Here is a 69,281-nt window from a genome sequence, read left to right on the forward strand (position 1 = left end):
CAGAACTAAGGACTTAGCCTGTACTGACATGTGTCAGTGCAGCAGCCAGTGCCAGAACGATGACGATTCCCAAGCCATGATGTATGAAAGCGATGATGATGATGATGATGTATAGAAACAGACTAATTAAAAAGGATGGATATACCGTGGTCTAAATGTGCATGTCGACGTCCAACATTCAAGTTTTGTGTTAGCTAATTTTAAACTGTTCAATAAAAGGTTCTCTGAGTTATCTGACCAACTGCTTACAATGTGTATAGTGTGTTTTAACCATATTGTGTATTGCAATGGGATGATGAAAAAAAACATGGTTTTGTAGTAAAATGGAATATGGAAGGTAAACAACTTCTTATTATAATGAAATAGCAAGAAAACAACCACACTGTCATTTTTTACCTATTCATGCATTAAAGGGTTAATATGGTGAAGTGTACCTTGCACCATTTGATTCCCTGACCCTAAAAATGTGGGTTTAGCAGTTAAAATCAACATTCCAGCCTTTTCAGAAGCCAAGATATCACAAATTAAAGTTTTATGGTGGCCATTTTTAAAAGTTCAATATGGCCGCCATAGAGACATGTGAAAAAATGCCAACATTGATTTTCTGACTCCTTATACAATAACCTTTCCAAAAATGTATAATTTACATAATCCCCAAAAAATTCCCACTAAAGCATATATGGAACCAGACTAGTATATGTAACCACTGTCTGCATTGTGTTGTGTTTCTGTGACAAAGGCCAACACTTTCTCAGTGTTTGAATGCATTTTTATTGCCTGTAGGACAGCAAGGAAACCCACTGGTTGGTCACGTTCATATACAGCAGTCTGTCGGCACAGCATGGGCTCAATCCTCACGTACTGGCCAGATTATTCATAAATAATAATTAATAAACATAAACATAAACCCAAACATAAACATATGTACCTGTAGGACAGCAAGGAAACCCACTGGTTGATCACGTTCATATACAGCAGTCTCTCGGCACAGCTTCATGGGAAGAAGTTAGCAAATATTAGCTTAGCCTTTGAGCTAAGGTAGCTAACTATCGTATCAATATGTAACAACAATACACAACCAATTTGACTCATTCTGTTAAGTGCAATGTGTTTGCCACCTTCTTAAGTATAATATAATTTTAGCTGTGTTATTGCATTACATTATTGTGGCAGCGGGGGCGTGGTCAAGCGCCGGTCTGTGACAGGAGGGCGGAGTCAGGGAAGGTAAGTGGCAGAATCACTTCACCTGAGAGCAATTAACCTGTGTTTGTGTGTCTTCCCAGCAACCACGCCCTATATAAGGAGAGAGAGAGCAGAGGAAGTGAGCTCTCTCCCGCACCAGAGGACTTGTGTGTGTGTGTGTGTGTGTGTGTGTGTGTGTGTGTGGCTGGGAGAGTAGATATTGCTGCTGAAAAGAGCAAAATAAAATAGTTTTTGGAACTCAGTTCTGTCCTGCCGTACTTCTGTGCTCCACCCACCTGCTCTGACCTCTACAGTGGTGCTGAAACCTGGGATCTGGAGCACAGCAGCCTCACAGCCCCATGGAGTCCTCCCCATTTGCTGAACTGGTCCACGCCCTTGCCACGGCCCAGCAAAGCCAGCACCAGGCGCTACTCACCCTCCGAAAGGAGCAAGAAGAGCGGTTCGAGGCCCTGGTGCTGGCCCAACAAGAAGATCGACAGGCGTTCTGGCACCTCCTCGCGTCGGCGGGGTCCACCAGCGCTCCTACCGTGGGCCCGTCTCCCCTCACTGTCACCAAGATGGGCCCGCAGGATGACCCCGAGGCGTTCATCATGCTCTTTGAGCAAGTCGCCGAAGCCTCGGGGTGGCCGATGGAGCAGCGCGCGGCGCGCCTCCTCCCCCTGCTCACGGGAGAAGCACAGCTGGCCGCGCTACAGCTCCCCGCCGACCGCCGGCTGGCCTACGCGGACCTCCGCCGGGCCGTCCTCCAGTGCGTGGGGCACACTCCAGAACAGCAGCGCCAGCGCTTCCGCGCGCTGCGCTTGGAGGAAGTCGGCCAGCCGTTCGCGTTTGGCCAGCAGCTCCGGGACGCCTGCTGGTGGTGGCTGAGGGCCAACAACCGCGACGCCGAAGGAATCCTCGACCAGGTGGCGCTGGAACAGTTCGTCGCTCGCTTGCCAGCAGGAACTGTGGAGTGGGTCCGGTGCCACCGCCCGGCGTCGCTGGATCAGGCAGTCGAGCTGGCGGAGGACCATTTGGCGGCTGTCCCGGCGGCAAGATGGCAGAGGGCATCTTCTCTTCTCTCCTCTTCTCTCTCTCTCTCTCTCCCCCCCTCCTGTGTCCCGTCCTCGCCCCATTCCCCCACCGCGGAGGCAGGGGCCGGCCCCACCCCAGCCGGCCCGCTGCACCCGCGATGCCCTCCCATTTCTCCCTTCTGTGTCTGTCTCTCCCCCACCTCAGGTGAGTAAACCCCAGATCACCGGTGCAGAGGGAAAGCTCGGGCCGGTTGGCTGGCGCTGCGGGGAGCCGGGCCACCTTCAACAGCAGTGCATGACAATGGAAGTGGGCGCAGTGGTTCAGATCCCCGATGCGCCAGAGGCCGCCCTCGATCGGGCCGGAGAGTATCTCATACCAGTGAGTATCCAAGGGGCTACACATCAGGCGTTGGTGGATTCTGGTTGTAATCAGACCTCAATTCGCCAAAGCCTGGTTCAAAACGAGGCATTGGGGGGAGCACAAGGGGTGAGGGTGTTGTGTGTGCACAGGGATGTTCACCACTACCCTTTGGTGTCGGTCCACATTATTTTCAGAGGGGAAAAATTTATAGTGAAGGCGGCGGTTAATCCACGCCTTACCCACTCTTTAATTTTGGGGACTGATTGGCTGGGATTTCGGGGGTTAATGACACGCCTAGTAGAGAGTGGGTCCTGCCATTTGACAGGGGGAGGTCCCAGTGTCGCTTTGGTGGGAGCAGCTATCACAGAGCCGTCTACGTCATCTCTGCGTCAGAGTGAGGAGCCGCCGGCTCCTCCTCTCTCTATTGGGGAATCCCTCGCGGATTTCCCATTAGAGCAGTCGTGAGACGAGACTCTGTGGCATACGTTTGACCAGGTGAGAGTAAGCAATGGTCAAACGCTCCCGCCGAACGCCACCCCGTCCTTCCCCTACTTCGCGATTATGAAGGATAGATTATACCAAGTGACGCAGGACACTCAAACTAAAGAGCGAGTCACGCAGCTTTTGATTCCAAAGCGCCGCCGGGAATTGGTATTCCAGGCGGCTCACTTTAATCCCATGGCTGGACACTTAGGGCAGGATAAAACACTAGCCCGAATAATGGCCCGATTCTATTGGCCGGGGATTCTCGGCGATGTCCGTAGGTGGTGTACGGCATGCCCCGAATGCCAGTTAGTAAATCCAGCGGCCATTCCAAAAGCGCCTTTGCGCCCTCTACCGTTAATCGAGACCCCGTTTGAGAGAATTGGGATGGATCTCGTTGGGCCATTAGATCGGTCAGCATGAGGGTACCGCTTTATATTAGTTCTGGTGGACTATGCAACGCAATACCTGGAAGCAGTGCCTCTGCGCAATATCTCAGCACGCAGTATTGCAGAGGCGCTCTTCCGTGTCATCTCCCGAGTTGGAATCCCGAAAGAGATTCTGACTGACCAAGGCACTACGTTTATGTCATGAACACTGCACGAACTGTATGGGTTATTGGGGATTAAGCCGATCCGCACCAGCATATATCACCCACAAACGGACGGTTTAGTTGAACGGTTCAACCGCACCCTCAAAAATATTATTAAGAAATTCATAAGTGAGGACGCACGTAATTGGGATAAGTGGCTTGAACCCTTGCTGTTCTCAGTGTGAGAGGTCCCCCAAGCCTCCACGGGGTTCTCCCCGTTCGAATTATTATATGGGCGTAAGCCGCGCGGCATCCTGGACGTGCTGCGGGAAAATTGGGAGGAGGGACCTTCACAAAGTAAGAACGAAATTCAGCACGTTATGGACCTGCGCGCAAAACTCCACACGCTCACCCACCTAACTCAGGAGAATTTGCGGCAGGCCCAGGAACGGCAAGCCCGCCTGTACAACAAGGGTACGTGCCTTAGAGAGTTCACACCGGGAGATAACGTACTTGTACTGTTGCCCACGTCGAGCTCCAAATTGATCGCCAAGTGGCAAGGGCCCTTTGAGGTCACACGGCGAGTCAGGGACGTCGACTATGAGGTGAGGCGAACAGACAGGGGTGGGGCGCTACAGATCTACCACCTCAGTCTGCTGAAACTCTGGAACGAGGTGGTCCCCGTGGCATTGGTGTCGGTAGTTCCGGAGAAGGCGGAGCTGGGGCCGGAGGTTCAAAAAGGGACATTGGCATCATGTTCCTCTCCGGTCCCCTGTGGAGACCACCTCTCCCTGACCCAACTCACGGAGGTCGCCCAGTTGCAGGCCGAGTTTTTGGATGTGTTCTCGCCCCTGCCCGGTCGCACTAACCTCATAGAACACCACATAGAGACGCCCCCGGGGGTGGTAGTGCGTAGCCGCCCTTACAGGCTACCCGAACACAAAAAAAAAGGTGGTTCGGGAAGAACTTCAGGCCATGCTCGAAATGGGCATCGTCGAGGAGTCCCACAGTGACTGGAGCAGCCCGGTGGTCTTGGTTCCCAAGGCCAACGGCTCGGTCCGGTTCTGTGTGGACTATAGAAAAGTCAACGCGGTGTCTAAATTCGACGCGTATCCAATGCCTCGTATTGATGAGCTGCTCGATCGACTAGGCACGGCTCGCTTTTACTCGACACTGGATTTGACGAAGGGATATTGGCAGATCCCCTTGACTCCATTATCCCGGGAGAAAACGGCCTTTTCCACACCGTTCGGCTTACACCAGTTCGTCACACTTCCGTTTGGGCTGTTTGGGGCGCCCGCTACGTTTCAGCGGCTGATGGACAGGGTCCTCCGGCCCCACGCCACCAATGCGGCCGCGTATCTAGATGATATTATCATTTATAGTAATGACTGGCAGCGGCACCTGCAACACCTGAGGGCCGTCCTTAGGTCGCTGAGGCGGGCGGGACTCACTGCCAACCCAAAGAAGTGTGCGATTGGGCGGGTGGAAGTACGGTATCTGGGCTTCCACTTGGGCAACGGGCAGGTGTGTCCCCAAATTAATAAGACAGCAGCGATTGCGGCCTGCCCGAGGCCCAAGACCAAAAAGGGGGTGAGACAGTTCCTGGGGCTGGCTGGCTACTATCGTAGGTTTATACCTAATTATTCGGACGTCACCAGCCCGCTGACTGACCTCACTTAAAAGGGGGCGCCAGATCCGGTCCAGTGGATGGAGCAGTGTCAGCGGGCTTTCTCTGAGGTAAAGGCTGCACTGTGTGGGGGGCCACTTTTACACTCCCCTGACTTCTCTCTCCCTTTTACGTTACAGACGGATGCATCGGACAGAGGGCTGGGGGCCGTTTTGTCCCAGCAGGTGGAGGGGGAGGACCGCCCGGTCCTTTACATCAGTCGGAAGCTGTCAGTGTGTGAGGGGCGCTACAGCACGATTGAGAAGGAGTGCCTGGCGATCAAGTGGGTGGTCCTCGCCCTCCGTTACTACCTGCTGGGGCGCCCTTTCACCCTCTGTTCGGACCACGCGCCCCTCCAGTGGCTCCACCGCATGAAGGATGCCAACGCGCGGATCACCCGTTGGTATCTGGCACTCCAACCCTTCAACTTCAAGGTGGTCCTCAGGCCGGGAGCGCAGATGGTCGTGGCGGACTTCCTCTCCCGTCAAGGGGGGGGGGGGGGAGTCGGCTGCAGGCCGGACGGGTGCCCGGCCTGAGTTGGGCAGTGGGGGTATGTGGCAGCGGGGGCGTGGTCAAGCGCCGGTCTGTGACAGGAGGGCGGAGTCAGGGAAGGTAAGTGGCAGAATCACTTCACCTGAGAGCAATTAACCTGTGTTTGTGTGTCTTCCCAGCAACCACGCCCTATATAAGGAGAGAGAGAGCAGAGGAAGTGAGCTCTCTCCTGCACCAGAGGACTTGTGTGTGTGTGTGTGTGTGTATGCATGTGGCTGGGAGAGTAGATATTGCTGCTGAAAAGAACAAAATAAAATAGTTTTTGGAACTCAGTTCTGTCCTGCCGTACTTCTGTGCTCCACCCACCTGCTCTGACCTCTACAATTATTTTCACAGTTTCAGTACAGTGCTGTGCTTTGACTAACCTACCATGGGCTCAATCCTCACGTACTGGTACTGAGGTAACGTCACAGCCAGTATTTATGTGCTGAGGGGAGCCATGGCAACCAGTGAGTGTCCATGATACATATTGTACGTAACAGCAACTCTGATTGCTTGTCACTGTGTCAAGTGGAATCAACAGCTAAACTCTGTTACACACACACACACACACACACACACATTTTATATATATATATATATATATATATATATATATATATATATATATATACACACACATACATACACATACATATAATTTGGAGCAAAAGGCCATAAAATAAACAGTCAAGGGCACTTGAGGTATAGCAGGTAAACATGAAATAAGCAATATAAACAATAAACTAATAGCTGTTAAGGTGAGGTAGTGCGGAATAGGGCAAATGAGCGAGGTAAAGTGAAATGTGCAGTCCCTGAGTTCAGTGTGCGAATGAATGTTGAGTGTGTGTGTGTGTGTGTGTGTGTGTGTGTGTGTTGGGGGGGGGAACTGTGAAGGTGACATGATGTCAGATGCTGAAGGGGGGGCAGGGGGGTGTACGGGCAGAATCTGTGGCAGGGGGGAGGAGGGGCAGAACAGGGAGGGAGTTGAGCCTCCTGACCACCTGGTGAAAGAAACTGTCCTTGAACCTGCTGGTTTTGGCCCGGAGACTCCGCGTTCTCCTCCCTGACTGCAGCAGGCTGAAGAGGCTGTGAGATGGGTGGGTGGGGTCACTTGCAATCCTGATGGCTTTGCAGGTGAGGCAGGAGTTATAGATATCCATAAGAGAAGGGAGAGAGACACCAATGATCCTCTCAGCTGCTCTCATGATGCGCTGCAGAGTCTTGCAGCAGGACATGGTGTAGGTGCCGTACCACACGGTGATGCAGCTGGTCAGGATGTTCTCAATGGTGCCTCTGTAGAATGTGTGCATGATGGGGGCCGGGACTCTTGCTCTCCTCAGTTTGTGGAGGAAGTACAGATGCTGTTGGGCTTTTTTGGCCAGTGATGCAGTGTTGTTGCTCCAGGACAGGTCTTCAAAGATGTGCACACCCAGAAACTTGGTGCTGCTCACCCTCTCCACTGCAGCACCGTCGATAGTTAGTGGACCATGCTGGGTGTGCGCTCTCCTGAAGTCCACAAAAATCTCCTTCATCTTCTCCACGTTCAGGTAAAGATTGTTGTCCTTGCACCACATGGCCAAACGGCTCACCTCACTCCTGTAGATTGTCTCATCGCCATTGTTGATGAGACCCACCACAGTCGTGTCGTCCGCAAACTTAATGAAGAGGTTGGAGCTGGATGTTGGTGTGCAGTCATGGGTCAGCAGAGTGAAGAGGAGGGGGCTCAGCACACATCCTTGGGGGGCCCCCATGTTCAATGTGATGGTGCTGGAGGAGTTGCTGCCGACCTGTACAGCCTGTGGTCTCCCCGTCAGGAAGTCCAGCAGCCAGTTGCACAGGGAGGTGTCAAGTCCCAGCTGGTCCAGTTTATGAATGAGCTGCTGAGGAATGATTGTGTTGAATGCTGAGCTCAAGTCTATGAACAGCATTCTGACATATGAGTCTTTTGTCTCCAGGTGGGTGAGGGCTGAGTGGAGAGCAGTGGAGATGGCGTCATCGGTCGAACGGTTGGACTGATATGCAAACTGGAAAGGGTCCAGGGAGGGGGGGAGGGCAGACTTGATATGCCGCATGACTAGCCGCTCGAAGCACTTCATGAGGATGGGAGTGAGTGCAACCGGGCGGTAGTTATTGAAGCAGGAGGGAGACAGCTTCTTCGGGACCAGGATGATGGTGGTGGCTTTGAGGCACATGGGGACAACAGCCTGGCTCAACGAGATGTTGAAGATGTCTGTAAAGACATCTGTGAGCTCCTCGGCACAGTCTCTCAGGACACGACCAGGAATGTTATCTGGACCCGGGGCTTTCCATGCATTTGTCATCCTGAGAGCTCTCCTCATGCTGTCTGGGGACAGCGTCAACACCTGGTCGCCGGGAGGTGGTGGGGTCTTCTGTGCCGTGGTGCTGTTGTCTGCCTCAAAGCGAGCAAAGAAGTCATTCAGCTGATTCAGCAGAGAGGTGGAGTTATCACAGGTCTGCGGCGAGGGCTTGTAGTCTGTGATGGTCTGAATCCCCCGCCACAGGTTCTTGGTGCCGTTGCTGTCGTTGAAGTAGTCAGCAATGTTCCTGGAATACTGTCTCTTGGCCACCCTGATGCCTCGTGACAGGTTGGTCCTAGCTGACCTCAGGCCCACCTCATCCCCAGCTCTGAAGGCGGCATTCCAAGCCCTCAGGAGCCTGTGGACTTCCCCTGTCAGCCATGGCTTCTGATTTGCCCGAATGGAGATGGTTCTGGTGACTTTAACATTGTTCATGCACTTCCTCATGTAGGCAGTGACGGTCTCCGTGTACTCCTGGAGATCTGTAGTGTTGTTGTAGGTGGCCGCTTGTCTGAACATCCTCCAGTCAGTGGTGGAAAAACAGTCCTGAAGTGCCTCTGAGGACCCCTCTGGCCACACACGTATCTGCTTTGTAGCTGGTTTGGTGACTTTAACCAGCGGCCTGTATGCTGGCATTAGCATAACAGTGGAGTGATCTGAGGCCCCAAGGTGGGGGAGGGGGAGGGCTTTGTAGGCGCCTCTATGCATGGTGTAAACATTGTGCAGAGTATTGTTTTCACGTGTGGGAAAGTTGATATGTCCATAGAGTTTTGGAAACATGCTCTTGGGGTTTGCATGGTTGAAATCCCCAGCCAGGATGAGGAAAGCATCTGGGTGGGCTGTCTGCTGCTCACTGATGTGCTGATAGAGTTCATTCAGTGCTTCACTCCTGTTGCTATTGGAGCCGGGAGGGATGTATATTGCTACCAGCAATATGGCTGTAAATTCCCTCAGCAGGTAGAATGGCCGGCACTTAATAATTATAAACTCCACCAGTGGTGAGCAGTGTTTGCAAACCACGACAGCATCGCGGCACCAGGCATCACTGATGTAAACACAGAGTCCTCCACCGCGAATCTTCCCCCCCTCGACTAGTGCTCTGTCTGACCGGTAGCATGTTAGCTGTGCTAGCTGAATGGCACAGTCCGGGACGCTGTTGTTAAGCCATGTTTCCACAAACACAAGGACACAACACTCACTCACAGACTTAGAAGATGAGCAGAGTAGGCTCATCTTCTAATGTGTTATGGTGTATTACAGTAATGCTGGAGTTAATGTTAACTAATTTGTTAAATAATGGCATTTAATCTATCCATCCATTATCTGTAGCCACTTATCCTGTTCTACAGGGTCGCAGGATAATGGCATTTAAGAGAACCTTAATGTACAGCATTCCCATTAAAAAAGATTTAGCTGACATTTGGATTTCAAAATCACTGTTTGTTCCTGTTGTTCCCTTAATGTTCCAATTTTTACTAAAATCCAAGTGAATCAAGTGTATAGTGCATGACTTGAGACAGATTTTTTTAAATGGTTCACATTAATATGAATATTTCTTCTCTGTTTTCAGCCTCCGTGTGAAAACCTTCGCACTCCCTCTACATATCCTGCCAACATCCTACCTCACCATCCGGGGCAGGGCAACTTCGAGGACTTCACCTGCTGAGTGAATGAAAGAGGAGCTGGTAGAGTCGGACTCCAGCTCACAGTGTACAACCAAAGCTGTCTGACTACATTGTCATGAGCACCCACCCATCCCGGACAACAGAGAATCGATTTTGGCTGGATATTTTAACGTCATTGCGTCATGTAAAAATAAAACAAACATTAAACATTGAAATCACGAAAATACACTAGTACTGTTCCACAGCACAACCATGTGTGTACTTTAAAAGGATTTTGGAACACTGCCTCAAAAGGGAACTCCTTGTCGAAGCCTTTGAGACGTAGAACATCACAGCTCAAATGAACAGGCTTCCTGTGGGCCTGTGAGTCCTCTGCCTTTTCTGTATATAACAGCGGCTATACACCGTCTTAACTGAGTGGCTTAATTAGATTGTTAGATGTAATATAGTGCTTAATCCATGTAGCAGCATTTGTGGTGACTGATGGACTGCAATGATGTTCCACTCATGATCAGTGTCTCATTTAAGAACATATTTTTCCAACTGACAGGAAATGATCAACTATTCATGGTAAAGAAAGCTGCGTTCAGCTTTCTGTTGTTCCATCCAGCTCTCATTTCGTGACTGCATGCTCGTATTCGTCTTCCTGTGCATGTTTTCAGTTTTTTTCAGTAACCATTCTTATTATTGCCAAGTTTGCCTCAGTTATATACAGGTGTGTGTGTGTGTGTGTGTGTGTGTGTGTGTGTGTGTGTGTGTGTGTGTGTGTGTTGTTTGGCTGCCTTAACCCTACAATTGTGTGTATGTTTGATTGGCTTTATCATGCGTGTACTTTGCCTGAGGTGTGTGTGTGTGTGTGTGTGTGTGTGTGTGTGTGTGTGAGGTTTGCTGAATATATGAATTATTCTCTCTGTTTCAATTCCGTGAGATTATTCTTATTGTTGTTACTTTTCAGAACTGTCACTGTTTTAAGCATCATATCGAAGCACAAGACCACCATTATGTAAAAGCCAATGAAAAAGAAAGACAGGATCATATTCTTTCAGAAACTATGATCATTATGATAATCAGAATTGTTGCAACTCTATTATTCCGATTTTTGTTTTTCTACAACAAAAAAGTAGACATGTTGCCTGATAGTCCAGTCGCCATCTTTACAGATAATAGACTGTTCTATTTATCTATGAAAGTATAATAAATATCATTGAGAATTTTCATTGCGTTCTTTGTACTTTATATTTCAGGTTTATTTTGGGAAGGAAGAAGAAAACAAGAGACTCCATTTACATTTTTAATGTGTATCAAAATAGGAATATATCCAGTCCCAACATTTGATAGCAGGTGATTCTATACGACATAAGCGTAGTGCACATTGTCACACTAATAAACAGAAGGCATGAAGTTACAGTAATCTGGACACATTACATGATTAATGATGCCAATCAAAGCAAAGAAGTCTGAAAGCTATGTTCTGTGAACATATCAGGAGGAGCAACTACAGCATCTTCCTACAAGTACCCTGATAAAACTTCTTTATAGAAGTTAAACAGTATATTTAATATCATGAGGGCAGTCAAACTGAGCACTCAGAGCACTATCAGCAAGCACAGTCATTAAAACCATGTATAAGGTTCAATGAATTGTGCACAAAAAGTGTTTGGGAGCAAGGAATAGAGAACAGAGCATGTAGGTAGAGAAACTGAGAAAAATGTGAGAGAGAGTACTTCATTCGACATAATATGGATTACTACAGCTGTGGAATGTGGCTGTTAATTGAAAAGCATTCCAGGTGACTACCTCATGAAACTGATTAAAATAATGCCAATAGTGTGCAAAGTGTCATCAAGGTAAATGGTGGCTACTTTCAAGAATCTAAAACATGGAACATATTTTGTTCTTTGAACACTTTTTTGTGTTCTTAGCAAATTTGACAAGGGCCAAATTGTGATGGCTAGATGACTGGGTCTGAGCATCTCCAAAATGGCACATCTTGTGTGGTGTTCCCTGTATGCATTGGTTAGTACCTCCCAAAAGTGGTCCAAGGAAGGATAACCAGTGAACCGGCAACAGGGTCATAGGTGTTGAAGGCTTATTAATTCAAATGGGACATGAAGGCTAGCCCATATGGTCCAATCCCACAGAAGAGCTACTGTAGCACAAACTGCTGAAAAAGTTAATGTTGGCTAAAACAGAAAGTATCTGTATTTCAGCAGTTTGAACGATGGTATTCATATACTTTTAAGTATTTAGTATTGTTCTAAAATGTAGAAAATAGTCAAAATATAGAAAAACCCATGAATGAGTAGGGTTGTCCAAACTTTTGACTGATACTGTATCTGGAAATTAATTTAAAACTCAATTAGCTAACATTATAAAGAATGATTCTAGTAGTGTAAGTGCATGAACATGCATTGTAAGTCTAAAATGTTTAACAATTATTCCATGAAATCGAGTCATACATGAGCTAATAGCCAGTGAGGTATGTAGCACCAAATTGGCTATAAGCCATGTACAACAAGACAGAGTGGAATAATTGTTTTATTATATCCACATTCATGTGCCGAGGTATAGAATAACTTTAGACATTTATTTACTGCTTCCTTGGACATTTCAGTTCTGTAATTTTCAAAGTTCTTTGAGCTTTTGAACCAGTCTAAAGAAATTCAACAAATTTTAATGCTTAAAGATCAAGAATGTCAACAAACTGGTGAAATGACAGTCGTAATTTGTGGAAAATGCTATAATAATAATAATAATAATAATAATAATAATTCTTGAAAAATAAGATACCTTCTTACCATCAAATACTTTCATTCCATATTTTGTTGCTTTTTTTGTATATTTTGGGGTTTTGTTTTTGAGTAGTTTTTATTTCATCCTCGGTTGGTTCATCAAAATGCTCCGCCATTTTGTTTTTCTCCACTCATGGTATACAAACTGATAGCCTAGTAGTAGAGTAGCCAATCTCTCATATCCATTGAATGTGAATATAACAAAAGCTGATATTATCTTAGTTCCCCTATGACCAAGGATAGAAACAGGTACAGCCAGAGGATAAATGCGTGTTTTAACTTTATGATTTAAATATCTGACTCCAATACATTTAATTAATTATTTGACTCCATCCATTATCTATACTACTTATCTGTCAAGGTTGCAGGGGAAGCTGGAGCCAATCCCAGCTGGCTTTGGGCAACAGGCAAGGTACACCCTAGGCAGGTCACCAATGTAGCGCAGGGCTATCACAGAGATGAACAACCGCTCACATGCACATTCATACCTATGGGCAATTTAGAGAAACCAATTGATCTAATCCGCATGTCTTTGGACTGTGGTAGAAAACCCACACAGACACGAGGAGAACATGCAAGCTCCATACAACTACATGCAGTTGACCGCAAGGTTCAAACCCAGAGCTTTCTTATGAGGTGACAATCCTAACCACTGCACCACCATGCCAACTTTATCTGACTCCAATTAACAATAAATATTAATGTAACCGATTCCAAAGAATAGTCTTTTAGTTAGTGAAAGTCCTTCATGGATTTATTGTACAAAATACAAATACACGATATATAGAAAGTAAAAACAAAGAGAACTTCCAGAGTCAATGGACAGAGGCGTCTGGTATACGATGCTTGATAATAAAGGCAGCTCTGGATGCTTGATGGTAAATGTATCTCCTACCATAGTATAATGCAGACCTTTTTATACCCCTGAGCCTCTTTGAACTCTGTAATGACCAGATTACCAAAAGATGGAGACATAATGTATTGTATGGCATGTATTTTATGGTAGCTCACCCTAGGGCTCTGTATGTTCATTAGATTTTGTGATGAGTCTTTGGAACAGTAGGCATAAGGTCTCCTTTGGAAACCAATTGGTCCCAGGATGAAGAACAATCACAAATTGCAAAATGTTAAATTGTATACTGTAAATGCTATTTCACAAATGTATGATAGCTATGATGCCATTACATTGCTCACCATGAAACACTGATTAGATTGATACTCAAAGCATATTTAAGATGACCAGTTCTAGTTTAACATGATCCACATTTTTGATCACTTTATACTTAAATAAATTAAAGCCCCAGTTTATAAATCTACTACAGCTTGACTGCTTTTCATGGCCAGTATGTAAACCAGGGGAAACATAAACAGAGCTACATAACAGCTAAATAATTAACACATGCTTAATGCCAAGTAGGTTCCTCACTTTGGTATTAGTATCTGTATTGATGAGTACCAAAAAAATATGTGCTCAGTCTGAAAAAAAAAGGCATTGATGCATCAAATAATCTGATCACAGTCTTACATTTACACCTGGTATTTATACTCACCGGCCACGTTATTAGGAACACCCATATACCTGCTGTTCTATGCAGTTATCTAATCAGCCCATCCCTTGACAGCAGCACAATGCGTAAAATCATGCAGATACAAATCAAAAGCTTCAGTTAATGTTCACTTCAAACATCAGAATGGGAAAAATTGTGATCTCTGTGACTTTCACTGTGGCATGGGTGTTGGTGTCAGATGGAGTGGTTTGAGTATTTCAGAAACTGCTGATCTCCTGGGGTTTTCACACATAAGAGTCTAGAGATTTACACAGAATGGTGTGAAAAACAAAAAACATTGAGCGACAGTTCTCATCTCATTATCTCATTATCTCTAGCCGCTTTATCCTTCTAGAGGGTCACAGGCAAGCTGGAGCCTATCCCAGCTGACTACGGGCGAAAGGCGGGGTACACCCTGGACAAGTCGCCAGGTCATCACAGGGCTGACACATAGACACAGACAACCATTCACACTCACATTCACACCTACGGTCAATTTAGAGTCACCAGTTAACCTAACCTGCATGTCTTTGGACTGTGGGGGAAACCGGAGCACCCGGAGGAAACCCACACGGACACGGGGAGAACATGCAAACTCCACACAGAAAGGCCCTCGCCGGCCCCGGGGCTCGAACCCAGGACCTTCTTGCTGTGAGGCGACAGCGCTAACCACTACACCACCGTGCCGCCCCAGCGACAGTTCTGTGGGTGGAAATGTCTTGTTGATAAGAGAGGTCAGAGGAAAATGGCCAGATTGGTTCAAGCTGCCAGGAAGGATATAGCAACTCATAGCAACTCTTTACAACTGTGGTGAACAGAAAAGCATCTCAGGATGCAACAGTAGAAGACCACATTAGATTCCACTCATGCCAGCCAAGAACAGGAATCTTTGTTTCAAGAATAAGTTTCTATTAAATTGGCCGGTGAATGTATATGTATCCTTATCCTTGGGATCGGATCTGTTTCCCCCTCATGAATTGCAAATGATCTAGCTAATCATGGAGTGTCATCAGTCAACAACCTCTCAATAGGGCAGCAGTTAGATCACTGAAGATTATTAAATTGTATAGTGTAGTATGGAAAATGTAGTATGGAAGAGTCACCATGGCACTTTCAAACGCACTTTCAACTTTCCACTGTGTCTCACACACATCAGGATCAGACATTTTCAACGTTTTCGAAAAGCTTTCAACACTTTCAACAGGCATGGCTGTTTTGTGACCAACTTTGCACATGGTCTTTTTTTTTTTAAGAATTGCTTCCACCTGAGTGGCAGTAAGTGCAATAGTATCTCCTATAATGTCTACTATAGTGACTCAGTCTTTACAGATGAAGGAATGTAGTGATGTCTTGTGAGAGCAGATTGTTTGGAAGAAATTTTAACCTGAAACTTCCTTCCTTTCATCAGACATCAAAGGAAGACATAAAATGAAAATATGGAATAAATAAAACATGAGCTGTCAACTCAGTTTCACAGACAAAAGTAGAAGTTATGAGGTATGTCACTTGAAGTATTTTTAGCAGATATTCTAATTATTATGGAAATGGGGCGGCACGGTGGTGTAGTGGTTAGTGCTGTCGCCTCACAGCAAGAAGGTCCTGGGTTTGAGCCCCGGGGCCGGCGAGGGCCTTTCTGTGTGGAGTTTGCATGTTCTCCCCGTGTCCGCGTGGGTTTCCTCCGGGTGCTCCGGTTTCCCCCACAGTCCAAAGACATGCAGGTTAGGTTAACTGGTGACTCTAAATTGACCGTAGGTGTGAATGTGAGTGTGAATGGTTGTCTGTGTCTATGTGTCAGCCCTGTGATGACCTGGCGATTTGTCCAGGGTGTACCCCGCCTTTCGCCCGTAGTCAGCTGGGATAGGCTCCAGCTTGCCTGCGACCCTGTAGAAGGATAAAGCGGCTAGAGATAATGAGATGAGATTATGGAAATGACAAATAGGAATGGCTATTATAAATAAAAAAGTCTATTTTATTTACAGTCACACTCTGTGTCTTATCAATTGCATCAGCTCAATTTCAATGGACTGTGTTACCTCAACACCAGACCTCACTACACTTTCAAACTCAACCATTAGTTGGACTGGAACTAACAACAGTGCTTAAATACTGTATGTTCCTCAATAGTTCCTATGTTGTTAGCTGGTTTAAATACCAGCGTTCCAAATTCATTAGAATTCATGAACCTATGGTGGTGTTCTACTGTATACCCATCAATTTCAAAGTGGAGTCTGGGGATCATGAAGGGGTCAATGAAGCATAGCATAAAATTTTCAACTTTTCAAATTTTCAATCATTAAGCTTCCAGTGAAGGTAATACATTCACCATATCAACTCAACATTGGAAGGGGAGAAATTCTGGTGAAATACATGTAGAAAATGGAAAGTCAGCAATTATACTTTCTGCTCTGTATGATGCCCTGATTAGAAAGCAATCACAGGTTCATGTTCCATAGTACTTTAATGTAAGTTACTGTCATAGTAGGAGAAGCTCTATATATAGCTTTTATCTATCTATCTATCTATCTATCTATCTATCTATCTATCTATCTATCTATCTATCTATCTATCTATCTATCTATCTTAGGGTCAGGTCAGTCTTAATACACTTTGAGACTGCAATCGATGAAGCTCTAAGCTTGATACCACGTGTTTCAGCTTTCCAGAGAGGTCAAACTCTGAGATAATAAAACATGCAGTTAATACAACTTCCTGTCATCTTGCAATTCGCTTGTCATAGGAATTTAGTTGTTGATACCGAGAGAGTGGTATACGTGTAGCACAAACATATATCATTGCCATCTCTTGTGCAGATATCTGTTGACATATACATCTCTTGTCCTTTGCACTGTATATATCATGCATCATTTTCAAGTCCTGTAGCGATGGAGGAGTGACAATGTGCACAGTCTTAACGAGATGGAAGTGCATAGTCACAAGCCTGCATGATTCTACAAGCTGTGGTGATTATCAGGGCATTAGCCTCCTTAAAGCTGTTGGTAAAGTTTTTGCAAGACTTTTGCTCAATCGACTTTCAACATATCTCTCTTCCTCCGTCATGTCAGAGAGTCAGTCAGGTTTCAGAGCGGGTCATGGCACCATGGATATGATCTTTTGTGCACGAAAACTACAAGAGAAATGTGTTGAACATAAGCTGCCTTTGTATCAAGTTTTTGTTGACTTGACCAAGGCATTTGACACACAGTTACTCGGGATGCTCTCTGGGTGATCTTGGGAAAACTAGGTTGCCCACCTGATTTTGCTAGTATGATCAGGCAGATGCATGATAACATGAAAGCCCAAATAAACTTTAATGGATTACTTTCAGAGGCTATAAGCTTTGATAATGGGGTAAAGCAGGGTGACATTTTGGCACCTACCCTGTTCTCAATTTATTTTGCTGTGGCCATTGCTTTTGCTTTTCAAGGTTGTAACGTTGGTGTCTATCTACATGTCAGGACAACAGGAAAGCTTTTCAATCTCCATCGATTTGATGCTAAGTCCAAAACTTTTGAGTGTCTTGTGAGAGAGCTTCTGTATGTTGATGATGTAGATCTTGTTGCTCATAACAGAAGATGATATGCAACTTCTCATGGACAGGTTCTCCAGTGGTTGCTCTGCCTTTGGACTTACAATAAATCTGAAGAAGACTAAAGTTATGTTCACTCCAGCGCCAGGTCAACCTTACTCTGAACCAAACATCTTTGTGAGTGAGAGAAGGCTTGATGTTGTGGACAGCTTTGAATATCTTGGTTCTATGATATCGAAGGATGGTTCCCTTGATGCAGAGATCCATCAGAGAATTCATAAGGCCGCTTTAGCCTTTGGTAAGCTTGAGGATAGAGTATGGGGTGATCGTGGTATCACCTTGAGAGTTAAGCTAACACTATATGAGTCACATGTTCTCTCATCTCTTCTCTACTCATCAGAAACCTGGACAACCTATTGCTATCACATCCAGATGCTTGAAAGATTCCATCAGAATTATATTAGGAGAATTCTTGGCATCAAATGGGACTCTTTCACTCCAGATACTGTTGTTATTGAGCAAGCTAGCATCTGTAGTATTGAAAGACGGATCATTCAGAGCCAGCTGTGTTGGTCAGGTCATGTTGTCAGGATGGCGGATTCTAGGCTACCAAAGCAGCTCCTGTACGCGGAACTCACATTACGTAAACATCCTCAGTACAAACCAAAGGTATAAGGACTCCATCAAATCCAACCTGGAATTGCTAAGGATTAATGAGTCGAAGTGGGAGGCGCTAGCCTGTGAAAGGTCCATGTGGTGTGACACCATTAAGAAAAGCTGTGACCAGTTTGAGCTTGAGAGAATAGAACATGCTCAAATCAAGCGAGCTTAGCGCAAGCAAGATCTATCCTCCCTTCCAGATGAGTTTAAACAGGGCTGCCAACTTTTCAAAATTCCTTGGAGTGAGATTTTTTTTTTTGGGGGGGGGGGGGGGGGGGGGGGGTCGATGGCAAAATTTTTCTGCACACCATGCAGTAAGTGGGAATTTTGTATTCAGTTTGATATTCACTTGTCCCCCTGCATTCTGGTGTTTTGTTTGTGGGTCGTCCAGCTGGAGATGGACAATGGGAGGGGGGAGATTTTGGATTTAGTAGATGTTCCTGCATTCTGGTGGATTTTTGGAGTGGCCTGCTGTGCCATACCTACATTCTTACACACCCTGACTTGCCAGGCCTTCAGCTTGTGGCCAACAAAAGCACCAAGTTTTGGCTTAAAAGCCCCCACACTAGAAAAATACAGATGACTGCCAATTTTCCTGTAGCCCTATAGACCTGTGTTTCAGATTTAAAGGCAAGTTCATGTTTGAAATATTACATCAGCTAAGCCTAAACACCTTCTGAATTGAAACTAGCGCTACGTTCACACTGCAAGGCTTAATGCTCAATTCCGATTTTTTTGTGAAATCCGATTTTTTTGTGAGGTCGTTCACATTAACAAATATATACGACTTGTATGTGATCCTCAGTATGAACGAAAAGTGACCTAAAAGTGTTCCGCATGCGCATTGCAGGATACGACGACGTCACACGCAGTGAGCATGGCCAGTGTTTACGGAAGTAAAACCGCCCGGTTGCGGTATGACCATCCAATTTAGCTTGAATAGCTGCATCCCCCCAAATGGAAATCAGCTCCCTAACCTCTGCATCCTTCCATTGAGAAGATTCAGAACCTTCACAGCCCGAAGCGTCCCTCGCATTGATGTCATGCGCAGGGGCGCAGATACGTTTTTTTAACTGGGGGGACAAAAAACTGGGGGGGGACAAAGCTGCCAGCAAACCAACCCCAACCCCAATATGCCTGTCAAACTTGTTGTGGGTTACCATAGCAACCAAGCTCGAGCTCGCAACCTGTGCAGTCTGCGCAGCTCAACCAACCGAATATCAGTCTTTGTTTTGTTTTATGTGAGTTGTTGCAACTATGTATACACTGCTGTGCACCTCAATAAACCGAATGGTAATTAGTCTTTTGATTTTTCCATGAGGTTTGCCTTATGCAAAGAAAGACAGCATAGACGTTTTTTCCTCCCTATAAGTGGGGGGGACCGAACGAAGTGAATTTAAATCTGGGTGGGACGAATCCCACCCGTCCCCCCCTCTATCTGCGCCCGTGATTATGCGCCATGTTGTTGTAACTTTTTTTGAGAGACCCACCGCCTACTTCAGCGCAGAATAGTGACATTTGTGGCTTGTTGATGATGTGTAAGTCGGATGAATGCGACCTGGCGGTTCAGACTGAAGTTGCATATGAAAAGAGCGGATAGGAATCAGAATTAGGACCACATATCCAAACAGCCTGGGTCGGATTTGAAAAAATTGGATCTGTGTCGTTCATATTGTCAATAAAAGATCGGATACAGGTCACATATGGGCGAAAAGATCGGTGTGGCAGCGGGGGCGTGGTCAAGCGCCGGTCTGTGACAGGAGGGCGGAGCCAGGGAAGGTGAGTGGCAGAATCGCTACACCTGACGGTGATTAACCTGTGTTTTGTGTGTTTTCCCAGTAACCGCTCCCTATTTAAGGAGGCAGAGGGAGAGCAGAGGGGGCACAACCCGTGACCAGAACACCGAGTGTGTGTGTGTTTTACGGCGCTTCCTAGAAAGCGGTGACTTAACTGAAAGTTGAGAAATAAAAGCCTTGTCTATATCTAAAGCGTTGTCCTGCCGTCCTCTGTGCTCCACCCACATGCCGAAAGCGCTACAGTGGTGCCGAAACCTGGGAAAAGGTGGAGCACCAAGCTTGCAGTCCCATGGAATCCTCCCCGTTCGCGGACTTGGTCCACGCCCTCACCACGGCTCAGCAGAGCCAGCACCAGGCACTCGTCACGCTCCGAAAGGAGCAGGAGCGCCGCTTCGAAGCCCTGGTGCTGGCCCAGCAGGAAGATCGTGAGGCGTTCCGGCATCTCCTCGCATTGGCGGGGTCCACCAGCGCCCCGGCCGCGGGCCCGTCTCCCCTCACCATGACCAAGATGGGCCCGCAGGACAACCCCGAGGCGTTTATCACCTTGTTTGAGCAGGTCGCCGAAGCCTCGGGGTGGCCGATGGAGCAGCGCGCGGCGCGCCTCCTCCCCCTCCTGACGGGAGAGGCGCAGCTGGCTGCACTACAGCTCCCCGCCGACTGCCGGCTGGCCTACGCGGATCTTCGCCGGGCCGTCCTCCAGCGCGTGGGGCGCACGCCCGAACAACAGCGCCAGTGCTTCCGCGCGCTGCGGATGGAGGAAGTCGCCTCCAGGACGCCTGCTGGCAGTGGCTGAGGGCCGACGATCGCGACGCCGAGGGAATCATCGATCAGGTGGTGCTGGAGCAATTCATCGCCCGCTTACCAGCCGGAACCGCAGAGTGGGTCCGGTGCCACCGCCCGGTGTGGCTGGATCAGGCCGTAGGACTGGCGGAGGATCATTTGGCGGCTGTTCCGGCGGCAGGACGACCGACGACGTTGTCTCTTCTCTCCTCTTCTCTCTCTCTTCCTCCCCCCCTTCTGTGTCCCGTCCTCGCCCCATTCCCCCACCACGGAGGCAGGGGCCGGCTCCACCCCAGCCGGCCCGCCACACCCATGGTGCCCTCCCGTTTCTCCCTTCTGTGTCTGTCTCTCCCCCCCCCTCAGGTGAGTGAGCACCAGAGCACAGCTGCAGAGGGAAGGCCTGGGCCGGTTTGCTGGCGCTGCGGGGAACCGGGCCACCTGCAGCAACAGTGCGCAGCAATGGAGGTGGGCACGGTGGTGCGGATCCCCGACGCGCCAGAAGCTGCCCTTGATCGGGCCAGAGCATATCGCATACCGGTGAGTGTACAAGGGGCTACATATCAGGCATTGGTGGATTCGGGTTGCAATCAGACCTCGATCCGCCAAAGCCTGGTGCAAGACGAGGCATTGGGGGGAGCACAGGGGGTGAAGGTGTTGTGTGTGCACGGGGATGTTCACAGGTACCCTTTGGTGTCGGTCCACATATATTTCAGAGGGGAAAAATCTATAGAAAAGGCGGCGGTTAATCCTCGCCTTACCCACTCTTTAATTTTGGGGACTGATTGGCCGGGATTTCAGGGTTTGATGACGCGCCTAGTAAAGAGTGGGTCCTGCCGTTTGACAGGGGGAGGTCCTGGTGTCGCTTTGGCTGGAGCTGCGGTCGCAGAGCCGTCTACGTCATCTCCACGACAGAGCGAGGAGCTGCCGGCTCCTCCTCTTTCTGTTGGGGAATCCCTCGTGGATTTCCCACTAGAACAATCGCGAGACGAGACTCTGCGACACGCGTTTGACCAAGTGAGGGTAATCGATGGTCAAACGCTCCAGCCGAACGCCACCCCGTCCTTCCCCTATTTTTCCATTTTGAAGGATAGATTATACCGAGTGATGCAGGACACTCAGACAAAAGAGCGAGTCACACAGTTATTAATTCCAAAGAGCCGCCGGGAATTGGTATTCCAGGTGGCTCACTTTAATCCCATGGCTGAACACCTAGGGCAGGATAAGACACTAGCCCGGATAATGGCCCAATTTTATTGGCCGGGGATTCGCGGCGACGTCCGTAAGTGGTGTACGGCGTGCCGCGAATGCCAGTTAGTAAATCCAGCGGCCATTCCAAAAGCGCCCTTGCGGCCCCTACCATTAATCGAGACCCCATTCGAAAGAATTGGGATGGATCTCGTCGGGCCATTAGATCGGTCAACACGAGGGTACCGCTTTATATTGGTTCTGGTGGACTATGCAACGCAATACCCAGAAGCGGTGCCTCTTCGCAATATCTCAGCATGCAGTATTGCAGAGGCCCTCTTCCACATCATCTCCCGGGTTGGAATCCCGAAAGAGATTCTGACTGACCAAGGCACCTCGTTTATGTCACGAACACTGAGCGAACTGTATGGGCTACTGAGTATTAAGCCGATCTGCACCAGTGTTTATCACCCACAAACGGACGGCTTAGTTGAACGGTTCAATCGCACCCTCAAAAATATAATCAAAAAATTCGTAAGTGAGGACGCACGTAACTGGGATAAGTGGCTCGAACCCTTGTTATTTGCAGTGCGAGAGGTCCCCCAAGCCTCCACGGGGTTCTCCCCGTTTGAACTATTATATGGGCGTAAGCCGTGCGGCATCTTAGATGTACTGCGGGAAAATTGGGAGGAGGGACCTTCACAGAGTAAAAACGAAATTCAGTACATTATGGACCTGCGCGCAAAACTCCACACGCTCACCCACCTAACTCAGGAGAATTTGCGGCAGGCCCAGGAACGGCAAGTCCGCCTGTACAACAAGGGCACGCGCCTTAGAGGGTTCACTCCAGGAGATAAGGTACTCGTCCTGTTGCCCACGTCGAGCTCCAAATTAATCACCAAGTGGCAAGGACCCTTTGAGGTCACACGGCGAGTCGGGGACGTCGACTATGAGGTAAGGCGAACAGACAGGGAGGGGGCACTACAGATCTACCACCTCAATCTACTTAAACTCTGGAACGAGGAGGTCCCCGTGGCGTTGGTGTCGGTAGTTCCGGAGAAGGCGGAGCTGGGGCCGGAGGTTCAAAGAGGGACATTGGCATCACGTTCCTCTCCGGTCCCCTGTGGAGACCACCTCTCCCCGACCCAACTCACAGAGGTCGCCCAGTTGCAGGCCGAGTTTTCGGATGTGTTCTCGCCCCTGCCCGGTCGCACTAACCTCATAGAACACCACACAGAGACGCCCCCGGGGGTGGTAGTGCGTAGCCGCCCTTATAGACTACCCGAACACAAAAAAAAGGTGGTTCGGGAAGAACTTCAGGCCATGCTCGAAATGGGCATCGTCGAGGAGTCCCACAGTGACTGGAGCAGCCCGGTGGTCTTGGTTCCCAAGGCCGACGGGTCGGTCCGGTTCTGTGTGGACTATAGAAAAGTCAACGCGGTGTCTAAATTCGACGCGTACCCAATGCCTCATATTGATGAGCTGCTCGATCGACTAGGCATGGCTTGCTTTTACTCGACACTGGATTTGACAAAGGGATATTGGCAGATCCCCTTGACTCCATTATCCCGGGAGAAAATGGCCTTTTCCACACCGTTCGGCTTACACCAGTTCGTCACACATCCGTTTGGGCTGTTTGGGGCGCCCGCTACGTTTCAGCGGCTGATGGACAGGGTCCTCCGGCCCCACGCCACCTATGCGGCCGCTTATCTCGACAATATTATCATTTATAGTAATGACTGGCAGCGGCACCTGCAACACCTGAGGGCCGTCCTTAGGTCGCTGAGGCGGGTGGGTCTCACTGCCAACCCAAAGAAGTGTGCGATTGGGCGGGTGGAAGTACGGTACCTGGGCTTCCACTTGGGCAACAGGCAGGTGCGTCCCCAAATTAATAAGACGGCAGCGATTGCGGCCTGCCCGAGGCCCAAGACCAAAAAGGGGGTGAGACAGTTCCTGGGGCTGTCTGGCTACTATCGTAGGTTTATACCTAATTATTCGGACGTCACCAGCCCGCTGACTGACCTCACTAAAAAGGAGGCGCCAGATCCGGGCCAGTGGACGGAGCAGTGCCAGCGGGCTTTCTCTGAGGTAAAGGCTGCACTGTGTGGGGGGCCACTTTTACACTCCCCTGACTTCTCTCTCCCTTTTATGTTGCAGACGGATGCGTTGGACAGAGGGCTGGGGGCCGTTTTGTCCCAGCAGGTGGAGGGGGAGGATCGCCCCATCCTGTACATCAGTCAGAAGCTGTCGGTGCGTGAGGGGCGCTACAGCACCATTGAGAAGGAATGCCTGGCGATCAAGTGGGCGGTCCTCACCCTCCATTATTACCTGCTGGGGCACCCTTTCACCCTCTGTTCGGACCACACGCCCCTCCAGTGGCTCCACCGTATGAAGGATGCCAATGCGTGGATCACCTGTTGGTATCTGGCACTCCAACCCTTCAACTTCAAGGTGGTCCACAGGCCGGGAGCGCAGATGGTCGTGGCAGACTTCCTCTCCCATCAAGGGGGGGGGGAGTCGGCTGCAGGCCGGACGGGCGCCCGGCCTGAGTTGGGCGGTGGGGGTATGTGGCAGCGGGGGCGTGGTCAAGCACCGGTCTGTGACAGGAGGGCGGAGCCAGGGAAGGTGAGTGGCAGAATCGCTACACCTGACGGTGATTAACCTGTGTTTTGTGTGTTTTCCCAGTAACCGCTCCCTATTTAAGGAGGCAGAGGGAGAGCAGAGGGGGTGCAACCCGGGACCAGAACACCGAGTGTGTGTGTGTTTTACGGCGCTTCCTAGAAAGCGGCGACTTAACTGAAAAGTTGAGAAATCAAAGCCTTGTCTATATCTAAAGCATTGTCCTGCTGTCCTCTGTGCTCCACCCACATGCCGAAAGCACTACAATCGGATTTGAGTCACTTCAGCCTGCAGTGTGAACGTAGCCTAAATGTTAAGTTTTTAATAACTGTTGCAAAAATAAGATTGTCCCTCACTGACTATTCATTATGCATTTAAGGGCTTTCCCCACCACTGGGTTCAGCAGAAGATTGGCATGGGGAAAAATATCAACAGCAAAAGAACAAATAAAATGCTTAAACAGTAAGCAAAATATGCATGTGCTACAAGAAACATTAAAATGATTAAATTTGAACAGTATTGAAACACAAAAAGCTGAACCTTGGCCATAGGTGGGAATGTGCACACAAAGTTGGGCTTAAAAATTTTGGTCATACTTAAATAAGCTATATTAATATATTTCTTATTAATTTATTTCTTATCTATGTTTCTTATTAGTAATAGAGCATTCATCAGGGCCTGTTATCTGACAAATATTCTCTACCTGTCTTGCCCTCTTTGAAACCCTGTCTCCTCAGTATATTGTTCTCTGTCTTTTTTTTTAATTATTCACAACAAGTTCAAGTTCTTTGATATTACAGGTGACCATGCTTTATTTACTTTAACTGAGCAATTACATGCATTATAAATAATTAAAAATAAATACCCTGTAAATAAACAATAGGTATGGTGGCTAATGGCTCTTCTTGCATTTGTAATATTATCTCTTGCTTTATTTTACATTTCCAGTATGGCTTCAAATAAAGTCATAAAGTATGATAACATACAGTAAACAAACTAAAAATGTGCCTTAATAAACGTGTGCTAAGGAGGTGCTTTCCCGTGCTGCTTGTTGGGGAAGATAGAGGCTGCGGCATGGCAGTAGGCCTATAATGATTTAGCATGCCTAGTACACAGCTCTCGAAATGGCATTAAATATTCTCACAACACTTATAGGCTAAAACGATTAAGAAACTTTATATAAGTTCATAATTACGCCAGTAACGCCACACATCGGCGTACATATGTACAAACCTGTCTGAGACACCCGTCTTCAACTCGGATACCTTCTTCTCCCTCCTCTTCCTCTAAATTGACGGTAGGCAATTATCCAACTTCCGGCGAGTGCAGCATCATTAGATGCGCCACCTACCATAGGGGAGTGTGTACAGAAGGGAACACTTCTCTGTCTGTTTAGCCATGCGTAAGGCATAATTGATCGATCGCAAGTGGTTGGCGCGATGCAATAGGTAGCCTAGATCAGATAGATAAACTAGATTTTTTTTCTAGCGTGAGAAATCGGAGGTATGGCATGTGAGCGTGTGAAGACAGTCAAATGCGTATGTCTCACACTCATTGCGTGAGAGTTGGCAGCCCAGGTTTAAATCTAATTTTATCTGTGTTACTTGTGATCGTGTTTTCCTGTCTAAAGCTGGTCTTGCAAGTCACTGCAGATTCCATATGTGCAGGCAGGGTCACACAGTTCATAATGCCCCAAAACCACCTTCAGACAACAAATGCTCTGTATATGGTAAAATCTACAGGTAATTTGGTGGACTCAAAAGACATCTTAGGGTCCATAAAGACTTACCCTCAGAATGCTGCAATCCTCCCACTCTGTGCTGCCGGATATGTGGGAAATTGTGCAAATCAGCAGCCAGGCTTAAAAGTAATCTCCATGTGACTTGTGAGTGGAAAATGGCTGAATGGTTTATGTAAGGGGATGGCTATCTTTCATCATATATAACTGTTCACTCATGCAACTGTCCAATTAGTAATCATGCAAAGTCATAAAATCATGCAGATAGAGTTGAAGAGCACAAAGAGGTTTGGAACCTTCCATTTGAGAGTACATTGTGCACATTTTGGCTGGCACTTTTCACCGGGGGCGGCACGGTGGTGTAGTGGTTAGCTCTGTCGCCTCACAGCAAGAAGGTCCTGGGTTCGAGCCCCGGGGCCGGCGAGGGCCTTTCTGTGTGGAGTTTGCATGTTCTCCCCGTGTCCGCGTGGGTTTCCTCCGGGTGCTCCGGTTTCCCCCACAGTCCAAAGACATGCAGGTTAGGTTAACTGGTGACTCTAAATTGACCGTAGGTGTGAATGTGAGTGTGAATGGTTGTCTGTGTCTATGTGTCAGCCCTGTGATGGCCTGGCGACTTGTCCAGGGTGTACCCCGCCTTTCGCCCATAGTCAGCTGGGATAGGCTCCAGCTTGCCTGCGACCCTGTAGAAGGATAAAGCGGCTAGAGATAATGAGATGAGATGAGACTTTTCACCGGCGCTTTTTATTTTCCCCCTTTGTTTTTCTTTGTGTCTGTATAGCTTGATGTTTTTTCTTTGTTTGAATGTCCTTTCTTTGAATGTTTTGTCCGCCGGTTGTGGCATAGCTCCAGACCCAGTTTTGGGCATCGGTTTCCTTCAGGCCATGGGTGATGCCTGTGCTCCTCGCTATGGACTGCAGAGAGCTCATTGCTCTTAAAAGATTGGGGTTGTCCAGCGCTCTGTGCGGTGGTGTTTATAAATAAATAATCTTTATTGAGAAAGCCAGCTTCACTGGGGGGTGATTTACAGAGGGGTCCTCCAAAATAAACATAGAAATAACAGGCCTAGAAATTCATATATTTTTTCACCAGCCAGCCGGACTAGTTACCTTCCAAAGTAACTAGCCAAACAGAAAATCAACTAGCCAAAATTTGTTCATGTATGAATTTTACTTCTGTCAAAAATAACACAAAAGAGAATAGTTACCATTGTTCATGACTAATGTGCATTTATTTCAAGATCCGAGTATTTTGATACTGTTGTTAAATACATAAATGAGAACAACACAGAGCACCATAATATAATATCAACAAATAATAATATATTGGAAAACTTGGCAACCTGGTGTATGAGTATTGAAAACAAATATACTTACTATCATGATTATAGCACCCAAAATATGTCCAACATGCTTTCTGTATTTAACCATTTATGAGAGAGAAAGCATAGGAGCTTCATATTGACTAGGAATCAACTTGAAAAAAATTAATTATTCCAAAAAAATTGTATCACAGCCAAGGCCTACCCTGCTCCCACGTTTGCTTATAAGTCCTTTGTCATTTCTCCTTCTCGTATGCTTTATCGGTGGTCTTTTTCTCCTCTTCAGACCGAGGTCGCTTTGTCCCCGTCTCTGGCGGTTTCTGTACACCTTTCAGAAAATTCCACATCGCAGCGTAGCTTTGGCAGATGTAGATGTAAACAACAACAAAAACACATGTTTAAATGAGCGATAATGTGGCCACATCTATTGAATTTGATAACGTGATTACCGCAATATTCAACGAGATGCGTTATATGCATGCGTAGGAGTGAAAAAAACGACAGCCTGACTCGTACACGATGTGATTCCGAATTCTTCGGTATTTTCCGTCCTGCCGATAAACACAGATTAACACAGACACGGCACACGCTTAATATGTGGCAGCTTTAGTTGACGGTGTGTCCGAATTAGGGCTGTGCGATATGGGAAAAAATGAATATCCTGATACATTTTCTTCATTTCATGATATACGATATATTGAAATCTCCTCTAAAGGACCTCATGAAATCTAACTTTTACTCTTTACTGTTTTCACTACAATCCCTGCAGATTAAATAACATTCTTGGTTAATTTTACAGGTGGTTTTCAACAACACATTTTAAATTTTCATGTTCGTGATTAATCACAATTGAGTTGAAATAAGACTATTTTTATTCAACAAAGATGTAGCACAAACTGAAAAAACAATCTTGAAAATTGCAACAAAGGGGCAATACAATACAGAGCTCAAATCAATAAAGTGCAAGCTCAACACTGAAAAAGACATTTAGCCTAAATAAGAAAAGTGCTCATTCATTAAATTATTTAAAAAATTGAGGTAGATCTCCAAACTATTACCCTGACTACCGAGAACCACTGGAACATTCACAATAGAGAGAGAGATTGAGGGAGAGAAGAGAGAGATCTGCAAAACATATTTTTTCTCTTTGCACACTTTTGAACTGAATGTTTTCTGGCTCTGCCTCTCAGATGTGTATAATTCCAGTATTGCCTTCTCTGTAAAAATGTCTGCGACCAGGCAACTCATATTTGGGATCGAGTGTGTTTAGTAATTTTTGGAAGCCTGGTTTTTCCATTATACTAATTGGGATCATGTCTTTGGCAATGATGTTAGTGATTGCATCCGTTATAGCTCTCCATCTCTGAATCGTTTTCTCATAGAACGAGGCCGCTATGGTCATTTGTTTAGCTTGTGGGGGGGGTTAGCTCGTGGGCAAGTAGTTCGGAGATTAAGAGACTCTTCATACTGTACCGGGTGAGTTTTCAGGTGATGGAACATATTTGTAGTGCTGCTGCCTTTCGTGATGACAGGGTTTTTTTGCACACTTTACAAATTGGCATTTGCTGTTCCATGTCCTCCTCGCGATATCCAAAAAAATGCCAGATGACTGACCCCTTACTAGTTCTTTTAGGAACCAATCCGTCTGTTTCCATTTTAAATTTGTTGCTGAAATTGACAGAGCTTACACGGTAGCCTATGCAACACCAGCGATTGCACGAACTGAGTCAGCGCTGTAAACTGAAACTAGAAAATCTTCCCGCAAGTTCCTTTCAGCACCTAGATGTCGCCCGGGATTGGTTGGCGAGTGTGTGACGTTATTTTTTTTTACCCTTAGGCAGCCTCTCATATTACTGCCTGAGGGACAGGGAGAAAATCACCGGAAAATGTTTTAAACAAACGCAACAGACTTCCGGTGACGTCATTGACGTGCATGCAGCATAGCAGCCGAGCTCCGCTGGACAAAAATATAGATAAGAGTGACAACAATAATATATTGACGCTGAAACGTTAAATATATATTTATAAAACATGAGCTCCTCCGCCGGTCAAAGGAAACAGGACAAACCCGACCCCCAGCGAGGAAAACAGGATAATAAGCAGAATCAACCGAGCCCAACTAGCAAAAACAAAGTTAGTAGCAACATGAGTCAGTCTGATACATCAGTACTGGAGGAGTTAAGGAAACTCCGTAAAGAAAACCAAGACGGACACAATCACACCAAACTAGCCCTCGGCTGTGTTGAACAAACTGTTTCGGACATAAAAGACCAACTGACGGAACACGAAGAGAGAATAGGAAGAATGGAGGAGAGAATTGGTGCGGCCGAGGACATGGAAATATGCCACCGCAGGGCACTGAGATACCTGCTGCATCGCGACATTGAGCTCTCAGCAAAATGTGACGATATGCAAAACAGACTGAGAAGAAACAATATTAGGATCTTTCAAATCCCGGAAGACAGTGAAGGGAAAGATACGGCTGGATTTATTAAAGACTTGCTCCAGAAGGAACTTAAACTACCACCAGATCTGGACATTAAGATTGAAAGGGCACATCATTCCCTAGTGGCCAAACCCAAAGATGCCACAGCCCCCCTAAGATCAATTATAGTGAGATTTTTGGATGCAGCAGTGAAGGACATAATCATAAAACAGGCATGGAGCCAGGGTCCAGTCCTCTTTCAAGGCAAGCGGATCTACTTTGATCAGGACTACTTTCCCAATCTACAGCAAAAACGGAAAAGGCTACACGAAGTTATTAAACAACTTAAGAAGAAAGACATACAGGCGAAGGTGTCTATACCCAGCACAACTGCGTATCAAGCTGAACACCGGGGAGAAGACATTCACATCACTAACAGGTGCCGCGACATTGTTGAAGGAACTGGGGATTGACGTACGCTGCCAGGAGAGGGAGCGCATCGAGGAAGAATTGAAGGATGGATGGAGGAGCCAAGAGAGGAGAAAAAGGAGAGTGTTTCTGTCACCAGCTGATTTCAAGGCCCTTCTACAGGAGGAAGATTGAAGTGACTGTCACTAGGATGGATAAGAAAAAAAAAACTTGTTTCAACCAAACCAGTGGTAAGATTGACAGCCGCACAAAAAAATACCATAAGCGTCATTAGGTTTTCTTTTTGAGAGTTATTCAAACAAATGTTGTTGTCACAAAATAAGGTTATGTGTTAGATAGTCCAGAAGGAGATTATGCTCGAATATATGAGTGGAATACACTCATCCGGACTTTTTTTACATCTTAATGTAATATTGGTCACATTCGCAGTGTGTGTGCTTTTCTCCACAGAGAGGGTAGGTCACACCTCTCTGCCCCAATAATATCACTGGGGATCTGACGCAGTTTTAGTTCGGTTCCAGTGTCAGAGTGATGAAGTGGAAGCTCAGTTCTATGTTATATGTACTGTTCTTTGTTATTTGTTTTTCCTGACACATGCTACAGACAACGTTTTGTTAGTTATTAGATTTACTTTGATGTGTATGTACAAACAGGTAGGGAGCTATATCATAAGACCATACAGAGATCATGGCTGAGTTGAATTTCATAAACTACAATATAAAAGAGGAATTAACAATCTGATCAAAAGGAAAAAAAATCTTGGGACAATTAAAGAAACTGCATTGTTCTGTTGCTCTAATCCAGGAAAAACACCTTTCGCAGAGTGAACATTTAAAACTGAAGAGAGAGTGGGTAGATCAGGTCTACAGCGCGTCATGTGGGAGGAAAAAGAAGAGAGGGGTTGCTATACTATTTAATAAATCTGTGTACTACAACAGTGAGAGAATTTTTCATGATGATGAAGGCCGGTACGTTATGGTGATAGGCACAATCGGAGGGAAAAAGATAACTATACTTAATGTGTACGCCCCAAATGAAGATTGCCCTTTTTTTTTTAAAAAAAAGATAGCAACCCTACTTGCAGATAAAAGTGAAGGGGTTATAATAGTTGGAGGCGACTTTAACTGCACCCTGGATTCAAAATTGGACAGGCTACCTGCAACAAGACAATCTCAATCCAAAATGTCCAAGGGGCTATCAGATATGATGAAGGAACTAGTTCTAGGGGACATTTGGCAACAGCTTCACCCTAATCAGAGAGATTTATGTCTCAAGTACATGGGAGCTATTCAAGGATAGATCTCTTTTGTATATCAAAAACTGAACTACACAGAATAAAAAAAAGCACACTCGAACCAATTTCTATCTCAGACCACGGCCCTGTGACCATGAAAATTAACCTAGGAATAGACATCCACTTTAGATATTGGAGACTTAATGTTTTATTACTAACAGATATAAATATCAGGAATTAAAAGAAGCTCTGACTGAGTACTTCACTATAAATGATGGTAATGTCTCCCTCTCAGTCGTATGGGATGCCAGTAAGGCCACAATGAGAGGGAAGATTATCTCTATAGGATCCAGAATTAAGAAACAAAGGCTTGGACTTGAACAAAGGCATGGACTTGAAGCTGAAATAAATAAATTAACAAAGGAACACAAACAATCTGGAAATTAATTAAACAAATAAAAAATGATGTGACATGGTGGGACATCCTACCCATGTCTTTGATCGGTAGAGACAGTAAAAATGAACCTATTACCCAGACTTCTCTTTTTGTTCCAATCCCTCCCTATTAGAGTACCTGCTTCCACTTTAAAAATGTTAGATAAACTAATTTTAACATTTATATGGCAAAAGAAGAGACCAAGGGTAAGATTAAAATCCCTCCAGTTACCTAAAGGAGGTTTAGGTCTACCAAACCTTAAAATTTATTACTGGGCTGCACAAATAAATGCAATAGTGGCATGGCTTGGAAATGATCGGGAGGCAATATGGACCAAGATAGAGCAGGACTCCGTTAAGAGTGTTTCCTTATCAGTACTCCCATTTATGGATATAAAGTCAGTCAATAAAATCAAAATAAAGAACGAATGGATAAAACACACCTTAAAAGTCTGGACAACAGTAAAAAAAAATGCTCAGGGGACTGGAATCGATCTCAAGGGCCACGTTGATAGTAGGAAATATAGAGTTCCCACCCTCCCTGTGGGACAGTGGGTTTAAAAGATGGGCCGACAAAGGTCTTTGTACAATTAATCAACTTTTCAAAGGAACGGAATTTAAATCATTTTCTCAACTTCAAGAACAATTTGACCTCCCATCAAAGGATCTATACAGGTACCTTCAGATAAGACATTATGTTACAAATCATAAGGAAAAAGAAATGGTCAGTAAAAATCCAAATGAAATAGAAGAATACTTTATTAGTGTTCTAGAAAGACATTTCCCAACAAAAAAACACCTATCTAATATATATAAAAGGCTAGCAACGGACACTTTACAAAACACAGAGTACATCAAAGAAAAATGGGAATTAGAAATGAACTTTATAATTGAAGACTCTACATGGAAAGATATATGGGCAGGCTGCCATAAGGGAATAAGCAGTCAACTGTGGAAAGAGTTTGACTGGAAGGTAAAGATCAGATTTTTTAATACTCCCTTTATTATTTCCTCATATGTGAAAAATCCTAATGTGACATTATGTTGGCGAAAATGCGGAAGTATTGGCGACACCACACACATCTTCTGGGATTGTCCAGTACTGCAGAGATTCTGGAATGATATTAAAAAGGAAATCGATCCTATTTTAGGGATAGATGTTACTCTGGAACCAATGCTGTTCTTGTTGGGAGTCATACCCAAAGATATGTATAATACAGACCAGCAATATATACTGAGGATTCTCTTATTAGTAGCGAAGAAAATGATTACTGTGAACTGGAGAGAAGTAAAACCACCAACTATAGGTCAGTGGATCCAGAGACTGAAAAATGTATATATGATGGAGCGAATGACGGCTAGTCTGCAACTCATGATGGACACTTTCATGCAAAGATGGACTAGTATTTCAAGGTACCTGGGTGTACAATAGATGAGATGATGTGATGGAGTACTGTTGGAAGCTCCTCTTTAGAAAATCCTGCTGTCATTGTCAGCGTTTTACTTCTGTTAATATAACTATGCAAATTTTTGTTTGCTAGTCTACGCTATATTTACTTATCCTGTTTTAATATATTATTTGTACACATTAATATACCTCTTTACCTTAATCTAATTATACATATGTATATACATGTGTTTGAAGGTATATGTATACAAGAGTGAGTAGGATGATGAATAGATGTATGTATATTTTATTACTTACCTTTATTTTTATTTATCTAGTGAGTTTTACTAATTAGTTAATTTAATTTATCCATTTCGACTTTTGTTTTTAGTTTAATTCCCCCTCCCTCTCACCCCTATTAATTTATCTATTCATTTTATGATTTATTTATTTACTTTTATGGAACTCATTCTAATGTACAGTCTATTACACATTTTCAAAGTCATATGTCAGGAAATGTTTTGTAAAATGTTTAAAATGCTTAAATAAAAAGTTCTAAAAAAAATAAACGCAACAAACACGAAACAAACGCAAGTCGGCAGATGACCATAAAACACTCGATAGTTACGATATAATAATTTTATGTATCTCACACAGAATTTCCGGAGATATATTGAGTGTATTCGATATATCGCACAGCCCTATATATATGAATCTTCGCTTCATATATATTTTTTATTTTCAACTAGCCAGTCGGGCTGGCTAGTGACAGGAATTACCCGCCAAATGACAAATTAAGTCGCCTCGGGCGACCGGACCACCGCGAATTTCAAGCCGTGAATAATATACAGTGGTGCTTGAAAGTTTGTGAACCCTTTAGAATTGTCTATATTTCTGCATAAATATGACCTAAAACATCATCAGATTTTCACACAAGTCCTAAAAGTAGATAAAGAGAACCCAGTTAAACAAATGAGACAAAAATATTATACTTGGTCATTTATTTATTGAGGAAAATTATCCAATATTACATATCTGTGAGTGGCAAAAGTATGTGAACCTCTAGGATTAGCAGTTAATTTAAAGGTGAAATTAGAGTCAGGTGTTTTCAATCAATAGGATGACAATCAGGTGTGAGTGGGCACCCTGTTTTATTTAAAGAACAGGGATCTATCAAAGTCTAATCTTCACAACACATGTTTGTGGAAGTGTATCATGGCACAATCAAAGGAGATTTCTGAGGACCTCAGAAAAAGCGTTGTTGATGCTTATCAGGCTGGAAAAGGTTACAAAACCATCTCAAAAGAATTTGGACTCCACCAATCCACAGTCAGACAGATTGTGTACAAATGGAGGAAATTCAAGACCATTGTTACCCTCCCCAGGAGTGGTCAACCAGCAAAGATCACTCTAAGGGCAAGGCATGTAATAGTCGGTGAGGTCACAAAGGACCCCAGGGTAACTTCTAAGCAACTGAAGGCCTCTCTCACATTGGCTAATGTCAATGTTCATGAGTCCACCATCAGGAGGACACTGAACAACAATGGTGTGTATGGCAGGGTTGCAAGGAGAAAGCCACTACTCTCCAAAAAGAACATTGCTGTTCATCTGCAATTTGCTAAAGATCACATGGACAAGCCAGAAGGCTACTGGAAAAATGTTTTGTGGACAGACGAGACCAAAATAAGACATTTTGGTTTAAATGAGAAGCATTACGTTTGGAGAAAGGAAAACGCTGCATTCCAGCATAAGAACCTTATCCCATCTGTGAAACATGGTGGTGATAGTATCATGGTCTGGGCCTGTTTTGCTGCATCTGGGCCAGGACGGCTTGCCATCATTGATGGAACAATGAATTCTGAATTATACCAGCAAATTCTAAAGGAAAATGTCAGGACATCTGTCCATGAACTGAATCTCAAGAGAAGGTGGGTCATGCAGCAAGACAACAACCCTAAGCACACAAGTTGTTTACTGTTTTTGTTTTTACTTATGTAAAGCACATTGAACTGCCATTGTGTATGAAATGTGCTATATAAATAAACTTGCCTTGCCTTGCCTTACCAAAGAATGGTGTGTGTTACGACCTCCCACTACCGTAGGACATCACACATAAAAGCAGCCGGACAACAAATGATACATTAACGTTTTTACCTTTTTACTTGATATTTTTCATATTTTACAAGAAAAGGTTTTAACAGCAAAATGGAATAGTACAGGATGGTATTTTACAAGAAAAGGTTTTAACAGCAAAATGGAAAAATAGTACAGGGCAGTTGGCAGAAGAAATAAGAAAACCAAAACAAAAGCCTAGTCAAAAACTGACTCCTCGTTCCAGCTTTCCTCGCTCCCGTGTCCCACGCGCAGCCGCGAGGCACAAAATAACAGTGAAAGCTTCCGGTCGTCTGCCTAACCTACACTCAGACCCGGCGCCAGACACGGACTGACGGACGGGCCTTGAATTGCTTTGGGGGGACACACATTTTATACGCCAAGCCAGGGCAACACAACTGTTTCTAGCAACCCAGGAGAGCAGCACAGACGTGACGAGTTAAATATTCTAAGAAATCTATAAAGCAACCAAAACAACTTTCCAAAATGTATCAAACATTGCTCAGCATATTAAAAGTTTTTTTGTTTTGTTTTTTTTGCTCCGCTGGCCTCACAACGCACAAAGCTGATTTCGGGTATCTACCGGAAGATGTCGTGATATGATCCCGTCCAGCAATAAAATGTGATTGGCTGAGACAGCTGCTCATTTACCCAGATACCATTTGAAGAAAAAATGCGATTGGTCGGTTGGTTCATTCCATGTCATTAACCCATTGGTTCCCAAGAAATATTAGTCCACGTTTATAGCAATGATCCAGAAATTATTACTAGTGTCTCTGTACTCACGGATAATAATGAATGAACCGATCAGCCGATTTCGAATAGTTTCAATACATTTTAAATTGAGCACATTTTTCTTTATTATTGTTATACTGAAAAACTTTGACTTGTAGTTTACGTTTTTGTTTTTTTTTTTGAGGGGGGGGGGGGGAAACAAAGAAGAAGCAGCTGTGACGGGCTCCTATCAGGCCAAGTGCTGTCACTCGCCGGCCACTTTCAGGCATCTTTTTCGGATTAGTGAGACCAGACCCTCTGAACATGAATGGGAAGATATCAATACTGGACTCTGTGAAAACTAACGGTCGCGAAGAGCATATGATTGAAATCGCCATGAAAAGTTGATTATACTTGAGTGTTAGGTTGGTTCTCATGACTCAGAAAAAGCTTTAAAATCCACTTTTCTCGTGGATTATTTTGACACTGCGCAGGCGCAGTACTTCTATAACGGCAGGAGAGGGACAGCGGAGCACGAAGCTGCAAGATGATTGGAAAGCTGTTGGTTCAGATCGACATATGATTGGTTGTTGGCAGCGGAACAGGCGGGATATTTGCAGACCCGTACTGCCGTCAGAGACGGTTGATTAGAATGTTTGCTGCCGTTACGAACTGTCCCCATTCATTTCTGTGGACGATTTCTTCAGTGACCTGTCTCCTATGAAAAAAAGTCTCTGCTCTGGGTTCCAGCAGGGCGGGTCCACATGAGTCTCAGGGCGGGCACGGCCCCCTAAGGCCCGCCCATGGCGACGGGCCTGCCTACACTGACTGACTGTTCTACAAAAACGTGCAGGAACAACCACCCAAAACTTCAACTAGCTAACACCACCAGCTAAAGCTATTTACAACAGAAATCAGAACTAACTAACAAAACATTAAACGGTGCGCGTGTGCCGGCGTCTGCTCAAAGAGGAAGAGCAAGCGAGAGAGAGAGAGAGAGAGAGAGCCATCACGAAGTTAGGGCGTCTTTATAGTTGGAGGCCCGCCCAGTAAGCCCAACACCAATGCACCAACGCTCCACCTATGGGATATGATTGGAGAGACATTAACAAGATCAGCAACACATCATTAACAAACGTAATTACCGCAAGCAACACCAGCACCGCGTAACACCCCCACCCATAAAAATAAACTGGGGGGGATAAACAATATACCAATAACCCCAAAACCAATATATATACATATAAGAATGAGAACCCATACTCATCTTCAGTCAAGCCCTACCACAGCTCAACTGGGGAAAAAAACAAATTTACAAATTAGTGTACAGTAAACCCCACAGTTTATTACCAGGGCGCGATATGCACTCTAAACAGACAATGGATTAAACACTGCATAATAACAGTGATCAATCAAAACTAAACGCGAGAAAGCGCATCTGCCACCACATTTTCGCTACCACGAATGTGTCGGATAGAGATGTTAAAGCCCTGGAGGATGAGGCACCACCGCATCAGACGTTGATTTTGATTACACATACGATGCAAAAACGTCAACGGGTTATGGTCGGTGTAAACTACAACAGGCTCAACGGCCCCACCGACATAAACCTCGAAATGTTGGAGCGCCAACACAAGCGCCAGGGCCTCTTTTTCAATTGTGGAATATGCGAGCTGATAACTTATATTTACGGAAAAAAAAAACAGAGGATGTTCCACACCATCAGAGCCACGCTGCATCAGTACTGCTCCAGCCCCCAAATCACTGGCATCAACTGCCAGCGAAAAAGGCACAGAAAAGGGGCTGCCAGTACAGGAGTAGTAGTGAGTAATGCCTTCACAGAATCAAAAGCCAACTGGCTCCCTGCAGTCCACAAAAACGCCCTTTTTAAGCTGAGATCAGTAAGAGGTGCGGCTACAGCGGAAAAATTCTTACAGAATGACCGGTAATAACCGACCATTCCAAGAAAGCGTCTTAACTCACGACGAGACGAGGGAACAAGGTACTGCAAAACAGCTTCCACTTTCGCACTAACCGGGCTCCATCTCTTGAAATAGCCCTGGGGCATAAATTCAATTTTTTCTGATACAGCGTCAGAAAATAAAGACGAAAGGGAGGAATCATTCTTCTGCTGAAGAATTAACTGTTCGCGGCTCAGAGACATATCTGCAAAACAAGGCAACATCGACAACGGAGAGGGTTTCTTTTTTTCGCCCCACCACTATCAGACAAAGGATGAACAAGAAACGTGTCGGAGAGGTCAAAATAATCATCCCTACATGTTTTTACAGCAGTCTCGGCCTTCTTGGCCATTGCACGCGTAACAACATTTGCGTGGAAAACATCAGGAAATTCCACACTTAATTTATCAGGGCTTTCAGCCTCAGCAATGTTCGTCACGACAGGTCCAGGGAAAACCACTCCCCCCATAATATCATTACCTAGCAAAAGGTGCACATCTTTAACAGGGAGGAAAGGGCGCACGCCCAGTTTAAACTCACCAGTAACTAAATTAGATGTGAGAACAACCCTATGAAGGGGGACACTAATAAAGCCCATCTCAAAACCTTGCACAAGGACATTTTCACCGGTATAAGACTTGTCATTGAAATTCAAAACACTCTCCAAAACAAAGCTTTGCGAGGCAGCCGTGTCACGGAGCACCTTCACAGGCACACCCCTACCTTGCACACCTGGCAAAGTGACAACGGCGTCCGTAATAAACGGAGCGAAAGCCTGATTTCTCTCGTCTTTCCGAGACGTCAAAGGGAGAAAGGATATATACAATTAACGTCAGCCCTGTAAGAAGGGGTAGATTTAATCTTCACGCTTATTAAAGCGTGGTAAAGATTAAAGATTTAATAATCACGCTTCAGTTTGAAACAATTTGCTACTGTGTGACCACGCTTCTTACAGTGCGCACAAAACTGATTTTTCACTCGCAACACTCCATCATCTACACTCCGAACAGACTGAACAGCAACGGTTACAGCGCCTCTCGCATTATTCTTCTGAGTAGCAGCGTACAAGGGCTTAGTGGCAAAAGCACTCGCATCCTTATGGGCTATGGAGGATGAATTGTGACACGGATAATTATTTAAATAAACCTTTAAATAAATAATAAAATGTTTCATTAATTTAATAAAAGTTGAATTAAATGTTTAAAATTGAAAATAAATGTATAAATAATCAATTTAATCCCGATTTATTTCATGTAAATATATATATTTATATCGCTATTTAATTAATTATTGCATTCTGTTTATTTAATTATTTCATTGCCTGTGTGTTCCGGCACATCATGAAATAATTAAATCTGTCAACCTCACCCATCAAAGTCAGTGGGCGGGACTAACGCCAATCTGGAGTAATCGATTGCTTTGGTCTGCACTCTGCATGTCTGACCATGTGCAGTTCTGTAAAGCGGCTGTGCCATGTGTCTGACAACCAACCCGTTTGCAGCAGACCGCATGATGATGATGATGTCCGAAAACATGGCGGGTACGGATGACTCAAATTAAATGTTTCAAAATTTGATAAATAGTATTTACAGCCTAGCAGATAGTGTGGAAGCAGGAACGATGGAGTCGGACAACGCAGTAAATGAAATTGAAGAGTTGACCGAAGCTATTGGAGTTGTTTCCGCACTTTCCGACCGCGACTTTTGCAGGAGAGTGGCAGAAAATTTAGAAGAAGTACGCCATCGCTTAGCTCGCAGTACAACCAGGCCTCTACACCACCCAGAAGGATCGGGGAATTTCGTATTTGATATTCCAACTACAGTTCTTGAGCAGCAGGTTCTTAGTGGAATACCAGCAAGTGAAATTGCAACAATGTTTGGAGTTTCAACGAGGACCATTGCAGTTGATGTTTTGTTTGTGCAGAAAGCAAGACCTTTATTCAACTGTGGACGATGCTGAGTTGGACCGCATGGTTATTGAAATACACAGAAGACATCCAAACACCGGGTACAAGCTCATGCGTGGTCATCTAAATGCAAGAGGTGTGCATGTTCCAAGTGAGCATATTAATATGACCAGAACAGGAGTTTTTAAGGAGGTTGCCAGTCGCTATACTCATCTCATCTCATTATCTGTAGCCGCTTTATCCTGTTCTACAGGGTCGCAGGCAAGCTGGAGCCTCCAGTCGCTATACTGTCTGTGAAATTTGTCATTCATTCATGTCGTCCAAAGATTTTAGCCTATACTTTATCTCCGTCCAGGCTCAAGAGTACTAGAATCTCTACGCAGAGTCAATGCAGAAGGAGTTCACATGAGACGTTTAAGGCTGCGTGTGTCAAGGCGAAGGCAGTATTCTGTACCTGGCCCGAATTCCTTGTGGCATATAGATGGGAATCATAAGCTCATCAGGTCAGTCATATTAGTAGTAACAACATTAAGTGAAATGAGCCTCTTTTGTCGTAAAGTCTCAGGAGTGAATAACCATAAATTGAATTTGTTGTCAAAAGTCATTTATAATCTACCCTTCTGTGATTTTAAAGTCATATGTCTGCTCAAAATATAAAGGGAACATCGAAAAATCACAGTGCAATACAAAGTCAATCATACTTCTCAATCAACCTGTCCAGTTAGGAAGCAACACTGATTATGATTGTGAATCCATTTTGCTGTTAGGGCGCGTTTTGGATATTGCCTCTCCTTTGTATTTGTTGCCTGTTGAATTTGCACAACAGTAGGCAAAATGGATTCACAATCAGTGTCACTTCCTAACTGGACAGGCTAAATTCAGATGTATGTATGAAGTATGATTGACATTGTGTTGCACTGTGTTGTTTCTGTGTTCCCTTTATTTTTTTGAGCAGTCTGTATTTATAAATGAACACATTTTAATCTCAGGTGAAAATGTATGTGATTAGTTAAAATGGGCCACTTGTTTATTTCAATATCAAGGGTAGAATTTCACAAGAAGAAAATGTCTGTGAAGATCCTCACTCCTTTGAACATGAAGAAAGTGGAAACTAATCAAATTATTTTAACATTTTTATGTCTTTTTTGTCATCTTATCAATCTAATCACCATTAGGGCCTATATAAGTCTTCAGTAGCTTGACCATTTTTGCTGATTGGAGTCAATGGCAGTTATGCCATAATGTTATCATTATAACTTTATTATTAACCAAAAACACTTTGATGGTGCAATGACTCTTAACAAGGGCTATTTGACTATACAAGAATTGCTTGTCTTAAAGCAACATAAACACTTCATTTACAGACATCTTTTTGCGTTTACAACTGCTTCACAGGTGGAGATTTGTTATCCATGGAGGGGTGGACGGATTCGGTCGTCTTGTGGTCTACCTCACTGTGGCTGGCAATAATAGAGCCAGTACGGTCTTACGGAGCTTCATGACTGCTGTTGAGCAGTATGGACTGCCGTCAAGGGTACGGTCTGATAAAGGGAGAGAGAATGCAGATGTCGCAGAATTTATGATCAGAAGTAGAGGTGCCGACAGGAATTCACACATCACTGGAAGAAGTGTCCACAATCAGCGGTAAATAAATAGTTTCAATAAATAAACACATACAGTACATACATACTACTGGTCAAACGTTAGTGAACCACACTTTTTCCTAGTGCTTTCATTGAAATTCCAGATTATTCAGTTCATTGAACTTTGCTTTTCAGTCTCCACAGCTCTGCCATTGATGAGTGAGAATATGTTTTCAAGGAGTAGAATCTAAGCTTTCCAGCAATATGACACTTGCCCGGACACTGAAACATGGGGGGAGAGGGTCGTGCTCTGCTTCACTATCTAACAATACATGTTGACATTCATGTTTCCTTCTGTGAACTTTACTTCCCAAGAAGACCACAGGAGATGGTTCCAGTAATCCATGTCCTCAGTCTGTTGGTCTTCAGCAAACTGTGAAAGTTATCATTTCTTCAGTGCTGCCCCATGAAACATTATAGATCATCAGCAGAAATGTGAGGGGTGTACTCACTTTTGTGATACTGTAATGTGTTCTATAACTTTTGAGCGGTTGTGTAGTAAGGAGACTCTAAAATGTCTTAAAACATTGATTTTCTTATTTTACTGAACACAGGATTGAGAGGATGTGGAGGGATGTTTATGAACACACACTGGACCTCTTCTACCAGATCTTTACTTCACTGGAAGGTCAGGGAATACTGAATCCGGATAGCGAGGTCCATCTTTTTGCACTGCACCACACCTTCCTTCCTGTCATTCAGCACAGCCTCAACAGTTTCAGAGATGCCTGGAACTTCCATGGTCTCAGAACCGAAAGGAATCAGTCACCTCAGCAACTCTGGATACGATACAGAGAGCAAGGCCCTATGGAGGATCCTACACAGGTTAAAGAAATCTACTTCAAATTGTTTCCTAAATAACTCATGATTAATTCAGTTTACCTGGTGCACAGTATGCATAACTTTTTTAACAAAAGGAGAATGATCCAACTTTCAATTTCTTCCCAACTTGGTGACCTAACATTTTAATTAACTTGTGCAATGCCATGTCAAATTATAGTTAGTTTTTTTTTTCCTTCCTTTTTTATCAGACAGACATCTAGTTTTTAGGTTTGTTTACCTGACATGTTTCGACGTACGACTGTCGTCTTCCTCAGAGCCATGTCAAATTAGTTGTAAGTTCAATACTGATCATGCTTCGCCGATTTTCAGGTTTATGATGACTATGGAATCGACCACACCGTCTGGATGGAGGCATGGTGTCAGTCCCTGAGGTTCAGTTGGCACGTGAGCTCACAGAGGAAGAACTTGCCATTTTGCCACATGTAGGATTATCTGCATCTGATGCAATACAATGTTATGTTGAAACCGTTGAAGTTGTGTCAAGAATGATGACATAATGTTAAAGAAAATATAGTTAAATGCTTTGCATTATGTTCAGTCATTATCAGGACACATATATCTGTGTCCTGTTTGTGAGGCCAGGTGCGCATGAGAGGAGAAAACATTCTGTCTGGGATCATGTCTGTGGCTTTGACTGTCTGTGACTCCTTACATATGTCACACTGTATCTTTTTATTAATGAGTTGTTTTTGCCAACTTTTGTATAACCACATGATTTGCTACAATAAACCCCAAGGGAGGCTTCTCTCCCCTCAGAGTGGTAAAGAGATTGCACTGTGCTGTGTCTTTTCCTCTTTCCTCCGGTCGGAGTGGCCCTATGAAGATTGCATACTGTCAGTCTCGCTGTAGGTATATTGATAAATGAGTAATTTCTTGACACAAACTGACGGAAGAACTTCAGATTTATTCAGCATGTTACACCGGCACAAAATTCACATGCTGTAAAGACAAAAATACTAGTTTTACTGCTTTCATTTAATGTTTAAAAAACGCTTTGAAGACAGTCACACAAATGCGCGCACACACTCCTGAACTACTGCATCTTTTCTTTAACAACTTCAGGGTTTCGGAAAAATGTAAACACAATTTAACACCTTTGAACTTAAGTGAGATGAGCTGACATGGATTACTGCATGCAATGACCGCTTTAAAACAGTACAAACAATTAAACTAGTCCAAATCCTGTGTCTGCAGTATTTATGGCAGAGGTAAGTGCTTTTTCAAAGTCACTGTATGTTGTGAAATGACGTGGCAGCTTGAGTGTTTCGAAGCAGGTGGCAGAGGTGGGAAGGATCCCGCCTGAAATCTCCACCCTTAATTCAGCAGGAAGCCTCTCCCAACCAACCCAGAGCCTCACCAATTGAGACAGGGTACCTGATGAAGCTAAAATTAATACATGGGATTAACACATTGAATGGCTTGCATAAGTACTTATACCCCTTCAGATGCTGAATGTTCAGATGTTGCCACATCAACAGAAAGTTTATGCGAAGGACTAAATCATGAAGTGAAAGCAAATTTATATTTGTGCATGCAAAAGTATTCAGTCCCAGTTTCTCTCAGTAAATAGTTGTCTTTAGAAGTTAAATGGTAAAATTGGCTTAATGGTAAAAATTTTCACCTAATGGTCTTCTAAATGGACAGTCAGCCAAAGCATACCAGCACATTGGTTCAAATGGCTTCAGGGCAAAGTAAATGTGAGTGGCCACTACCTAACAGTAATTGAGATGTAATAAAAAAAAAAATCTTGCATCACCATGATCTAAAAAGCCTGCTGATGTTTAATGTGCAGTGCTGAAACAGCATATGTGTCCACCTTATTCCAAGATATTGTTTATCTTTAGTCAACCCCTCGTAAAATATGAAAAAAAAATTTTCTCTGCGTTTGCAAAATGTGACAGTATAGCCATATTTAACATTGCAATGGAAGTCTATGGTGCCAAATAAAAACATCAAATTTATTTATAAAGCACTTCAAAATGAATGTAAAATTCAGCAGTGCGCAAAAGTGATACTCAATTCCCTCAAGTGGACACTTGGCTTGATGCTAATGGAGCCATTTACTTCCAGTGATTGTGCCAAACTATGTTTATGGATGCGATTTGGGCAAAATGTTGACAAATTAAAGGGGTATGAATACTTTTGCCACTGTATGTTCATATTCATCTATTAGAATATCCATGAGACGAACGAACAAAATGTAAAGTGTACAATACATTCGCCAAATAAAGCGTTCCATACCAGCTTCCACGAACGTTCTCAGGAACCCTGTGATTCGGCACGTGCTCTCCAGGTCAAAGTCCTCATCACTGTCCTCCTCCACAGGCCAAGTGATTTTCTGTAGGATTATCTAAAAGAACACAAATATAAACATTTCACAGCGACAGTTTTTGTGGTACCTAAAAATCTACACGGTCATAAAAATGTCTTTTTCCCTCCCCTCACCGTTCGAATGTTTTTCAACCCAGAGTACACAGACTGTTCTCACGAATTTGCGTCTGTATAACACGCCAATCCATGTGCCGGTAAATCGTGTTGCCACAACGTGCTTTACCAAATTGATTTAGTTAATTAATGACCTACACAGGGACTCAACTGCTTACCTTTCTTCTATCAGCACTCGCGACTCGTTACGGAGAGGGTGGAGCTGTAATCATGGTGGCTGAAACGCGGTGTGAAAAGGCGTTGACATTCACGACTTAACGCGTAGAGACAACACGAGATTGGACGGTCAGGATGGCGTGTATATTTACGCCTCGTCATGATGACATGTTGAAAAGATTTGTCTACTGTACCACATGAAGTCATACTTTGGGGCCGTCACTCAGCATGCACATACATGGTGCATAAATTAATCAAGTAAACAAAAAACTGACTCACCTGGGGTGTGAACTCAATTTCGGACATTCTGGGGAACATCAGTTGGACCACATCTGGCCTTGAGGAGAGAAGCGGCCAGAGCATTACGTCTTTAAGGCCCTTTCTCAGTTGTTTTATCTGCCGTGTAATCCTACCAATGACCTAAGAGACAGACATAACCCATATTACAGACCTAATTCACAACTCAACTATTAAGGATGTTGGCAACACTCAGTAGGTAACTTGTTTACAATCACACAATGAGCCACTATATAATAGTTAATAATGAACAGTTGACAAATAACTTTTTAAAGGTTTATCATAACGCTCATTCACAATATCAGATGTACAGAGGTTTGCATGAACATTCATACCCTTGAACTTAAAAATGCCATTTCATATTAAACTTGATCTACAAAAAAAGAGGACTGCATGCAAAAGTATTCAGCCTCCTTTTAAACAAGTTTAGCATGATTTTCACCACTTATTTACTGCACGCATGGTATGTGTCTGCCAGTGTTAACATAAGCCATAAGACTTCACAAACTTCACAACAGCAACTATATAATTCAACAGCTTATCAAGGAGGAACTCACTGCATGGAGGAGAAGTTTGTTTTGCAGCCATCTCCTGTTTGTTCTTGTGACTGCTGGGAGGTCCCAGGACATGCAGAGAGCTGAAATAGTGTCCTTCTCTTCAGGTGTAAGTTCTTCTTTATCAAGCTAGAATCCATGCTTAAACGTTATTTCCACAAAAAAAGCATGTCAATTTGTATGCTTATCAGTTTTATGATATTCCTGATGTGTAGATCAGGGCAGTCTTCAATAACAACCGTTGCCACTTCGGGGTCTCCATTGAAAAGCACATGAATCACAGCAGGACTTAACCCTGTGACAAGGGGGCCATCATGCAGAAAGCTGTGGGCCAACATCCTACCTGCAACCCTGAAGAGGTTGCTTTCAATGAGTGCCTCTGATGCTGCTGGTACAAGATGGTCAGGTTCTCCCTCAAATAATAGTGTTCGGCCTATTCCTCCTGTCAAGTACCAGCAGAGCAGAAATCACAGCAATTATTAATTACTTAAATTAAACATAACACCATATTATCCAGCAAAACAGTAGGAAAATTACCAAGCCCTAGACTGAATCCAAACTGGAGTTTGGATATTATTGTTGTCATGAAGAACCTCATCACTCTCTCTCCAACAGCAGCATCACCTGAGAAAGTGAAATATACTCATAAAAGCACAGTGACTGAGACCCCATTTTCACTCATACACATATTTTTAAATTTATTTGTAAATTTCCAAGCCATAGTTCATAGTTCCATAGTCCAAACTTGTGAATCGGCAGCATAAATTCTGGAAATAAACTACTTTAATTACACGCTCTACTTTTAATGTATTTATGTTACAGACTATGTATTAGTTACTTAATTTGTCCTTTATTTTAGAACACAACCCTGACAAACTAATACCTACCAGCAAGAGTACAGTTGAGTGGACATGCCCACTTCTGCTGCTGCTTGTAGAATGACAGAAGCTGTTGTTCCCGCTCCTCTTCTGAGTCTCGAACATCCATCTTCATCTTAAGTGTTTCCCCATTGGCATGCTCCCTTAGAAGATTCTCTTTAAAAACTTTAGCCGCTCGAGCTGGCTCTTTAATAAGTTTCCCATCTAAAAAACAATCGAGAGAATTAAAAGGATATCTAATATTGATAGGCATGTTAAGACAGAGAGAAAGCAAGCAAAGCAGCATTCTGACCGGCTACATATTTTAAGCTGTAATATACACTGAGGGCCAAATAAAGCAAGATGTGATTTTTAAGGTTGTGTCCCAAATTGTAATGACTTTTTTCAGTAACTTTAAGTCTGAAATGCTAAGATGTATTGTATTTTACAAAGCCATTATGTGAGAAAAATAGCATTATGTTATCAATCAATATTTCCTATTTACTTTTTTACATTTCCAATCTCCTAGCAGTCCATTGTTATGTCACTAACCATTGTCTGTTTCATTGTAATCACACTCCTCCAAGTCAATCACTACTGGTTTTACTGCATTCTCAACCGATGGTCCAGGCACTTCAACATCATCACTGACTGGGGTCTCTCCATTATCTTCTTTTGGGCCTCCCTCTTGATCTCTCTCTGAATCCTGCATTGGTGCCCTAAAAGTTAACAAAAATTAAATATAGAAGCGTCATACTACCTCATTTTTTGTTAAACACTCAAGAGACATTTTCTTTAAGCAAATATGGTACGTTTCAGAAAATACATACTCATTGCAGGTCAATCTGTGACACTTCATCTCAGAAAAAATAACCTTCTGACAAGTGATGCAAGGTATGGCAGGACCAGAGGTATGACATGGCCTCTCCTGAACAACAAATGACTTTTGATCAATAATTTCAATAAATAAAATACACCACTGAGCTTGAAAGTCTCTGTAAATAAACTTACACAGTCTAAGGGTAGATCCTGTTGTAGTGGACGTATGTAGAGTGTGGCCTGTCCAATCATCGTTGATGGATCCTTCAAAACGGCTAAGGTGTATCCTGTGCTGGGACATGGCAGTAATGCAAGACTTCGGCTGCGAGTTGGCCCTGTAATTTTAAGAAGTTCAAAGCCTCCTCCTTCTTGCAGCTTTGGATAAACTTCCATCAGTTTATTCGTTATAACCATACAGGGGCGGTCCTGGGGGCGGGCCGACCGGGCAGCCACCCAGGGCGGCATTGCGGGGGGGGGGGGGGGGGGGGGGGGGGGGCAGCATGAGCGCGGGCGCGAAAAAAAAAAAACGGTCCCCCCCCCAAAAGGTCCCCCCAAAAAAAACCCCGAAAAAAAAAACCAAGACTGGCGGGTGTGTGTGTGTGTGTGTGTGTGTGTGAACATTTTGGATGGGGAAGCCCAATAGACCCTTTTCACTGACGTCACCAGAAACCGGAAGTAAACAAACCCTGCGCCATATTGGAAGACCAACAAACTCGTGATTAGGGGGAAATAACGGCAGCGCGCGGAATCTGGACACAAATCAGGTTTTCAGAAAAGGAAAGAAAATAAACGGAGGGTCGAAAATACAAAAAAGGAGACAGAAAATGCAAAATGAGTTTTAAGGTAGGACAAATGGTTACTTTTCTGAGGCAGCCCGCCGTGGCAGCAGGCTTTCAGTTGTGTCATTGAATGGTTACTTTTCTGAGGCAGCCCGCCGTGGCTGCCTGCAGGCTTATTTATTATAGCCCATTTAGTTAAAATAGTTGATATAAAATGTTTATAGTTATAGTTATGTGATGGTTGTCCTGATTTAGACTGTTTTTTTTTGGGGGGGTAGCGCGATGTTGCACCCGGGTCCAGATTAGGGCAGAACCGGCCCTGGCTACATTTCAGGTGTAGTTTGTTTTATGAATGTATGTACTCGCATAGATGTCTACTTGGTCTTCCAATATGGCGCTTAACAAAATCTCGCGGCGCGGTGACGTCATGCGGTAGCCCTCGATACCAAAGTTGCGCAGGTGACGTCATCAGTGTGTGTGTGTGTGTGTGTGTGTGTGTGTGTGTGTGTGTGTGCCTAACTTGTCGTAGCCCCATAATATGCACAATCCCGCCAGCGGAACGTTGTACTAGTCATCAAAAAGACTTTACTACCATAGTACTACACTACTATGACATTACACAGAGTCTTAAGTAATACATTACGACTTGATCATTGCCATTGATCATTGCCCCCTGTGCCAGCAAGGGGTTTCGCCCGGGGAGTAAATCACTCTAGGATCGCCACTGTAACCATAGGATCACTGGGATTCCCTGTATTAGAAAAAAAGACTACATAGAAATGGATATCCAAAAACCAAGTTATTGGCTCATCCCCCCAAGCTAGGCAGTAGGAATGTTGAGTCATTTTGGAGATTACACTAAACGACCGGTTAACTGCAGCATACAGAAAAAAAAAAAACCTCTCGCAATTAGGCCTACTAACCTGAAAATGTCACTCTCTGCTCTCCCAGTCCTGCGGCGAGAAAGTCTGCTTTCATTCCTACGCTCGGGACTGTGTCGGTGCGGTGGTCAGCCACACAGCAGAACATGTGTGTGTAGCTGTAATTTCTTCTAGGAGTAGCTTGGACTCCTGGTCGTCTTGCCATGCTTGTTCTGGCGTAAGGCGCCAATAGTCTCGCTACTTCGGCTATAACACAGAGCAATATCAGCTTAGCAACCACCTCTCAAAAAATAAAATCGAATACCAACATTATGGGAGCAGTTTTTGAATACAAATTAACGTCAAGCCGTACGCCCACTGAGCTATAAGTGCATACGCCTCTATCTTTAAACGTGGCCGCTGGCTAACGTATTTTTACAGATTAGCAAACTAGCTCCCATCTAAACCATTGGCCTACCAACAAATTGCCCATACCATTTACACATCGGCAATAACTATTACCCATAATGAGCCAGGCTAATTTATTTTTAAAGTCTTAATCCAAATTGATATGTGTCTTGAATCCTTAATGATTACTAGTGCACCTGTCTAACATAACATTAATTAGCTTACCCTGAACGGGTGTTCGTGGCGCGGCAGCAGGTTCATGTGAGGATGTTCCGGACACAGCTGGAGGACATCGTAGGGCTTCTTCTATTAAACTGGCTGCTTCCCTCAGAAGCTCTGGGCAACTTTTGCGCATTTTCTTCCGTTTTCATATGTACAGTTTAACAGCACAGCATCCCACTGTCTGTTTATGGTGCCAACACGCGACGCTAGATTGTGTGTCCACGAGTGCTCTGGCGAAACGAACAGCGCCACCCAGTGTATTGCAATAGTTTTGTTTCCCAGTGTGTTCTGTACAGGCAGTGATCATCATCTCTACAATCGATCTGCCAAGACTTGATATGCAGGGCAACCAATCAGGTGTTAGGATAGGCCCACAGACTTTGATGGGTGAGGCTGACAGATTTAATTATTTCATGATGTGGTGGAACACAGGGCAATGAAATAATTAAATAAACAGAATGCAATAATTAATTAAATAGCGAGAGAAATATATATATTTACATGATATAAATCGGGATTAAATTAATTATGTATTTATTTTCAATTTTAAACATTTAATTCAACTTTTAATAAATTAATGAAACATTTTATTATTTATTTAAAGGTTTATTTAAATAATTATCCGTGTCACAATTCATCCTCCATAATGGGCCAATACGTATTCATCTGCCATAACGGCAGCGTCCGCAGGTTTTAAAATTTTATGTTCACCCAAATAAGAAGCGACGCTCTTGGGCAAGCAATTTTTGAAGTCTTCAAGCAGTATTAAATCACGAAGACCTTCAAAGGTGTTAACATTCTGCGACCCCAGCCATCGATCAAACAAGATTTCCTTTTCGCGAAAAAACTCAACATAAGTTAGAGCATCCGGCTTTTTATAGTCGCGATATTTATGCCAATATGCCTCAGGCACAAGCGAGTATATGCGCAATACCGCTTCTTTAACCTTATAGTCCGCCGCATCATCCAACGACAATGCGGAGTATGCTTGTTGAGCTTTGCCCTTAAATATACTAGTAATAGTCCAAACTGTACGCGGCCACTTCATCACCGTCGCTACGCGTTCAAAATGAGCGAAAAATTTATCCACCTCGTCCTCATTAAAAGGAGGAACGAGCCTTATGTTACGAGTGACATCGAACTGATCAGAAGGAACAAACACCCCAGACTCCCGAGCACTCAACTCGAGCTCTTTTACACGAAGGGCTTGATTTAATTCAAGTTCCTTCATTGTCAGTTCGTGCTCCCTCTGCTCTCTCTCGTATTATAAGTCTCCAATTTTGCCTTTTCGCGTTCCCACATTAACTCTTTTTCCTGAATCTGTAGGCGATGGAGCTCAAGGGCAACCTTAGAAGTTGCGGCAGGCGAAGCAGGTGTTTCAGCAGGTAGGATGGGCTTGTCACCATCCAAAATCTCATCACTATCTACCAAAACACCGCGGGCGATTAAAGACTCCGTCAAGAGTTTCAACAGCTCGGCTTTAGACGGACTACCGCTAACATCTATATTATAATGCCCCACTACCATCACGAGATGATCCCGTATGATAGACGACAAGACATCTAATAACTTTTTAAATCCATTAAATAACTTTTTCATCCATTACTTGGAACACTACTCGGCTAACGCAAATGCTTGTTGATTATGAAAACCTGGAACTGAAACCACATGAATTCACTGACCATAAACTATTGGATACAGAAAATGACATAGACCTAGACAATAATTTTTTCTCAACCATTAATGACAATTGGCACTATTACACAGAGGAACAGTACAATCAGTCCACTAAGGCTGTGGGAAAATGATCAATAATACACTTCAACAGCGGAAGCATGTACACTAACTTCAAACACATCAAGAAATACTTAAGTCAGTTTACTCATCCATTCAACATAATTGCCATATCGGAGACCTGGATTGACATGGAGAAAGGAGTGGATTTCAAACTGGCTGGATATGAATTTAATTATATAAACAGGAAAAATAAAGGTGGAGGAGGAGTGGCAGTGTATGTGGACTGTAATTTCATCTCATCTCATTATCTCTAGCCGCTTTATCCTGTTCTACAGGGTCGCAGGCAAGCTGGAGCCTATCCCAGCTGACTACGGGCAAAAGGCGGGGTACACCCTGGACAAGTCGCCAGGTCATCACAGGGCTGACACATAGACACAGACAGCCATTCACACTCACATTCACACCTACGGTCAATTTAGAGTCACCAGTTAACCTAACCTGCATGTCTTTGGACTGTGGGGGAAACCGGAGCACCCGGAGGAAACCCACGCGGACACGGGGAGAACATGCAAACGCCGCACAGAAAGGCCCTCGCCGGCCCCGGGGCTCGAACCCAGGACCTTCTTGCTGTGAGGCGACAGCGCTAACCACTACACCACCGTGCCGCCTGGACTGTAATTTGAATTATAAATTAATAGATGGCATGACAACGGTGATTGATAACTTATTAGAATGTTTAACAATCTAAATTAATATTGAAAAAAGTAGAAATGTATTAATTAGCTGTATATATAGAGCGCCAGAAACTAGTATAGAGGCGTTTAAGGACTGGGTAGAAAAGACATTTACAGTAGATAATAAAGTTATCTTCATTTGTGGGGATACTAATATTGATCTGTTGAACCCTAATAAGTACAGTATGACTGAGGAATTTATTAATACATGTACAGTATGAGTCTTCACCCAAAAATTACCAGACCCACCAGAATTACTGACCATAGTGCTACCTTAATAGATAATGTATTTACCAATGACATAGATAATAACATTATAAGTGGAATATTAATCAATGATATCAGTGATCATCTACCAGTTTTTACAATTTATGACTGTAATTGTAAGAGAAATGTGACAGACCATAAACTTAAGTATAGAAGAGTTAGGACAGAGGAAGCCATGTTTGCATTAAATCATGAATTATTAATGCAAGACTGGGAATCAGTTTATATAGAGAATAGCATTGATAGAGCATATGATAACTTTTTAAGTATATTCAAATTATTATATGATAAAAATTGCCCACTGAAGCAATATAGTACAAAACAAAACTGTAATGACCAACCTTGGATTACTAAGGGATTACAAAATGCCTGTAAGAAGAAAAACACTCTATATAGAGAATTTATTAAATTAAGAACCAAAGAGAGAGAAAATAAATATAAAAAATATAAAAACAAGTTAACGAGTATCATAAGGAGATGTAGGAAGGATTATTATGGTAAATTAATATATAATAGCAAAAATAATATTAAAGAAATATGGAATATATTAAATAGTATTATTAAAGATGGCTCTGGACAAATATATTACCATAAATACTTTAATGACAAAGGTATTGAAAAATATAACATGGATGTAGTTGCTAATAGTTTTAATAATTTTTTGTTAATGTTGGACCAAGATTAGCTCAAAATATCTCTGATCTGGTAACAAATGATGATTGTATTGATAATATTATAAAGAGGAATTATTGTTATGTTTCTTACACCAGTAGATGAGAGGGAAATTATTGATATAGTTAATAAATGTAGTAATAAAATATCCACAGGTTGTAATGATATTGATATGAAACTAGTGAAAACTATTATTGGGGGGATTTCTAAACCATTAACATAGTACATCTGTAACTTGTCATTTCAAACGGTTACATTTCCAAGCAATATGAAAATAGCAAAAGTAATTCCATTGTATAAATCTGGGGACAAACACAACTTCACAAATTACAGACCTGTTTCTTTACTTCCTCAATTCTCCAAAATTCTTGAAAAAATATTCAATAAAAGATTAGATAAATTCATTGAAAAATACAAACTTCTCAGAGATAGTCAATATGGATTTAAAGCAAATAGATCAACAGAGATGGCACTAATGGAATCAATTGAAGAAATCAGTAACTCTATAGATGATAAAAAAAAATAAGTCGCTGGGATATATATTGATCTTCAAAAAGCTTTTGATACTATTAATCATGATATATTAATTAATAAGATGGAACAATATGGGATAAGGGGAGTTGTATTAAATTGGATAAGAAGTTATTTGAGCAACAGGACACAATTTGTGAATTTGGGTGACTCTGTGTCAACTCGTTTGAATATTGATTGTGGTGTCCCCCAGGGGTCAGTATTGGGTCCTAAACTGTTCATTCTTTATATAAATCTCATGTCATTATCTCTAGCCACTTTATCCTGTTCTACAGGGTTGCAGGCAAGCTGGAGCCTATCCCAGCTGACTACGGGCCAAAGGCGGGGTACACCCTGGACAAGTCACCAGGTCATCCAATCCAATCCAGCTTTATTTATAAAGCATTTTAAAAACAACCAGAAGGTACCAAAGTGCTGTACATGATAAAATGATAAATACAAGAAAAATTAAAAGACATAAAACATCAATAAAAACAGATATATAATAAAACAAAACAAAATAAAAAAATAAGATAAATAAAACAAAATCAACATCTTACAGAGTGTCAAAGGCCATGGAAAAGACATGGGTCTTAAGAAGGGATTTAAAAACAGACAAGGAAGATGCCTGTCTAATGTACAGAGGCAGATCGTTCCACATTTTAGGGGCTGCCACAGCGAAAGCACGGTCCCCTCTGAGCTTACACTTAGTTTTTGGCACCCTCAGGAGCAGCTGATCAGCTGACCTGAGAGAATGGGTGGGTGAATATAGACCCCTTTCACATGACGTCACCGCGCCGCGAGATTTTGTTAGGCGCCATATTGGAAGACCAAGTACATCTCGTCTCGTCTCGTCTCGTCTCGTCTTCTTCCGCTTATCCGGGACCGGGTCGCGGAGGCAGCAGTCTAAGCATGGAAGCCCAAACTTCCCTTTCCCCAGACACCTCGGCCAGCTCCTCGGGAAGAACACCGAGGCGTTCCCAGGCCAGCCGAGAGACATAGTCCCTCCAGCGTGTCCTGGGTCTTCCCCGGGGCCTCCTCCTGGGGGGACACGCCTGGAACACCTCCCCAGGGAGGCGTCCAGGAGGCATCCGAAAAAGATGCCCGAGCCACCTCAGCTGGTTCCTCTCGATGTGGAGGAGCAGAGGTTCTACTCCAAGCTCCTCCCGAGTGACTATGCTTCTCACCCTATCCCTAAGGGAGTGCCCAGCCACCCTGCGAAGGAAACTCATTTCAGCCACTTGTATCCGCGATCTTGTTCTTTCTGTCATTACCCAAAGCTCATGACCATAGGTGAGAGTCGGAACGTAGATCGACCGGTAAATTGAGAGCTTCGCCTTTTGGCTCAGCTCCTTCTTCACCATGACGGACCGGTAAAGCGACCGCATCACTGCGGAGGCTGCACCGATCCGCCTGTCGATCTCACGCTCCATCCTTCCCTCACTCGTGAACAAGATCCCGAGATACTTAAACTCCTCCACTTGAGGCAGGACTTCTCCACCAACCTGGAGAGGGCAAGCCACCCTTTTCCGGTCGAGAACCATGGCCTCGGACTTGGAGGTGCTGATTCTCATCCCAGCCGCTTCACACTCGACTGCAAACCGCCCCAGTGCATGCTGAAGGTCCTGGTTTGAAGAAGCCAACAGGACATCATCATCCGCAAAAAGCAGAGATGAAATCCTGTGGTTCCCAAACAGGATTCCTTCCGGCCCCTGGCTGCGCCTAGAAATTCTGTCCATAAAAATTATGAACAGAACCGGTGACAAAGGGCAGCCCTGCCGGAGTCCAACATGCACTGGGAACAGGTCTGACTTACTGCCGGCAATGCGAACCAGACTCCTGCTCCATTCGTACAGGGACCGGACAGCCCTTAGCAAAGAGCCCCGAACCCCATACTCCCGAAGCACCCCCCACAGAATACCACGGGGGACACGGTCGAATGCCTTCTCCAGATCCACAAAGCACATGTGGACTGATTGGGCAAACTCCCATGAACCCTCGAGCACCCTATGAAGGGTATAGAGCTGGCCCAGTGTTCCGCGACCAGGACGAAAACCGCATTGTTCCTCCTGGATCCGAGGTTCGACTATTGGTCGAATTCTCCTCTCCAGTACCCTGGAGTAAACTTTCCCTGGGAGGCTGAGAAGTGTGATTCCCCTATAATTGGAGCACACTCTCCGGTCCCCTTTCTTAAAAAGAGGGACCACCACCCCAGTCTGCCACTCCAGAGGCACTGTCCCCGACCGCCACGCGATGTTGCAGAGGCGTGTCAACCAAGACAGCCCCACAACATCCAGAGACTTGAGATACTCAGGGCGGATCTCATCCACCCCTGGTGCCTTGCCACCGAGGAGCTTGCAAACCACCTCAGTGACTTCGGCTTGGGTAATGGACGAGTCCACCTCTGAGTCATCAGCCTCAGTCTCCTCAGTGGAAGACATGATGGTGGGATTGAGGAGATCCTCAAAGTATTCCTTCCACCACCCGACAATGTCCCCAGTCGAGGTCAACAGCTCCCCACCCGCACTGTAAACAGTGTTGGCAGAGTACTGCTTCCCCCTCCTGAGGCGCCGGACGGTTTGCCAGAATTTCTTCGAGGCCGACCGATAGTCCTTCTCCATGGCCTCCCCGAACTCCTCCCAGTTCCGAGTTTTTGCCTCCGCAACTGCCCAAGCTGCAGCACACCTAGCCTGCGGATACCCGTCGGCTGCCTCAGGAGTCCCGGAGGTCAACATGGCCCGATAGGACTCCTTCTTCAGCTTGACGGCATCCCTTACTTCCGGTGTCCACCACCGGGTTCGGGGATTGCCGCCACGACAGGCACCGGAGACCTTGCGGCCACAGCTCCGAACAGCTGCGTCCGCAATGGAGGTAGAGAACATGGTCCACTCAGACTCAATGTCCCCCGCCTCCCTCGGAAGCTGGGAAAAGCTCTCCCGGAGGTGGGAGTTAAAGACCTCCCCAACAGAGTGCTCGGCCAGATGTTCCCAGCAGACCCTCACCATACGTTTGGGCCTGCCAGGTCTGTCCAGCTTCCTCCTCCGCCAGCGGATCCAACTCACCACCAGGTGGTGATCAGTTGACAGCTCAGCCCCTCTCTTCACCCGAGTGTCCAAGACATAGGGCCGGAGATCAGATGAAACGACTACAAAGTCGATCATCGACCTCCGACCTAAGGTGTCCTGGTGCCACGTGCACTTATGGACACCCCTATGCTCGAACATGGTGTTTGTTATGGACAAACCGTGACTAGCACAGAAGTCCAATAACAAAACACCACTCGGGTTCAGATCGGGGAGGCCGTTCCTCCCAACCACGCCCCTCCAGGTGTCACTGTCATCGCCCACGTGAGCATTGAAGTCCCCCAGTAGCACAATGGAGTCCCCAGTCTGAGCACCCCTCAGTACCTCTCCCAGGGACTCCAAGAAGGCCGGATACTCTATACTGCTATTTGGCCCGTAGGCACAAACAACAGCAAGAGCCCTCTCCCCAATCCGACGGCGCAGAGAGGCGACCCTCTCGTTCACTGGGGTAAACTCCAACACATGGCGGCTGAGCTGGGGAGCTATAAGCAAGCCCACACCAGCCCGCCGCCGCTCACCACGGGCGACTCCAGAGAAGTGGAAAGTCCAGCCCCTCTCGAGGAGCTGGGTTCCAGAGCCCAAGCTGTGCGTGGAGGTGAGCCTGACTATCTCTAGCCGGTACCTCTCAACCTCCCGCACAAGCTCAGGCTCCTTCCCCCCCAGCCAAGTGACATTCCATGTCCCAACAGCCAGCCGCTGTGTCCGGGGATCAGGTCGTCGAGGCCCCTGCCTTCGACTGCCACCCAATCCACACTGCACCAAACCCCTACTGCTACCTCTGTGGGTGGTGAACCCACAGGAGGTCGGGCCCACGTCACCTCTTCGGGCTGAGCCCGGCCGGGCCCCATGGGCAAAGGCCCGGCTACCAAGCGCTCGCATACGAGCCCCAACCCCGGGCCTGGCTCCAGGGTGGGGCCCCGGCTGCGTCCTACCGGGCGACGTCACGGTCCTGGATTTTTTCTCCATAGGGGGTTTTTGGTGAACTGCTCTTGGTCTGGCCTGTCACCTAGGACCTGTCTGCCTTGGGAAACCCTAACAGGGGCATAATGCCCCCGACAACATAGCTCCTAGGATCATTCAAGCACACAAACCCCTCCACCACAATAAGGTGGCAGTTCTAGTAGGGGTACATGCAAGTACATGCACTCCACACCAAGTACATTCACTCACAAAATAAAACAAAGTACGAGCGAGAGTAAAGTGACACAATGGATGATAATTCTGGTTATGTGAGTACATTACCAGCTGCAGAAAGGGCACGGTATGTGGAAAAACTGGCTGTGATTGATGGGTTTGACCCATATGATAAGACTCACGGCAAGGGAGAATGGAAACATAAGGAGGACCGGACACCAATTCTGCCATCTGTTTGCTACCCAGACATTGTAAACTATTTGTTGTTTACACCCAGTGCCTACACTCAGTGTTCGAACTATGCCGATATTTTCGGGGGGTCCCTTTTTTTCCCTTGGGGGGGGGGGCTTGCACTTGTCTCGGAGCGCGGATCTCCAAACACATGAGAAGCCTATCTTACGCACATATCACGCGGACTCCACACCTCCACACACGCATCGCGTCTGAAGTCATAACTCATCAGGGGAAATCGTGTCCACATTGCCATGTTCAAAAAACAACCTCGCATCAACAATGATACCACACGCAAGAAAAAAAAAAACAGTCAGGCTACTCAACAACCAACCTGGCAGCAGCGAGCAAGCCCCAAACCATCCTAAATTATTATTATTATTAAATTGTAGAAGTCTGGGAGGCTTGCTCCTCATACAGTTATCAACTTGGGGCCAATTTAGCATGTTTTAAATCTGAATTTCTTGCGTTTGCTTACCTCAAAGTGTCCGCAGATCATGCACAAACTTATCCATTATATCCACAGTTTTTTGCCAAGTCTCACACAGGTTTCTTTCAAATCTACTGTTGGGCCAATAAATCATAAATAAAACAGCTCAGATTTGTTTGTTTAAGTCGTTTGCTACTCCACTTTATTCTCGTGGGTTCACATACCACTGCCGTTATTTCCCCCTAATCATGAGTTTGTTGGTCTTCCAAAATGGCGCAGGGTCTGTTTACTTCCGGTTTCGGGTGACGTCAGTGAAAGGGGTCTATAGGTGCAGCAATTCAGAGAGGTAGGGAGGGGCGAGACCATTAAGAGATTTAAAAGCAAATAAAAGAATTTTAAAATGAATCCTAAAATGTATGGGCAACCAGTGGAGTGAGGCTAAAATGGGGGAAATGTGGTCATGTTTGCGTGTGCCAGTTAAAAGACTTGCAGCAGCATGTCATCTGGGTCATCACAGGGCTGACACATAGACACAGACAACCATTCACACCTACGGTCAATTTAGAGTCACCAGTTAACCTAATCTGCATGTCTTTGGACTGTGGGGGAAACTGGAGCACCCGGAGGAAACCCATGCGGACACAGGGAGAACATGCAAACTCCACACAGAAAGGCCCTCGTCGGCCACGGGGCTCGAACCTGAACCTTCTTGCTGTGAGGCAACAGCGCTAACCACTACACCACCATGCCGCCCCATATGTGCAATGTATCAAAGATATTTAAGATGGTATTATTTGCAGATGACTTGTTCTGGAACAAATTTACATGAGTTAGAGAACAATCTCTTCAGAATTGTCCAGGGTAAAAAGTTGGTTTGATCAAAATTAATTATCATTAAATCTGTCTAAAACAAAAATCATCTCATCATCTCTAGCCGCTTTATCCTGTTCTACAGGGTGGCAGGCAAGCTGGAGCCTATCCCAGCTGACTACGGGCGAAAAGCGGGGTACACCCTGGACAAGTCACCAGGTCATCACAGGGCTGACATATAGACACAGACAACCATTCACACTCACGGTCAATTTAGAGTCACCAGTTAACCTAACCTGCATGTCTTTGGACTGTGGGGGAAACCGGAGCACCCGGAGGAAACCCATGCGGACACGGGGAGAACATGCAAACTCCGCACAGAAAGGCCCTCGCCGGCTATGGGGCTCGAACCCGGACCTTCTTGCTGTGAGGCGACAGTGCTAACCACTACACCACCGTGCCGCCCCATATGTGCAATGTCTCATCTCATCTCATTATCTCTAGCCGCTTTATCCTTCTACAGGGTCGCAGGCAAGCTGGAGCCTATCCCAGCTGACTACGGGCGAAAGGCGGGGTACACCCTGGACAAGTCGCCAGGTCATCACAGGGCTGACACATAGACACAGACAACCATTCACACTCACGGTCAATTTAGAGTCACCAGTTAGCCTAACCTGCATGTCTTTGGACTGTGGGGGAAACCGGAGCACCCGGAGGAAACCCACGCGGACACGGGGAGAACATGCAAACTCCGCACAGAAAGGCCCTCGCCGGCCATGGGGCTCGAACCCGGACCTTCTTGCTGTGAGGTGACAGCACAAACCACTACACCACCGTGCCGCCCCAACAAAAATCATGTTATTTAATAATTATAAAATAAATAACGCAATAAATGTACAGGTAGATTTGGTGTTGATATTGAAAGAGTTTCTAATAATAATAATAATAATCTGCGACCCTGTAGAAGGATAAAGCGGCTAGAGATAATGAGATGAGATGAGACATTGCACATATGGGGCGGCACGGTGGTGTAGTGGTTAGAGTTTCTTCCCCCCCCCCAATCTGTCCCTCTGAGTTACATGTTGATCCTGGGATTGAGATGCTGGCCTCTTCTGCCCCTCGGACCTGCTTGATCCATCCTGGTGCCCTGTGTCTGGTCGGAGTTTTATCGCACCGCTCCTGTGAAGGATGGCCCCATGAGGACAGTTGAGGGTTATACCTGTTAAAACTGTTAATATTATAGTCAGGCTGTCTGTTGTTGCCCAAATGAGGATGGGTTCCCTTTTGAGTCTGGTTCCTCTCGAGGTTTCTTCCTCATGTCGTCTGAGGGAGTTTTTCCTTGCCACCGTCGCCACAGGCTTGCTCATTGGGGATAGATTAGGGATAAAATTAGCTCATATTTTAAGTCGTTCAAATTCTGTAAAGCTGCTTTGCGACAATGTTTATTGTTAAAAGCGCTATACAAATAAACTTGATTTGATTTGATGATTTGATTAATACATTTCTTGGGGTAATAATAGATGATAGAATTACTTGCAAATCACATATAAAATACATACTAATTAAACTATCAAGAAGCATATCTGTGTTGAGTCTAGCTAAGCACATCCTGGACTATAATTCACTCCGCATTCTTTACTGTTCCCTGGTTTTACTGTACTTAAATTACTGCTCAGTGGTGTGGGGAAATACAGTGCCTTGCAAAAGTATTCATCCCCCTTGGTGTTTGTCTTGTTTTGTTGCATTACAAGCTGGAACTAAAATGGATTTTTGGAGGGTTAGCAACATTAGATTTACAGAACATGCCTATCACTTTAAAGGTGAAAAGTGTTGTTTTATTGTGACAATTACAAACAATAATTAAGATGAAAAAACAGAAATCTGGAGTATGCATAGGTATTCACCCCCCAAAGTCAATACTTTGTACAGCCACCTTTTGTTACAATTACAGCTGCAAGTCTCTTGGGGTATGTCTCCATTAGCTTAGCACATCTAGCCACTGGGATTTTTGCCCATTCCTCAAGGCAAAACTGCTCCAACTCCAAGTTAGATGGGTTGCGTTGGTGTCCAGCAATCTTCAAGTTATACCACAGATTCCCAATTGGATTGAGGTCTGGGCTTTGATTAGGCCATTAGGCGGCGGGGGCGTGGTCTAGCATCGGTCTGTGACAGGAGGGCGGAGTCAGGGAAGGTAAGTGGCAGAATCACTACACCTGTCATTAATTAATGTGTTTGTGTGTCTTCCCAGTGACCGCGCCCTATTTAAGGGGAGAGAGCGAGAGCAGAGGGGGCTCTCTCCACAACCAGACGGCTGATGTGTGTGCGTGTGTCTGAGTGTGTGGGAATAGAGATAAAAAGCTGGAAAGCTGAAGAAAAGAGTTGTGTGAAATCAGTTCTGTCCTGCCGTCCTTCTGTGCTCCACCCACCTACACGAACTGCTACAGTGGTGCCGAAACCCGGGACGAGCACAGAAGACAACAGCCCCATGGAGTCCTCCACCTTCGCCGACCTGATCCACGCCCTCGCCACGGCCCAACAGAGCCAGCACCAGGCGCTGCTCGCCCTCCGAAAGGAGCAAGAACAACGGTTCGAGGCCCTGGTGCTGGTGCAACAGGAAGATTTTCAGGCATTCCGGCACCTCCTCGCGTCGGCGGGGTCCACCATCTCCACCGCCGCGGGCCCTTCCCCCCTCACCCTCATGAAGATGGGCCCGCAGGATGACTCCGAGGCATTCTTCACACTCTTTGAGCAGGTAGCAGAGACCTCGGGGTGGCCGGTGGAACAGCGCGCGGCGCGCCTCCTCCCCCTGCTAACGGGAGAGGCGCAGCTGGCCACGCTACATCTCCCCGCCGACCGCCGGCTGGCCTACGCGGACCTTCGCCGGGCCGTCCTCCAGCGGGTGGGACGCACCCCGGAGCAACAACATCAGTGTTTCCACGCTCTGCGCTTGGAGGAAGTCGGCCGGCCGTTCGCGTTTGGTCAGCAACTCCGGGACGCCTGCTGGCGGTGGTTGAGGGCCGACAGCTGCGACGCCGAGGGACTCATCGACCAGGTGGTACTGGAACAGTTCGTCGCGCGTTTACCAGCGGGAACCGCAGAGTGGGTCCAGTGCCACCGCCCGGCGTCGCTGGATCAGGCAATTGAGCTGGCGGAGGATCATCTGGTGGCTGTCCCAACGGCAGGAGAGCAGACGACCCCTTCTCTTCTCTCCTCTCTCTCTCTCCCCCCTCCTCCTGTGTCTTCTCCTCGCCCCATTCCCCCACCACGGAGGCGGGGGCTGGCGCCACCTCAGCCGGCCCGCCGCACCCGCGGTGCCCTTCCATGTCTCCCTTCTGTGTCTGTCTCTCCCCCCCCTCAGGTGAGTGAGCCCCAGAGCACTAGTGCAGAGAGGAAGCCCAGGCCGGTTTGCTGGCGCTGCGGGGAACCAGGCCACCTCCAACAACAGTGCTCGGTAATGGAGGTGGGCACGGTGGTAACGGATCCCCGACGCGCCAGGAGCCGCCCTTGATCGGGCCGGAGCGTATCGCATACCGGTGAGTATCCAGGAGGATACATATCAGGAGTTGGTGGATTCTGGCTGTAATCAGACCTCAATCCACCAAAGCCTGGTGCAAGACGAAGCATTGGGGGAGCACAATTGGTGAAGGTGTTGTGTGTGCACGGGGATGTTCACAACTACCTTTTAGTGTCAGTCCACATTTTTTTCCAAGGGGAAAAATTTATAGTGAAGGCGGCGGTTAATCCTCGCCTTACCCACTCTTTAATTTTGGGGACTGATTGGCTGGGATTTCGGGATTTAATGACACACTTAGTAAAGAGTGGGTCCTGCCATTTGACAGGGGGAGGTCCCGGTGTCTCATTGGCGGGAGCAGCTGTCACAGAGCCATCTACGTCATCTCCGCGTCAGAGTGAGGAGCCGCTGGCTCCTCCTCTCTCTATTGGGGAATCCCTCACGGATTTCCCATTAAAGCAGTCGCGAGACGAGACTCTGCGGCATGCGTTTGACCAAGTGAGAGTAATCGATGGTCAAACGCTCCAGCCGAACGCCACCCCGTCCTTCCCCTACTTTGCGATTATGAAGGATAGATTATACCGAGTGACGCAGGACACTCAAACTAAAGAGTGAGTCACGCAGCTTTTAATTCCGAATAGCCGCCGGGAATTGGTATTCCAGGCGGCTCACTTTAATCCCATGGCTAGACACTTAGGGCAGGATAAAACACTAGCCCGAATAATGGCCCAATTCTATTGGCCGGGGATTCGCGGCGATGTCCGTAGGTGGTGTACGGCATGCCGCGAATGCCAGTTAGTAAATCCAGCGGCCATTCCAAAAGTGCCTTTGCGCCCTCTACCATTAATCGAGACCCCATTCGAAAGAATTGGGATGGATCTCGTTGGGCCATTAGATTGGTCAACACGAGGGTACCGCTTTATATTAGTTCTAGTGGACTATGCAACGCGATACCCGGAAGCAGTGCCTCTTCGCAATATCTCAGCACGCAGTATTGCGGAGGCACTCTTCCGCGTCATCTCCCGAGTTGGAATCCCGAAAGAGATTCTGACTGATCAAGGCACCTCGTTTATGTCACGAACACTGAACAAACTGTATGGGTTATTAGGTATTAAGCTGATCCGCACCAGCGTGTATCACCCACAAACGGACGGTTTAGTGGAATGGTTTAATCGCACCCTTAAAAACATAATTAAAAAATTTGTAAGTGAGGACGCGCGCAACTGGGATAAATGGCTCGAACCCTTGCTCTTTGCAGTGTGAGAGGTCCCCCAAGCCTCCACGGGGTTCTCCCCATTTGAATTATTATATGGGCGTAAGCCGTGCGGCATTTTAGATGTGCTGCGAGAAAATTGGGAGGAGGGACCTTCACCGAGCAAAAATGAAATTCAATACATTATTGACCTGCGCGGAAAACTCCACACACTCAAACACCTAACCCAGGAGAATTTGCGGCAGGCCCAAGAATGGCAAACCCGCCTGTACGACAAGGGTACGCGCCTTAGAGAGTTCGCACCGGGAGAGAAAGTACTCGTACTGTTGCCCACATCGAGCTCTAAATTAGTCGCCAAGTGGCAAGGACCCTTTGAGGTCACACGGCGAGTCGGGGATGTTGACTATGAGGTGAAGCGAACGGACAGGGGTGGGGTGCTACTGATTTACCACCTCAACCTACTCAAACTCTGGAATGAGGAGGTCCCCGTGGTGTTGGTATCAGTGGTTCCAGAGAAGGCGGAGCTGGGGCCAGAGGTTCAAAAAGGAACATTAGCATCACGTCCCTCTCCGGTCCCCTGTGGAGACCACCTCTCCCCGACCCAACTTGCGGAGGTTGCCCAGTTGCAGACCGAGTTTTCGGACGTGTTCTTGCCCCTGCCCAGCCGCACTAACTTCATAGAGCACTACATTGAGACGCCCCCGGGGGTGGTAGTGCGTAGCCGCCCTTACAGGTTACCCGAACACAAGAAAAAGGTGGTTCGGGAAGAACTCGAGGCCATGCTCGAAATGGGCATCGTCGAGGAGTCCCACAGTGACTGGAGCAGCCTGGTGGTCTTGGTACCCAAGGCCGACGGGTCGGTCCGGTTCTGTGTAGACTATAGAAAAGTCAATGCGGTGTCTAAATTCGATGCGTACCCAATGCCTCGTATTGATGAGTTGCTCGATCGGCTAGGCACGGCTCGTTTTTACTCGACACTGGATTTAACAAAGGGTTATTGGCAGATCCCCTTGACTCCATTATCCCGGGAAAAAACGGCCTTTTCCACACCGTTCAGCTTACACCAATTCGTCACACTTCCTTTTGGGCTGTTTGGGGTGCCCGCTATGTTTCAGCGGCTGATGGACAGGGTCCTCCGCCCCCATGCCACCTATGCGGCCGGGTACCTAGACGATATCATTATTTATAGTAATGACTGGCCGCGGCACCTACAACACCTGAGGGCCGTCCTTAGGTCGCTGAGGCGGGCGGGTCTCACAGCCAACCCGAAGAAGTGTGCGATTGGGCGGGTGGAAGTACGGTATCTGGGCTTCCACTTGGGCAATGGGCAGGTGCGTCCCCAGATTAACAAGACCGCAGCGATTGCGGCCTGCCCGAGGCCCAAGACCAAAAAGGGGGTGAGACAGTTCCTGGGGCTGGCTGGCTATTATCGTAAGTTTATACCTAATTATTCGGACGTCACCAGCCCGCTGACTGATCTGACTAAAAAGGGGGCACCAGATCCGGTCCAGTGGATGGAGCAATGCCAGCGGGCTTTTTCTAAGGTAAAGGCTGCACTGTGTGGGGGGCCACTTTTACACTCCCCTGACTTTTCTCTCCCCTTTATGTTGCAGACGGATGCGTCGGACAGAGGGCTGGGGGCCGTTTTGTCCCAGGAGGTGGAGGGGGAGGATCGCCCTTATACATTAGTCGGAAGCTGTCGGTACGTGAGGGGCGCTACAGTACCATCGAGAAGGAGTGCCTGGCGATCAAGTGGGCGGTCCTCGCCCTCCGGTACTACCTGCTGGGACGCCCTTTCACCCTCTGTTCGGACCACGCACCCCTCCAGTGGCTCCACCGCCTGAAGGATGCCAACGCACGGATCACCCGTTGGTATCTGGCACTCCAACCCTTTAATTTCAAGGTGATCCACAGGCTGGGGGTGCAGATGGTCGTGGTGGACTTCCTCTCCTGTCGGGGGGGGGGAGTCGGCTGCGGGCCGGACGGCTGCCCGGCCTGAGTCGGGCGGTGGGGGTATGTGGCAGCGGGGGCGTGGTCTAGCATCAGTCTGTGACAGGAGGGCGGAGTCAGGGAAGGTAAGTGGCAGAATCACTACACCTGTCGTTAATTAATGTGTTTGTGTGTCTTCCCAGTGACCGCGCCCTATTTAAGGGGAGAGAGCGAGAGCAGAGGGGGCTCTCTCCACAACCAGATGGCTGATGTGTGTGCGTGTGTCTGAGTGTGTGGGAATAGAGATAAAAAGCTGAAAAGCTGAATAAAAGAGAGTTGTGTGAAATCAGTTCTGTCCTGCCATCCTTCTGTGCTCCACCCACCTACACGAACTGCTACAAATACATTTAAATGTTTCCCTTTAAACCACTCCAGTGTAGCTTTAGCAGTATGTTTAGGGTCATTGTCCTGCTGGAACGTGAACCTTCATCCCAGTCTCAAACCTCTGGCTGACTCAAACAGGTTTTCCTCCAGAATTGCCCTGTATTTAGTGCCATCCAGCTTTCCTTCAGTCCTGACCAGTTTTCCTGTCCCTGCAGATGAAAAATATCCCCACAGCATGATGCTGCCACCACCATGCTTCACTGTAGGAATGGTGTTCTCAGGGTGATGGGTTGGCGGCACACATGGCATTTCCCATGATGGCCAAAAAGTTCAATTTTTGTCTCATTTGACCAAAAGTCTTCTTCCATGTGTTTGGGGAGTCTGCCACATGCTGTCGGGCAAACTCAAAACGTGATTTTTTTAAGCAATGTTTTTTTTCTTGCCACTCTTCCATAAAGCCCCACTCTGTGGCATGTACGGCTTAAAGTGGTCCTATTGACAGATACCTCTATCTCCGCTGTGTGGATCTTTGCAACTCCTTCAGTGTTATATTTGGTGTCTTTGTTGCATCTCTGATTAATGCCCTCCTTGCCCAGTCTGTGAGTTTTGGTCGGTGCCCTTCTCTTGTCAGGTTTGTAGTGGTGCCATATTCTTTCCATTTTGCTATAATGGATTTAATGGAGCTCCATGGGATATTCAAAGTTTGGGATATTTTTTATAACCCAACCCTGATCTATACTTCTCCACAACTTTGTCTCTGACCTGTTTGAAGGCTCCTTGGTTTTCATGTTGCTTTCTTAGTCATGTTGCAGAGTCAGGGTCCTTCCAGAACAGGTTGATTTATACAGACATCATGTGACAGATCATGCAGCACTTTGATTGCACACAGGTGGATCTTAATCAACTAATTATGTGACTTGTGAAGTGAATTGGTTGGACCAGATCTTATTTAGGGGTCTCATACGAAAGGGGGTGAATACTTATGCACACTCCAGATTTCTGTTTTTTCATCTTAATTATTGTTTGTGTCACAATAAAACAACAATTTTCACCTTTTAAGTGGTAGGCATGCTGTGTAAATCAAATGTTGCTAACCCTCCAAAAATCCATTTTAATTCCAGTTTGTAACGCAACAAAACAGGACAAACACCAAGGGGGATGAATACTTTTGCAAGGCACTGTACGTATAAAGGTTCACTTCATGCAATAACTATACTTCTAAAAAGAGCTATAAGAATAATTCATAGTGCTGGTTACCGATATCATACTAATTCACTATTTTTAAATTCAAAATGTTTAAAATTCAGGGATATTATAGAATATAAAACTGCCTTAATAATGTACAAAGTAAGGAATTATAAAGTACCAAGGAATATCCAAACAATGTTCTCGGATAGAGAGGGGGGCTATAATTTTAGGGGGAAATTGAAATTTAAAATTCGCAGTGCTAGGACAATGTTAAAAATGTTCAGTATTTCTATTTGTGGAGTAAAGCTATGGAGCAGTTTGAAGGTGGAGCTCATGAAATGTACAACTATAAACCAGTTCAAAAAAAGGTATAAGGAACAGATCTTTATGAGGTATAGGGAGGAGGAATTACAATAACATTCTATTGATAATATAAGTGTATATATGTGGGTATGGGTACGTACGGATATATTTATATCATAATGAGTATTGTGTGCATGTATATGCATATGTATTTGTGTGTGTGTATACACAAAAAACATTTTATATTTATATAAAATGTTTATATAAATACAAAATATCTCATTCTCATTATCTCTAGCCGCTTTATCCTTCTACATGGTCGCAGGCAAGCTGGAGCCTATCCCAGCTGACTACGGGCGAAAGGCGGGGTACACCCTGGACAAGTCTCCAGGTCATCACAGGGCTGACATATAGACACAGACAACCATTCACACTCACAATCACACCTACGGTCAAATTAGAGTCACCAGTTAACCTAACCTGCATGTCTTTGGACTGTGGGGGAAACCGGAGCACCCAGAGGAAACCCACGCGGACACGGGGAGAACATGCAAACTCCGCACAGAAAGGCCTTATTTATGTTTATATATTTATATATTTATGTTTATAAATATAAACATTTTATATTTGTGTGTGTGTGTGTGTGTGTGTACATATATATATATATATATATATATATATATATATATATATATATATATATATATATATATATATATATCAGGGCTTTACATTAGCACCCGCCCACCCGCCAAATGCGGGTAAAATTCAGCTTTGGTGGGTAATAACTTTAGTCTCACTAGCCACTTTGGTGGGTGGTTTATTCTGTGGTATGACAATATATTTTAATTGTAGTTTTCTCTGAAGGCATCTGATATAATAAACACAATGTAATGTAATATAACGTGCCTACAACTCCCATGAGCACTTGCATAAACATTCTGACAACGTTAGAATTGT

General features: G+C 45.4%; 3 protein-coding genes across 6 annotated transcripts in view; 2 read left to right on the forward strand and 1 right to left on the reverse strand.

Annotated features, from left to right (window-relative positions):
• The window catches only part of LOC132874352 (acid-sensing ion channel 1B), a 595,724-nt gene extending 584,897 nt beyond the window's left edge, over positions 1-10,827 (forward strand). Inside the window, exon 10 of the mRNA XM_060910471.1 lies at positions 9,684-10,827. Within this exon, the coding sequence (XP_060766454.1) occupies positions 9,684-9,779 (96 nt within the window). The 3' untranslated portion in view covers positions 9,780-10,827. The remainder of the gene's footprint in view (positions 1-9,683) is intronic.
• Positions 10,828-39,722: 28,895 nt separating this feature from the next.
• Positions 39,723-43,553, forward strand: LOC132874594 (uncharacterized). 4 transcript variants are annotated; one of them, XM_060910900.1, is made up of 6 exons: positions 39,723-39,936; positions 40,320-40,453; positions 40,658-40,805; positions 41,698-41,946; positions 42,500-42,770; positions 43,098-43,553. In XM_060910900.1, the coding sequence occupies exons 1-6, from the start codon at positions 39,842-39,844 to the stop codon at positions 43,212-43,214; spliced, it is 1,014 nt and encodes a 337-aa protein (XP_060766883.1). In that variant the 5' UTR covers positions 39,723-39,841; the 3' UTR covers positions 43,215-43,553. The 4 variants fall into 4 exon arrangements, 3 of the variants coding, with proteins under 3 accessions (XP_060766883.1, XP_060766884.1, XP_060766885.1); XM_060910901.1 differs by having other exon boundaries at positions 40,320-40,438; XM_060910902.1 differs by lacking the exon at positions 40,320-40,453.
• A 496-nt stretch (positions 43,554-44,049) lies between these two features.
• On the reverse strand, positions 44,050-47,965 carry LOC132874165 (uncharacterized). Its single transcript, XM_060910134.1, has 8 exons — positions 47,928-47,965; positions 47,650-47,816; positions 47,128-47,322; positions 46,778-46,864; positions 46,244-46,682; positions 45,669-45,809; positions 45,030-45,138; positions 44,050-44,171 (listed from the first exon to the last, which is right to left on the reverse strand). The coding sequence occupies exons 1-5, from the start codon at positions 47,954-47,956 to the stop codon at positions 46,390-46,392; spliced, it is 771 nt and encodes a 256-aa protein (XP_060766117.1). The 5' UTR covers positions 47,957-47,965; the 3' UTR covers positions 44,050-44,171; positions 45,030-45,138; positions 45,669-45,809; positions 46,244-46,389.
• Positions 47,966-69,281: the final 21,316 nt, after the last annotated feature.

This window comes from Neoarius graeffei, chromosome 26 (genome assembly GCF_027579695.1).
Source record: "Neoarius graeffei isolate fNeoGra1 chromosome 26, fNeoGra1.pri, whole genome shotgun sequence".
NCBI classification, from domain to species: domain Eukaryota; kingdom Metazoa; phylum Chordata; class Actinopteri; order Siluriformes; family Ariidae; genus Neoarius; species Neoarius graeffei.

Bases quoted from the DNA above. Each gene is read 5' to 3' on its own strand.
- LOC132874594 (XM_060910900.1), top strand. From the start codon at position 39,842: ATGTGCAGTTCTGTAAAGCGGCTGTGCCATGTGTCTGACAACCAACCC. The intron at 40,454-40,657 runs GTGAGCATATTA...ATCTCCGTCCAG, and splicing joins AAGAGGTGTGCATGTTCCAA to GCTCAAGAGTACTAGAATCT. The intron at 40,806-41,697 runs GTCAGTCATATT...ACTGCTTCACAG, and splicing joins GGGAATCATAAGCTCATCAG to GTGGAGATTTGTTATCCATG.
- LOC132874165 (XM_060910134.1), bottom strand. From the start codon at position 47,956: ATGAAGTGTCACAGATTGACCTGCAATGA. The intron at 47,323-47,649 runs GTTAGTGACATA...ATTGTTTTTTAG, and splicing joins TTACAATGAAACAGACAATG to ATGGGAAACTTATTAAAGAG. The intron at 46,683-46,777 runs GTAATTTTCCTA...GGTACTTGACAG, and splicing joins TGGATTCAGTCTAGGGCTTG to GAGGAATAGGCCGAACACTA.